Below are 57,616 nucleotides of genomic sequence, written 5' to 3'. Positions count from 1 at the left end.
TCACTATGAGGGTGGGCTCTGAGGTTGCATGTGCTCAAGCTACGCCCATTGTGGCACACAGCCTCCATCTGCTGCCTGCTGATCCAGATGTAGTTCCTTCTCCAGCATTGTGTCTGTCCACACATTGTCATGCCCTGTGGAGGATGTGGAAGTCAACCTTGTAAAGGGAAAAGCGGGATGGAGATGGAGGTGTCAAAGGCTCCTGCAGCAACTAGAAGGGTCTTGATGTGCTGTACATGGCATTAGATCTAAGATGGCTCCCAGAACACCTGTGAGGCTGCAAGAGGAACCAAGGCAAGAGTGGCGACTGCTTTGCTTCCCGGAAGTCCTCACAAGTGAGGATGCTTCCCCCAGTCCTTCTGAGTTACCCCATCAGACAGGGCATGAAGGCACTGAAACACGGTGATGGAATACCAATCAAGTTAGGGGCTTCAGACAGGCTCCAACACTGTACACAAGCTCACATGCTGCACAATAAACTCAGATCTGCACCCTGATGCTGGTCTCTGGAGTCTGATTTCCCAGGATTCATCAGGTGACTGTCACCTCTCACTCTCATCTTTGGTCCTGTTCCCACAACGTCCTGCCATGATGATTATGGATTAAACTCCTGAGACTGTAAGCCAGCCCCAATGAAATGTTGTCTTTATAAGAGTCACCTTGGTCATGGTGTCTCTTCATAGCAATGGAAACCCTAACTAAGACACATGGTGATAAATGCTTTAAAATCTCTGGTATACATATACATCTATAGATCCGCTCGAAAAAATGTTCACCTAGGCAACTATAAGAAAATGCAGTTGGAATCTTGTTTCCTAATGGAAATGTTTATGAAGAACAAAGAATTTATAGGTTTTAATGATCCTCATTCAGCTGGTATGCAAGTTCTGCTTGCCTTCTCATAGCAAAATACTGACATGACCTGAGTTGGGAGGAATTGCTCATCACTGGACTCTGGTTCCTGACCCAGGTGCTTGAACAGAATACAAAACATGAGGCTGGAGGGGGCTGGCCATGTCCCTTTGCACAGGAAGCAGCACAGCCCAGTTTACATCAAGCTGGACAAGAAGCACAACAGTGGGTAACTCATACAGGTTTGAGCAACATACAGCTAAGGCAACACCTGTCCCGTGACCAAGCAGGCCTACTGAAATTCTGCACCTGTGAATGGATCAAATCATTGATGAGGTGAGATCCCTCACAATCACAGTGTATCTTTGTATGTCCTTGCACACTCACCCAGAGGTGAGCCTTACTAATCCCCTAGTTTCTTCTCTGTCCTATCAAGCTGATGATTGAAATTGTCCTTCACAGTCAGTATAGGAAGTTTTTTACATCCTTCATGTTACAAATAAAATTAGGCACACGAGGCCATTTGGGAGCAAGAGCTCCAATGGCTTGCTTCTCCAGCAAGATCTATGCATTGCTGTTGGGACACATTCAATAATAAATTCCTTTACAAATATTAAGTAAGGTAGGAACAGGAGAAGAACAGTGAGTCCTATGAAAGTCAAGAGTCTTAAAATTCCATCAACTCCCACTGTCTTATGCCTAGTAGACAGGGCAGGACCTGGATTAGCCCCAGCAGGTCTTCAGCCTGAGTTCTAGGGGTGTCTCAGTTCTGTCTTGGAAGTACCATCAGATGTTGTTAAATAAATGACCTTGAGGATCCATCGCCCTCCTATATAACAAAGAGATACAGGCCTGGGGTTTCTTTTGTTTCTCTAGTTTTGAGGAGGAGTGATACACTGGTTCAGATAGGTTTGGCCCCCATATAGACTCATGTTTGAATGCTTGGCCACAAAAAGTGACACTGTTAGGAGGTGTGTCTGTGTTAGAATAGATGTGGCCTTGGAGGAGGAAATATGTCACTGTAGGGTGGGCCTTGAGGTCCTATGCTCAAGTTCTACCCAGTATAGAAAAGAGCCAGTCTTGACTGCCTTCAGATCAAGATGTAGAATTCTCTGCTCTTGAGTACTAAGTCTGCCTGTGCGCTGCCTTGCTTCCCATCATAATGAAAATGGACTGAACCTATGAAATGGTAAGCCAGGTCCAACCAAATGTTGTCCTTTATGAAAAGTTGCCTTGGTCGTGGTGTCTGTTCACAGGAATGGAAACCCTTACTTAGACATTCAATAAGAGTTTATTTGGCTCACAACTCCAGGTTATGGTCCATCATTGTGGGGACATCAATGCAATCAGCCACACCCAAGAATCAAAACCTGGAAAGGATACACATACACGTTTGTCCTCTGCTCACTTTCTTACTTAAAAAATATTTTTATTATCCATAATGTTGGTTACCTGCCCATCCCAGCACATCTCTGCATGATCCTCCCGACCCTTTCCTCACTGAAGCCTTTTTCCCATGATTCCCTCTTTATCTTTCTGCCTGTCCCCACCAAAGGCACCTTCATGGTTTCCTGTCTACTACAGGTCCTCTGAGTTAAGCACAGACCTGAAGATGGGATGGGAGGTGGTGTACAAGGGAGAACTCAGACGTTTGTCCTTCTGGGTCAGACTTACCTCACTTGGTTAATGGCTTCCGGTTCTACTCAGTTACCTCCAAATTTCATTGTTCTTTACAGCTAATAATATTTCATTGCTGAGAGGTACCACACTTTTGTTGTCCATTCCTCAGCCGGTGGGCATCTAAGCTGTTTCTATGTCCTGCCTAGTGTGAATAGAGCCACGATGAACGGGGGTTGGGGATTTAGCTCAGTGGTAGAGCGCTTGCCTAGCAAGCGCAAGGCCCTGGGTTCGGTCCTCAGCTCTGGAAGAAAAAAAAAAAAAAAAGAGCCACGATGAACACGGATAAGTGTGTGTTGCTGTAGTAAGAAACAGAGTCCTTTGGGTCGATGGCCTACTCGTGGGTTTTCAAAAACACAAAATAATTGAGTAACTCCTGTTTTCTAACTTGGTTTGTTTTTGTTTTATGCGCGCTGATGTTTTGCCTGTATGTATGTCCTGGGGGAGGGGAGGGGAGGACCTCCTGGAACTGGAGTTACACACAGTTGTTAGCTGCCTTGTGGTTGCTGGGAATGGAACCTGGGTCCTCTGGAAAACCAACCAGTGTTCTTGCTGAGCCATCTCTCCAGCCCCAATTTTTTTTGGGGGGGGGCAGGATCTTATTGGATAGCTCTCAGTACTCTCTCATTGGAGCTGCACAGAGGGAGAAGGAGGCAGTTTTACAGGGAGAGGTATACAGAGACAGATTGAAGAGAGAACAAGCTGGACAAAGGTGAAGACAGAACAAGCTAGAGAATGAGAAGGAGCCGGGTTAGAAAAAGATTGCTAGAGCTAGTTTGAGGCCAAGCAGAGCAATTTAGAGGCTGAGAGAGAAAAACCAGATTGAATATGTCAGCTGGGAGAGGTGTTTGAGCCAGAAGAGCTGAGTTGAACCAGCCAGCCAGGGTTCAGAAAGAACTAGGAAAGGGAGTGCATATTCAGCAGTCAGTCTCAGAGGCTGAAAACACCCTAGGCCTAGATAAGATTGGACGGAGGCTGGAAGCTTCCAGGACTAGGCCTAGGATACCAGATGGAGACAGTAAGCCTCGGAGACGACAATTACAACAGGGGAATAAAAGTTAATTTTACAGATGTGCACCAACTCTGCCTTCCAACTTGAAACAGGATGAAGGTCTGTCTATGACGTATATCACAGTCCACGGATTTGATGGAAAAGACAAAATTAGTGGCCGTTTAGAGTTCTGTAAAAAACATGATGACCCAGCAAAGAACAGATGTGTGCCAGGCAGACCGGTTTTCTCCTGACAGAAGGAGGTGACTCAATTTCTGAAGAAGAAACCCTAGCCCTAATTTGTTAGAGAAGCTGAGATAGCATCTAACCAGAGTTCAAAGGCGCTGTCATAGAGTTTGCCCTGGAAGGAAACTCTCGGGGTTTTGCACACAAGTCCCAAACTTCTTCATAAATAGTGATGTGACCATGATGGTCCATGGCACATCGATTTGCATTTGCTGTGTGTGGTACCAGCTTAGGATTTTTTTCTTCTGACACTTTACATTAAAAAAAACAAAAAACAAAAAAACCTCACCAAAAAACAAAAAGCCACGCCCCCCAAAAGCCCCTAAAAACCAAAACCAAAAATACCAGGCTATTTGTGAGTTCTCACATGCATCATGATTGCTGAGTTCTTTTTGCTTTGCAAATACTGTGTGAAGGGGCTGGAGAGATGGCTCGGTTGTTAAAAGTGCTTTTCCAGAGGGCCCAGGTTCAATTCCCAGTACCTACATGAGAGTCACAACAATCTGTAACTTCAGTTTCAGGGTATCACACACACACACACACACACACACACACACACACACACACACACACACACATACACACCTGAAGGCAAAACAGCAATGTGCTAAAAAAAAAAAATGTGGAATTCCCTGCCCAGCTTGAATGGTTTGCAAACTCCCAGCTCTTTCAAGCGCAGGCTGAAACACAAATGCTTCTACAATCATTTTTCTTATCTAATCAAAGGCAAGAGCTCCCTCCTGCCTGGTCCACTTGTGTCACACAGCAGCTGTGTCTCCCTAGAATCTTGTTTCTCCATTTGTAAAAAATTTCGGGTCAAAATATGCAAATTGATTTGTCTTCTGATCTCCTTTGAGTACCTAGAGCAGTTGACTTTGTTTGAGTGATAAGAAGTGATCAGTGAAAGTGTGGCAGACCTGTAGAAACTAGTCAGCGATAGCAGGAAATCCTAAGATTAACCCAAGCCTCTTGTGAGATCTCCATTTAGAAAACAAAACAAAACAAAACAAAACCACAAAGGCAGCTGGGCAGCAGTGGCGTAATCTTCTGATTCCAGCACTCTGGAGGCAGAGGCAGGTGGATCTCTGTGTTCCAGGCCAGCCTGGTCTACAGAATGAATTCCAGTATATCCAGGACTACACAGAGAAACCCTGCTGGGAAAAAAAACAAAACAAAACAAACCAAAAAAAACCACCAAAACTAAAACAAAACAAAAAGCACAAAATCGACTTCTAAAATCATATAAAACCACTTTGTAGATAGTGTCTCCTTACAGAGCTGAAAACAAAAGGAGAGAATGAAAGTACAGCTTTAAGTAGTTAGTTCTCTAACTGCAGATTTCTTCTAAAGTCCCTGATGTCTTTGTGGGCCCTACTCCCTATGTCTCAAACCCAACTAGAAAGTGGTTAGTTAGTCCCATTAACAGTTACTCAGCAAACAACTCCAGGCTGGCATTGGAGACTGCAGGGGTCAGTGCTGGAGGAGAAAACACATGGATGTCTTTTCTCCTCCAGCAGGCAGGGGGCAGCACCTTTCTGCACCTGAAAGCCAGGAGCAGGGAGGACTTTCCTAATCAGTTTGATATTTTCTTTGTGTTCTGAAAAGCCGAAGCATGCAATGTCTTCATCGATAGGGTCCTTGTGACAGCAATTTAAGTGTAATTTAGAACTGAATGAACAACCTATACATTTCTAGAAAATGTTGGAAGTTACTAACGCTTGTCAGGGCAGCGATGAGGAGCAGTGAATTGAGAAGCTGATTCATTGCTGGGTAAAGGCACTGTGACCACAAAGCAAATTGGGGAGGAAAGGGTTTATCTGGCTTACACTTTCAGATCTAGCCCATCACTGGAGGAAGTCAGGACAGGAACTCAAGCAGGACTGGAACCTGGAGGGAGGTGCTGCGTTCTTGTTCCCCATACAGTGCTCAGTAGGCTTTCTTATAGGACGCAGGACCACCAACACAGAGATGGCGACACCCACCATGGACTGGGCCCTACCCCATTGATCACTAATAGAGAAAATGTCTTACAGTGGGTTCTCATGGAGGCATTTCCTCAACTGAGACCTTCCTCTCTGATGATTAACTTGTATCAAGTTGCCACAAAAAAACAGCCAGTATACAGGAGAAAAATAAAGAATTCTCTTTAAGCCATTCTCTTAGGTATGGTGATCACAGAAAGGCCAACTCTTTAGGCACGAAATTCCTTCTCAGGATGACTAGAGAGGAGTTGCATCCTCAGACATTTACAGATCCGAGTAGCTTTTCTTTAGCTGGGCGGGAAGGCCCCAGAGACTGAGAGCATCCATGGGGAGTTTCATCTGCTGCTTTTGATTTTTGTCCTCTGCCACTAACTGGTGAGAGGAGGAAGAGAAAGATGAACTCTGTAACACGCTGGGAGTGTAGCTGAGGGGACAGAGTTTAGCATAGCATTAGGTACGGGAGCCAGTCCCTGGTACCATCAAATAAAATTGTTAATACGACATAGAACTAAGGGGTGTGGTAGGGGAGTTAGTGGTGGAGTTACTGAGCCTTAGAGGTGGTGGCTCTCATAGATATTAAATTTTTATTTCATTTCTGACAATTGGTTGAATCATATGAAAATTTTATGTCATCGTTTAAGGAATAACTTCTTGCTTACCTCATTTACAGACAACTGATTTACTTCCTGCTCCCACAAGAAAACCTGGGTGTTTTGGTGCATCCCTGTGACCCCAGAGTTCGAGAGGCAGAGATAGTGTTAATCCCAAAAAGCACGGGAGAAAGACCAATTTCACAATTTTGAGCCAAACTTGAAGCAAGCTTCAATTTAATATTGGCCACCGTGACGTACTCTGGCCAGGCCCACTATTGGTTTCCCAGAAAATAGCCATGAGTCATGATTTGCAGACGCTTTAGAAATGCAAAATTTTATGGCCACCATATTGTCCATCAGGACCAATCAGGAGCAAGAATGTATCCTGACGTATTTCCTGCCTGCACAATTCCCGCCCACATCCAATCAAGCATATGTGGCGCAAACAAACTTGTTTAAGGGATCGAAGATATGTAACTCGTTATTCCCCAAGAACCACAGCGCCCAACATTCCAGGATGTTATCTGTCCTCCGGCAAGTGGGGCTTACAGGTTAACTTTGTCTTGTCCAATAGGATGGTTCCTGGATTTCGTGGGCCAGCCCCCACACTTGAGCTGATTGGTGGTATCCAGGCCAATGAGGCCCTATCTCAAAAATCAAAGTGGACCGCTCCTAAGGAGTGACGGCTGAAGTTTGTCCCCGGGCTCCATACACTCACACATGTACACACTCACACACATGTACGTAGTTCACCCACAACGCACACAAATACAGGTAGGTGTTGTTTTTGTTTGTTTTGCTCTTTCGAGACAAGGTTTTTCTGTGTAGCCCTGGCTGTCGAAGAACTTTCTCTGTAGACTGGGCTGGCCTTGAACTTAGAGATCTGACTGTCTCTGCATCCCAAGGGTTGGGATTCATCCGGATACCTGACTACTGACCTGTCCGCAGTACACGTCACTTCTCCACAGTCCTTACAAACAACACTGATGTGACCAGGCTGGTTTCACATGAGGTAGGTAGGTTAGTCTTCCTAAGTCTTGACTATGCTAGCAGCACTCACAATAGCAAGATTCTAACCTTGGTGAGTGGGATTTGGCTCCTGGAGAGTCGCAGAATTAAATGATCAGCGAGCAGAGTCATGATGAGCATCTAGCTCTGGAATTATGAGACCTTAGCGCATGCCTCCTGTAGGTCGCAGCGCCATGTGGATGAGTCAAGTGAAGGTCCTAAGACAAGAAGTCCATTGGGCTGCTGCAGGCCTCCGGTACACAGGGGTGAGGTAAGCAGCTGGAACCTCAGGAATCGCTGTTAGGCCGCAGTCCCGTAGGATGAATGCTTGTCCGGAGGGAGAGCCTCCTAGAGCTCACATGATATAGAAAGCCACGAACATTCTGTAGGTCCCCTTGACACCCAGCTCACCACTGAACTGAGAGGAGAGAAACAAGTCAGTTTCCCAGAGAGGAAACAGCTAGAACCTTATGGACTCGTCAGTTTCCTGACCTCAGGTGTGTCTTTGAGTTTTGGTTAATGTCATGCAGGAAGGAAGGAAGGTGAAAACTCAGTCTGAACTGTCATTCTAGCCAGCTAGGTCTCTTTCACGTCCTCTTTAGCTTGCTATTTCAAGCAACCTATCTTGTTTTTGTTCGTTTGTTTTCAGAAGACAAGTGATGTGTGTACGTGCGATATTTACATAGACTCTATTGGCAACTAAATAACGCCCTATTTAGACATTCATTAAAATAATGCACTTAGCACAGTCTGCCCTTTGGGATGAACACTATTGTTAAAGAACTGTCTGCTACGGCAGTAACCTCTGGATCTTTGGCGTTCTGGTGCCATCTGCTGGTCACATTGATGACTGCTGCTGAGACCTGGCCAACTTCGCTGTCTTCAAAGAGAAACAGAAGGTAACCAGCCAGGGGCCCGCCATTAGGAAGGCAACCTCTAGTGCACAGACCTTGACATTTTCCCTTTTAATGGAATCTAACAGAAGTTCAAGAAGCCATTTGGAAAGATCAAAAGTATTTCAATCGCATCAGAACTGTTAACCATGACCCAGGCGTGGTCCTCCCAGCATTCGGGAGGCAGAGGCAGGTGGATCTGTGAGTTTGAGGCCAGCATGGTCTACAGAGGGAGTTCTAGGGAGCTACACAGAGATACTCTGTCTGGAAAAACAAAACAACAACAACAACAAAACCAAACCAAAACACCAAAAACAAAACAAAAACAAAACCAACCCAAAACAAACAACAAAACACACCCAAAATCCGACTCCTTTCACGTTAAGAAAATGTCCTAATCGTATAAGAGAACTAGACTGATGGTGCCAGCCTATTTTATAGCTGTATCATTTTCCATCCATGTGTTGTTTTACAACTTATTAAGAACACTAGACTCAGGACTGGAGAGATTGCTCAGCAGTTAAGAATGTGTACTGTTAAGAATGGGAGCCAAGTTTGGTTCCCAGCTCTGGCATTGGTCAGCTCACAAACTCCTGTAACTCTAGTTATAGGGTTCTGGCACCCTCTTCTGGCCTCCAAGAGCATTGCACTTCTCATGATGCTCACAAACATATAGTTAAAAATAAAATAAATCTTGAGAAAAGAAAGAGCTCTAGAGTCATAGACAGGTCAAAACACAGACTTCGCTCCTACTAATGTTTTGTGTGGAGCAGGTTACTTGACTACTGTGTGTCTCAGTTTACTTAAAAAAAGGGGGCAGTTGAGGGAACATGCAGCACTTGGTCACTATTAACTATTTTTGTTAACTGAATACTAAAGTAAACAAAATGCTTATGTGGTACTGAGATGACATTGGTCTCTGGACCACCTCTTTTGTTGTTATTGTGAGAAAACCTATGAAGGATGACTTGTTCAGATTCAGAAGGATTCAGAGAAAAGAGAATTCAGGGAAGTAAGCCCAATGCTATACACCAGGTTTCTTCTCAAGGCATTTGATATTATTTGTTTGTTGTTTGACAGGGTCTCACTAAGACCTGGAATTTCCTATGTAGACCAGGCTAGCCTCCATTTCATAGAGATCTGCCTGTCTCTGCTTCCAGAGTGCTGTGATTAAAAGTGCAACATTGTGCTCAGCCATCTGGAGTTTCTTAAGCAGAACAGAGTTAGAGAGGTGGAGAAATTGAACAAGAAAAGGAAGATATCTATCTGTGTCTGACTATGAACTTTATGCATAATGGAAATTTCTGGCTGCACCTTCCTAAACTACATGAAGGTTAAACCACAGAAGGAATCCAGGACCTCAGCAGGCTCTGCCACAGCCCCAGCTTGTCAGCTACTTCATGGATAATTGTTAATCTCATGTTTGTTACCTTGAGTTCCTTTACTAAGTTTTAAATATAACAGATTCTCCCAGCATCCCCCCAGCTCTGAATTTTCCAGCCCAGCGTCCGGGCTGCCCTTACCCCAGAGACTCTTCCTTATATAACTGAGACATTTTAGTCTCCTCATCTTTCTCCTCTCCTCCTCCTCCTCTTTTTCCTTGCCCTCATTTTTCTCCTCCTTCTCTTTGTGCATTGCTGCTTTCTCTCTTTCTTTCTCCTCTCCCCTCTCTCCCTCCCCATGGTGACTTTTCTGGTCATTTTCTTTCCTTGGGTTCAGTAAACTCACCTAAGAGCAGTTTCCCAATAAACCTGCATTTTTATATACCTGACTCTGGCTTGAATTGGCACCTTTTACTGGTGGAGAAATAACTTATCACTGGGGAGGCAGAGGCAGGCAGATTTCTGTAAAGGAATTTTAATCCAGCCACATGGCTGCTCTGGCAATGGATCACATCCAAAGTTCTAGGTCTGTGTGATCCAGGTGGAATGGCACACATCTGGATGGAACAGACACACCCTTCGTCCACATCTTTAATCTCAATGTGGGTAAAGTTAGTTTGTAGAAGAAAGCAGCCATGTTTGAAAGTGACATCTAATTGAGGGGCAGACAAAGTGATTAATCAGAGAAAGACTTGACAGAATGAGTCAGAATTAGGAAAAGCCCAACTCTCATGAGAACAGACAGGAAAGAGAGGCTCCTTAAGGGAGCACACAGAGAGATGGAAGTCAGGGGCGGGGAGTTTTACCAGGGCAGTTTTATAGAGACAGGTTGAAGAGAGAACACGCTAGACACAGGTGATGACAGAAGGTGCCAGAAGACCAGAACATATTGCCACAGTTAGCATGAAGCCAAGCAGAGAAATTCAGTCAGAGAGAAGCCAGTTTGAATCAGTTAGCTTGGAGAGGAGTTTAAGCCAGAACAGCTGAGTTGAACCAGTCAGCCAGAGATCAGAGAGATCTAGAAAGGGTGAGTTTATTCAGTAATAAGCCTCCAAGATAAAAATTACATCTGGAGAAAAAAAGTTACATTTATAGATCTCTGAGAGTTTGTGGCCAGCCTGGCCTACAGAGCAAGTTCCAGAACAGTCAGAGCTACACAAAGAAACTCTGCCCAGAAAAGACTATATCTGCTAAATATATGGAATATATATGTGTGTATCACTATAGAGGAAGAAACCCGACAGTGATTTCTGACCCCTGCACATGAGACCAGTGCACATATGTGCATACATGTGGATATACCACACACACAAAATTAAGGAAGTAAATTGTCTTAGTTAGGGTTTTACTGCTGTGAACACCATGACCAAGGCAGGTCTTATGGAGACAGAGGTTCAGTCCATTATCATCTAGGCAGGAGCATGGCAGCATCCAGGCAGGCATGGTGCAGCGGGAGAAGATGAGAGCTCTACACCTTCCTCTGAAGGCTGTTGGAAGACTGACTTGCAGGCAGCCAGGATGAGGGTCTTAAAACTCACACCCACAGTGACACACCTACTCCAACAAGGCCACACCTCCTAACTGCGCCACTCCCCGAGTCAAGCATATTCAGACCACCACAGACTACATATCAATTTGAAGATTTTTGGATGGGGTTGTATTGAATGTATTGACAATTTTGAGAAAACTGGTATCTTATTGTCTGATCCATGAACAACAGTCTTACCTCTGTATTTAAATAATCTCAATTTCCTTTATCATATTTGCAACTTTCATCATAAGGTACGCACATTCCAAGACACCTAAGTGTTTGATGCTGTTGTAAATTGCCTTGAAAAAAATGTTATTTTCATTTCTCTGGAACCTACTACTTCAGGACTCCAGCTTACTCGGAGGCCCAGCTGAAACAACTAGTTTCACGGGACTGAGCAACTACTAGATTCTTGGACTTCTCGTCCACATCTGTCCCTTGTTGGGTTAGGTGGGCCGCAGACTGAAAGTCATTTCAATAATTCCCCTTACTACATAGAGACATGCCATAAGTTCTGTGACTCTAGAGAACCCTGACTAATACACCGAGCTAATTAGAAAGCTCCAGTATCTACCTGTCTTTGCTTACTTGTTGAGGTTACAGGCATGGCCACTGGGTTCTGCTTTTCATGTGGATGCTGGGAATCCAAATTCAGGGCCTCCTGTGTACGCAGCCAACACTTCATTCACTGAGACATTTCCCTAACCCTATGCTTTTCTTCTTATTACTAACTTGTAAGGAAACTTCAAGTTTGTTTTCTGTTTTAAGCTACTTTCTTGAGATGTATGCTCAGCTTCTGGCTTTCAACTGGATCCCCCACCCCCCACCTCTCATAGTATGTAATGACTCTAAGTATTCCTTAAATTGGACACAATTTTGTTATACTTCTTGTTATCATCTAAAGTGTCTCCTTTTTTTTTTGGTATTTTTGTATTTTTTGTCTTTGAGCCATTGGTCATTTTGAAGTGTATCTCTTGATTTCTATAGATGGTATTGTTAGCCAGTCTGGTGATTTGTCTGTTTGTTTGTTTGTTTTAGTCAAGTAATGTAACTTGCACCCTTTGGTGAGGAGTTTTGTTTCAGTGTTAAAAGTTTGTAGAGGATAAACGTCTAAATCTGCAAAATGTCATATCCCTTGGGAAAGAGTTAGAATTCTCACCATAATTTCTCATTCCTCACCCCATACCCACCCTGAGTTTCAGGGGCAGCTCACTGTTAGCAGTTGAGAGGTGGTGTCTCTCGGTTGGGATGTTTTTTCTTTTTTCTTTTTCTTTTTTTTTTTTTTTCCGGAGCTGGGGACTGAACCCAGGGCCTTGCACTTGCTAAGCAAGCACTCTACCACTGAGCTAAATCCCCAACCCTGGGATGTTTTATAGTGGAAATGAAAGGCAGTTCCTTTAGATCTTAAATTCTTTTGAAGTTTAATAAAATGGTCATACTAATATTCATGTGAACGAAGCCTTCATTTTTTTTAAATACTGTGTTCTTTAATACACACAAATATGGTTCTCTTTTTTGCAGGTGTGTGAACAGTTCTCTTTCCTTCAACTCTTTCTCTTTTCTTCTATTGACCTTTATCAGGTTTCTGCCGTAACCGCCACAGACATTCTATTTAGTCCAAATGAACCAAATTATGCATCCACAAAAGAGACAAAGAAGAAAACCAAAAGAAAAGATTGTAGCTTTAAAAAATTTCCCTTTTATTGAAAAACAAAATGATATGGAATCTTGGTCCCTCACATGATAGGCAACCACTCTGTCATTGAGCTACATCCCCAGCCTATGTAGACTTAAACATGCATAAATGTATTCATGTTTCATAACTAAATAACATTTGTCTAGACCAGAGGCTTGACTGCCCCAAAGCAAAGCACTTACACTGTCCCTGTGAAAGGTCATTTCCTCCCCCTAATAATCCCCTTTCTCCTTCCTCTTTCTCCCCATCTCCTTTTCTCTTTCTTTTCTTCTTTTCCTTTACAGCAAGCAAGGTAGGAAGACAAGGTAGGAAGAAGGGGAGGGGGATGAGAGGAGAGGAGAGGAGGCATAGGGGGTAGGCCAAGTGTCTTGGGAAGTCATAGTTGGTAGATTGAAAGTGTGTTCCGCAGGGATGGACCTATGGCTTCAGCCGCGTGTATAGCAGAGGACAGCCTTGTCCGGCATCAGTGGGAGGAGAGGCCCTTGGTCCTGTCAAGGCTCAATGTCCCAGTGTTGGGGAATGCCAGGGCAGGGAAGTGGGAGGAGTAGGTGGCTGGGTGAGGGAGCACCCTCATAGAAACAGGGTGTGTGTGTGGGGTGGGAGGGGATTGTCGATGCCCACACCAACACGGCACCGAGAACAGGGTGGAAGCCTGCAGGATTAAAAAACACACACATGCACACACACGGGTAATTCGTGTTAAGAAAGAATGCCCCTTCTGTAGCTTTATTTTCCAAATATATACCCCAAGTTGACCAGGTGGAAAAATCTAGGAAGCACAGTGGGAAACCCCAACTCAAGACTTCGGTGACAAAAGACCGAATACGTGCTCCCAATTTACTGGGAAGAAATCCTGGAAGACCAGCCTAAATCTCAAAAACAAAAGACTGCTTGCCTAGCAAGCGCAAGGCCCTGGGTTCGGTCCCCCGCTCCGGAAAAAAAAAAGAATAAAAAAAAAAAAAAAAAAAAAAGACTGGGAAGACAAAAGGCAGGAACGAATTGGCCTTCGCCCAGGTGTGTCACTACCAGGCCAGACTGCTCCTCCGTTAGGAACAAAAGGCTTCCACATGCATCAGCAGGGCTCAGCAGGGGTCAAACCCTGCAAGGGACCCAGAAGGGTCTGACATGGGGGGTGAAACACTTCCGGGGACCCAGGAGGCTCTGACAGGGGATAGCGTGTTTCTGGAGGGGAAACTGGGAAATGGGATAACATTAAAAATGTTAATAGGAATGCAGTAAAAAAAGAGATAGATATGAGGCTGAGGGGAAAAAAAGAAAGGTGTGTTCTGATATTCACGAGTTTATCTCCAGCAAGGAGGGCTGCCGGAAACTGAAAGAGACATATCCCTAAATTCTGAAGGAGAGGGAAAAGTTACGGAAAGGATGTAATACTTCAGAATCTCTGCCTTCCATTCTGATTTACTGATCACCTACAATCCTCCCACAGAAGAGAACCCAAGCCTGCTTAGGAACATATGGTTAATCAAGACAAAAATAAGACCCCAGATGGAGACCAAGTGTGGAGCTCAGGTGAGGCCAGGAGTAGATTACACGCACAGCCCACGCTTTTACCATCTGCTAGGGGGCTCCGGAGCAGGGCGGGCTTCTAACCTCGCCCCAGCATTCTGGCAGACACAGTGAAAAGAGACAGATGGCCACTAATAAAATTTGTATGAATTAGATCTCAGGGGATGGCCCACAGATAGATATTTAGAAATATTTTTTATGATTTTCTGATGTGTGTGTGTCACTTAGGCTAGTGTTCCGTTCTGTCTTTGCTCTCTTGGCGGGGTCAAACTCGGCAGTCATTCTTTGACTGCTCTTAAGGCAATGTCATGCTACACATTCTAGACAGGGTCTAGGAAAAGCTTTTAGCAGGATAAACTTTTAAAGGAAATTGCTTTCCTTGATAGCAACCAGATGACCCAAGCAAAGCAGAGGGAAAGAAGCCTCTGAGAATGCAGGGAAGAATAATGTTTCCTGTAAGAGTCGAACGATTTAGAATTTAACACCAGGGATGGGAGAGACTGCCAGGACCCAGTGGGGATGACATTGAGACACACTCAACAGTGCGGAGACAGAACCTGAGGATACCACCTCCGGTAGACAGACATGGCTCCAGGTGAGGGATCTCAAAATTTTAGACCCAGATTTGTCCCTGTCTAAAGGAAACACAGGGACAAAAATGGAGCTCATACTGAAGGAAAGGCCATCTAGTGACTGACCCAACTTGGGATCCATCCCATGTACAGGCACCAAACCCTGACACTATTACTGATGGATGCTATCTTGTGCTTGCAGACAGGAGCCTGACATGACTGTCCTCTGAGAGGTTCTGTCAGCACCTGACTCAGACAGATGCAGATACTCACAGCCAACCACTGGGACCGAACCTGGGGACCCCTGTGGAAGAGTCAGGGGAAGGATTGAAGGAGCCGAAGGGGATGACAACCCCATAGGAAGATCAACACTATCAACTAACCAGATCCCTCAGAGCTCCCAGGGACTAAGCCATCAGTCAAAGAGCATACATGGGCTGGACCGTGGCACCAGCTACACTTGTAATAGAGGACTGACTGCCTTGTCTGGCCTCAGTGGAAGAGGATGTGCTTGGTCTTGTGGAGGCTTGATGCCCCAGAGAAGGGGGTTGCTGGAGAGGTGAGGTGAAAGTGGGTGGGTGGGTGGGGGAGAACTCTCTTAGAGGAGAAGGGAGGATGGGTTGGGGGAGCTTGCAGAGTGGGGACCGGGAAGGAAGAACAACATTTGAAATGTAAATAAATAAAATAATAAAAAATTTCAAACATACATAAAGATATACTGAGGAGCTCATAGGTGACTTCAAACTCATGATCCTCCTGCCTCAGCCTCCTGAGTGCTGACATCACACCTCTATGCCTCTGTGTTTACCTGAGGTCCATGACTTTTAATAATTATGATTATCTAACATCACAGAATTCTCAGTTCTTAAGGAAAAGTGGTTCGGTGTGTTAATTGACTGGGACAGACCTTGGTGAAGCCACTGGATGTTGTATGACTGAGTACTGCTCATTTGGGAGCGTACAGGTTAGCAAGGGCTTCCAGGGCCTAGATGCAGTCGTTAGTGCTGTTTTAACCTCTCAGGAAAGCAAACGAGGTGAGGAGGTTGTGTTTACTCCTGCTGTGCTTGTCCCAGACAGTCTGAACAGGAGGTGCGCACTGAATTTCCTGCAGTGGTCCACAGTAATAGGAAGAACACAATTTATAGTACCCAGCTTTGGCCACCTTCTCTGACATTACTGTAATTGAAGTAGCTCAGAGGCACAAAAGGTCACATCGGGCATTTATGCAGAGTCCACTGAAGCTGTTTGTGAAGGCGCCTGGTGACTTTGTCCACGTGTCTTCTCAGAAACCTAGTTACGACGTCATTTTCCTTCCATGTTTCAGATTTCATTGTAAACAAAGCATTTTTTTTTTTTTAACTGATCAATGCCTTCCCTACCTACCCTGTTAAGCAGGAGGAGACAGTTGTTTAGTATCATGGTTAGGACTGATAAACTCACTCAGTCTTAAAAAAATGTTTATTTTCCCATGCATATACGTCTGTATATCTGTGTGTGTGTGTGTGTGTGTGTGTGTGTGTGTGTGTGTCTGTCTGTCTGTCTGTCTGTCTGTGTGCATGTCTTCCTCTGTTGCCCTTCCCTTTGTTTTTTGAGACAGTCTTTCATGGAGCATGATCTTGTCATTTTTCTGCTTGTCTGCTTGCCCAGTAGTCCCAGGATCCTCTGGTCCCTGGCCCTCCCTCCAGTGCAGGGATTGTAGGCATATATGAACTTGCCTGGGTTTTGTGCGTCTGCCAAGAATCCAGACCCAGATCCTCATGACTTTATGGTCTTATCTCTTTTGTTGTATGCTTTATTGGTCTCACCGTGTATCTCTGGCTATTCTGGAACTTGTATATAGAGCCAAGTTGGTCTTAAGCTTATAAGTATTTGTTTCCTGAGCACTGAGATCAAAAGTGTGCCTCCACAATGACACTCTCTACCACTCACTTGTGGGGTATTTTTAATGATTTATGTATATAACTTTATGTGCATTGGTGGTTTTCTTGCCTGTATGTCTATGCGAGGGTGTCATTTGGTCTAGAACTGCAGTTACAGACAGATGTGAGCTGATATGTGGGGGCTGGGAATTGAACCCCAGTCTGTTGGAAGAACTGCAGGTGCTCCTAACCACAGAGCCATCTCTCCAGTCCTTTTGTTAGGATCTGATCGTCACGCCACCTTCTACACCAGGTGGTAGGAGGCGGGAGTTCACAGAAGATGTGGAGTGGAGCCCATTCTGCAATCCGGTCCCTTCACACAGCATATGTTTCCCTCTCATTCGTAACTTCTGCGGCTCATCACTGGCTCTCCTACAAGTCAAGGTCCAAGAACTCTAATCCTGCCCCAGCCGGATGGTCCCCCCCGCCCCCACAGCCTTCCACAAATGAACTATCCTTCTCTAGAGAAGGTAGAAGATGGAAAGCGATGCTTCTGGTGAGGACCGGAGCCACGTCTGAGTCCTTACTAAGTCAGGGAACGCTAGCCCTGCAGCAGGCCTAGTCCCGAAGGCTCCTACGAAACTGGCCGAGCTGTGGATAAGCTTGCCTTCCTTGTCTCGGGCTTCGTTAGGGCCGCCTGAGTAATGATGTTGGCTTAAACAGGAGGTGAACGCAGATTGTGTCCTGCTGGAGGATAAGAAGGAACAAGCAGTCTGAAGTCACAAAGCACAGTTCCATTCTGGGTTACAGACTTGGAGATAGACATCTCATGACTAAGTTCTGGTTCCTGATGGGTGGGATACAGCCCTTTGGCTCTGCCTGGCCTGGTCTGTTGACACTGAGGAAAAGGGCTGCTGTGACAACAGAGAAGCACAGGCTGCACAGGAAGGCCTCCCTCGGTGCCCCAGCCACTCCCCTGCCCAGCCAGGACATGAGCAGCCAGAACACTGGGGAGTTTCCAGCTCTGCTTTGATGGTTCTTCCCTGGACGTCCCTCCTCCCAGAACAAAGTCTTCTTTTCCCGCACGATTACAAACAAGGTAAAGATTACACAGTACACCCCAAACGAGAAATGCCTAGCTGACCCACGAGTTCCCCCAACTCACAGAGTACCCTCTTTATTTCTGGTGAGTAAGAAACTCAGGCTACCATCATCCCTCGCTCTCCCACCATATACACCAAAGCTGCTTTGGGTGACAGACATCAGAGACGTTCTTCAACTGGGAGACAACAGAAGGACGAAACCCGGCTGAGTCCCGAGCGACTGCTTCTGTTCCAGGTGGAGTTGCCAGGACTGTGTGAGCTTTGCTTCTGCCAAGAGCTGATATGGAGGAACCTCACCCCTTCTCTTCTCCAGATCTGGGCTAGCTTTTCACCACCACCACCACCACCACCACCACCACCACCACCACCATCACCACCACCACCACCATCACCACCACCACCACCATCACCACCACCACCATCACCACCACCACCACCACCATCACCACCACCATCACCACCACCACCACCACCATCACCACCACCACCACCACCACCATCACCACCATCACCACCACCACCACCATCACCACCACCACCACCATCACCACCACCACCATCACCACCACCATCACCACCACCACCACCACCATCACCACCACCATCACCACCACCACCACCACCATCACCACCACCACCACCACCATCACCACCACCACCACCACCACCACCATCACCACCACCATCACCACCACCATCACCACCACCACCACCACCACCACCACCACCACCACCACCACCACCACTACCCCACATTGGCCGGTCACTCCCCTCTCCAGCTGGTAGGCTGTGATGAATTCACTTTTCGCCAAGTATGAATCTTGTCCAAAGCCTCCCCCATCTCTTCAGTGACTGTGTAAGGGACAGAAGTCCACTGTAGAAGACAGACCATACCTTTGTCATATTCTTTTTCTGTTTAGTTGACTGGCCAGCTGCCAGACACAGAAAGCCATGTCCTCAGCCCAGTATCATCAAGGTGGGAGCCTAACAGCATCTAGGCAGGCAGGTACAGGAGGAGCTGAGAGTTCTACATCTTCACCTGAAGGCTGCTATGAGAAGACTGACTTCCAGGCAGCTAGGATGAGGGTCTTAATGCCCACACCCACAGTGACACACCTACTCCGACCCACACGTATTCCAACAATGCTACATCTCCTAATAGTGCCACTCCCTGGACCAAGCATATACCAACCATCACATAAGGCCATCCTCTGCTACATATGTAGCTGGAGTCATGGGTCCTTCCACGTGTACTGTTTGGTTGGTGGTTTAGTCCTTGGAAGCTCTTGGTAGTCTGGTTAGTTGATATTGTTGTTTTCCCTGTGGGGTTGCAATTCCCTTCAGCCAACTCTTTCATTGGGGTCCCCTGCTCAGTCCGATAGTTGGTTGTGAGCATCTGCATCTGTATTGGTCAGGCTCTGGCAAAGCCTCTCAGGAGACAGCTATATCAGGCTCCTATCAGCAAGCGCTGCTTGGCATCAGCAATAGTGTCTGGGTTTGGTGTCTGCACATGGGCTAGACCCCAAGTTGGGGCAGTCTCTGGATGGCCTATCCTTCAATCTCTGCTCCAGTTTTTTGTCTCTGCATTTCCTTCAGATAGGAATAATTCTGGGTTAAAATTTTTGAGATGAGTGGGTAGCCCTACCCCTCAACTGGGGGCCATGCCTATCACTGGAGATTTTCTCTACAGGTTCTATCTCCCCTTTTCTTTCTTTCTTTTTTCTCTCTATCTTTATTAAATTGGGTATTTCTTATTTACATTTCAACTGTTATTCCCTTTCCCCGTTTCCAGGCCAACATCCCCCTAATCCCTCCCCCTCCCCTTCTCCATGGGCGTTCCCCTCCCTACCCTCCCCCCATTACTGCCCTCCCCCCAACAATCCCGTCCACTGGTATCTCCCCCTTTCTATCTCATTTCAGCTAATGTCTTCTCTGTTGGGTCTTGGGAACCTCTTGCTTCCCTGGCATCTGGGATGTTCCAGTGTCTACCCCTCTACCCCTAGCTCTCCATCCCCCACGGCTACATATTTCTGTTAAATTTCCTGACTCTCTGTACTTCTCTCCTGTTCCATACCTGAACCTGCCCCCCTCCCCTCCTCCTCTCTCCCTCCCAGGTCCCAACCTCCCTCTGCCGCTCATGGTTATTTTGTTCCTTCTTCTAAGTAGGACTGAAGCATCTGCACTTTGGTCTTCCTTCTTAAGCTTCATATGGTCTGTAAGTTGTATCATGGGTATTCTGAGCTTTGAGGCTAATATCCACTTATCAGTGAGTGCATACCGTGTGTGTTCTTTTGTGTCTGGGTTAACTCACTCAGGATGATATTTTCTAGTTCCATCCATTTGCCTATGAATTTCATGAAGTCATTGTTTTTAATTGCTAAATAGTACTCCATTGTGTAAATGTACCACATTTTCTGTATCCATTCCTCTGTTGAAGGGCATCTGGGTTATTTCTAGCTTCTGTCTATTATAAATAAGGCTGCTATCAACATAGCGGAGCATGTGTCCTTGTTATACATTGGAGCGTCTTTTCGGTATATGCCCAGGAGTAGCATAACTGGGTCTGAGAAACCAACATTGATTTCCAGAGTGGATGTACCAGCTTACAATCCCACCAACAATGGAGGAGTGTTCCTCTTTCTCCACATCCTCACCAGCATCTGCTGTCACCTGAGTTTTTGATCTTAGCCATTCTGACTGGTGTGAGTTGACTCTCAGGGTCCTTTTGATTTGCATTTCTCTGATGACTAAGGATGTTAAACATTTCTTTAGGTACTTCTCAGCTATTCGATATTCCTCAGTTCAGAATTCTTTTTTTAGCTCTGTACCCCGTTTTTAATAGGGTTATTTGATTCTCTGAAGTCTACTTTCTTGAATTCTTTGTATATATTGGATATTAACCGCTATTGGATGTAGGGTTCTTTGATAAAGATCTTTTCCCAATCTGTAGGTTGCCATTTTGTCCTAATGACAGTGTCCTTTGACTTACAGAAGCTTTTCAATTTTATGAAATCCCATTTTTCTATAGTTGATCTTAGAGCCTCAGCCATATGTCTTTGAGGCTCTTTCTCACTTTCTCTTTTATTAGGTTCAGTGAATCTGGTTTTGTGTGGAGGTCCTTGATCCACATGGACTTAAGCTTTGTACAAGGAGATAAGAATGGATCAATTTGTATTCTTCTACATGCTGACCTCCACTTAAACTAGTACCATTTGTTGAATATGCTTTTTCCCACTGGATGGTTTTGGCTTCTTTATCAAAGGTGACCATAGTTGTGGGTTTATTTCTGGGTCTTTAATTCTATTCCATTGATCTACCTTCCTGTCTCTGTACCAATACCAGGCAGGTTTTGTTTTGTTTTTAATTACTAATCAAGCTGTAATACAGCTTGAGGTCAGGGATGGTGATTCCCCCAGAAGTTTTCTTATTGTTGAGAATAGTTTTCCCTACCCTTGGTTTTTTTGTTATTCTAGATGAATTTGAGAATTGCTTTTTCTATCTCCGTGAAGAACTGAGTTGGAATTTTGATGGGGATTGCATTGAATCTGTAGATCGCTTTTGGCAAGACAGCCAATTTTACTATATTAATCCTGACAATCCTTGAGCATGGCAGATCTTTCCATCTCTTTTTTTTTTTTTTTTTTCCGGAGCTGAGGACCGAACCCAGGGCCTTGAGCTTGCTAGGCAAGCGCTCTACCACTGAGCTAAATCCCCAACCCCGAGAGATCTTTCCATCTTTTGAGGTCTTCATCAGTTTCTTTCTTCAGAGACTTAAAGTTCTTGACATACAGATCTTTCACTTGCTTGGTTAAAGTCACACCAGGGTATTTTATATTATTTGTGACTATTGTGAAGGGTGTTGTTTCCCTAATTTCTTTCTCAGCCTTTTTGAGTAGAGGAAGGCTACTGATTTGTTGAGTAAATTTTTTATCCAGCCACGTGCTGAAGTTATTCATCAGCTGTAGGAGTTCTCCAGTGGAATTTTTGGGGTCGCTTATGTATACTAGTATATCACCCGCAAATAGTGATATCTTAACTTCTTCTTAACAATTTGTATCTGTTTGACCTCCTTTTGTTGTCTGATTGCTCTGACTAGAACTTCAAGAACTATATTGAATAAGTAGGGAGAGAGTGGGCAGCCTTGTCTAGCCCCTGATTTTAGAGGGATTGCTTCAAGTTTCTCTCCATTTAGTTTGATGTTGGCTATTGGTTTGCTGTATATTGCTTTTTATTATGTTTAGGTGTAGGCCTTGATCTTCCAAGACTTTTAACATGAGGGGGTGTTGTATTTTGTCAAAGGCTTTTTAAGCACCTAATGAGATGAACATGTGTTCTTTTCCTTTGAGTTTGTTTATATAGCAGATTATGTTGATGGATTTTTGTATATTGAACCATTCTCTGGGATGAAGCCTACTAGATCATGGTGAATGATCATTTTGATGTGTTCTTGGATTTGGTTTGCTTGTATTTTATTATTTTTGCATAGATTATAAGGGATATTGGTCTGAAGCTCTCTTTCTTTGATGGATCTCTTTGTGGTTTAGGTATCAATGTAACTGTGGCTTCATAGAACAAATTAGGTAATGGCCTTTTGTTTCTAAAAACATGGAACGCTTCACAAATTTGGGTGTCATCCTTGTGCAGGGGCCATGCTAATCTTCTCTGTGCCATGTAGTAGATGGGCTGCTAAAGCAAGCATGCAGTCAGTGATAACTGTCGAGCCATCTTTCCAGCCCCCCTTTTTTAAAATGTGAAATGTGGATCTAAAACCTAGGCCCTCATATTTGTAAGGCAAACAGTTTGCCAGGTAAGCTATCTATCTCCTCTTCTCCGTAGTACTTAGCACAACATTTTTTTTTTCTTTTTTTCAGAGCTGGGGACCGAACCCAGGGCCTTGCGCTTGGTAGGCAAGCGCTCTACCACTGAGCTAAATCCCCAACCCCTTAGCACAACATTTTTGAAATGCCATTTATTCATGTAACAATTCATCCCACGTAATAATTCAGACCTTAATGCTGAATTCTACTTAATTACCTGGATGCCTTGAGTTCTCACTAGGGCTGACACCAGGGTTGTTTCTAGTTTTGGGGCAATGAACTCTGTAGCATGCGACTGTGGCAAGGTAGTCATACATAAGTTGGTGTGAACACGGTTTTCTTCCTGTCTTGGGTGGGTCCCACTTGCTGCAATTGTTAGATTGTCTATAAAAGTACATTCTTCTTTCTAAGAAACTGTCTACTTGCATTCTGATGGTTATTCCGTTTTATAGTCCACCCTCGAGGCACGGACATCTTTTTTCTCCACATCAGCTTAGTCATTTGGTATTAGCTGTCCTTTTAGGCAATTGCCATTGTAATGGATGCACAATATCTTCCTTTTTCTCCTTACTGAGAAGTAGATACAGAGACACTTTTCTTATTTTTTGAGACAGGGTTTCTTTATGTAGCCCTGGCTGTCCTAGAACTCCCTCTATGTAGACCAGGCTGGCCTGCTTCTGCCTTCCTAGTGAATGTTAGGGTTAAAGGCATGTAGCACCATTGCCCTGCCACCGTTAGTTAAAGAGAATGTGCTCCTGGGAATGAGACCATAAGTCAATGAGTCACTTGTGGATTCTCACCTGGAACTGAGCCCAGACCTTGGAATTGTCTCCAGAGAGGGTTTTTCTTGTAGTGAGACTCAGTGTCTTAGGCATGTACACTGGTCCTTTCCCTTTTGAATTCTTTTCCTTTGTGCCTCTGATCAAGTTGGCAGGCACCTTTTCCAATGACTTTATTGTGGCTAGTGAACGTGATTCGGATTTGGGTTCCACGGACGTCTTTCTGGTGTCATCAAAAGCCATAGTTGTGGCGTGGCTTTCTGGATGACTTGTACCTTGGCAGGAGCGAACTGCAGTTAAGTCTGGACAGGAGCAGATGGAACAGGGCCCAACGGCAGCCACCACTGCATCCCAGAAAGCTCCAGAAGAATTTCTGATCACAAAGGCTCTTGATTTGGGAATCCACGCGTTTATTCCTACTCGTCAGTTAAAACTTTCAAACTGATTTAGCACTGACTCACTTTCTCTTCCTTTTCCTGCACTGGCACATGCAGCTAAGGTCTGAAGCCGGGGCCATCCTGTGCTTGGTTAAATGGCCCAGATGGCTTTCTTCCTGTTCCTGTTCTCCCCCTTTTCCTCACTGAGGTAGGAATGAGGCAGGAGAACAGGAAAGCACTTTCTTATCTGGCCCATCCTAAAGTGGTCTAGAATTTTCATGACCTGGAAGGTGTTATCAGATGGATTACTCTACCTCAGAGTCAATCTTACCTCTTTGTCAATGCATTCTCAGCCTAGTTGGCTCCCATGGCATTTAGATGACCTCTGATGACTGTTTCTGCTTTTCTTTGCTGGGGTGCTAGAGTGTGTGTCCCTGGAGTTTGTCCTTATAAATAGAACCTGAAGTAAGCCCTTCGTATGAGGGCACACACAGGCCTGGTCCTCAGGAAGAGCTCAGTTACCTTTCCCATATTCTACAGCTACTAGTGATGCAGGACAATGGCCGACCACTCCTTAGCCCAGTCATTGATTACTGATTATCAAATGTCTTGTTATAGATTTCTCAACTGAGAATTTGACAAAAAGTTCACTGTCACACCAAGTCCACAGACCCAACTAGGGCAGTTCTTACTTGGCATCATGGAAGGGATAAAGCTCTTTAATGGCAGGGGAGGAGTGGGGGTATAAATGGAATCCCCCCATCTAAAATATCTGTATCTGCTCTTCCCACATAAAAACCTCAGTGAGGGGAGACACTTGAGAGCTTTAAGCTTATTGTCTGGGGAATCCTAAGAAATTTACAGTGTTAGAAACGTCACTCTGGCGTATCTACTCTATCTTGAGATAGGTCTGGGTAATAAGTCTGAGCCAGGGAGATTTTCAGCATGTACTGCTGCCCCTTGACTGTCTTGGGCAATGGGTTTCAGGTACCCTTCTATTCTAGAATACCCCAAATCTACAGATTCTGAATTCCTTACATGAACTGATATAGTATTTGCACGTGGTCTGTGTACATACAACATAGCCCAGTATAATATTAGCACTCATCAGCTCCTGTGACTTCAGAAATGCCTGAGACAAACAGCTTACAAAGAGAAGGTTTTTTTTTTTTTTTTTTTTTTTTTTTTTTCCCGGAGCTGAAGACCGAACCCAGGGCCTTGTGCTTTCTAGGCAAGCGCTCTACCACTGAGCTAAATCCCCACCCCCGAGAAGTGGTTTTTATCTGGTTCACAGTCATAAGCGATTTTCATTCTATGGTTGGTGAGCTCCATTGATTTGGGTCATGGCAGAGAGATATAGTAGAGTGAAAGCATGGGGGTGGGGATGGAGGAGGCTTAAGATTCTATCCCACAACATTCTTCATCTCCTTCGAGATGGTGCCTTGAAGCCTTCGTGTTAAAATCCACCTCCTAAAGGCTTCACCACTTCCCAAAAGCACCAAGGTGAGGACCAATTGACAATTCAATCTCAGATGTGGAGTCCATGGATATACAGGTTGGTAGACAGATGTATGGATAAACAGACTCACACACACACACACACACATACATACATGTGGGCACACGTGCACATAATATGTACACACACACCTGTACACATGCAACCATGATTCACTGGCTAGCAGGGATTCTGGCAAATGTATCATTAAATGATTTCAGCCCTCAAACACCACAGACTGTACTTATATAAACTGAAGTGACTGTGATGTCACAGGGTGGCATAGACTCATGGGACCGTTATCATGTTCATCACTGATCAAACATCGTTACATAGTGCGTGACTCTGTGTGTATTTTCCTCAACACAGAAAAAAATTATTTTTCAACTAATGCTCAAGTGACAGAAGTCAGATAATTGTGTCTTAACCATTCTAAGAAGATGGAATAGGTAAGCAGTCGAGACTGGTTCACTCTGAGTCTCAAGATCACCAGTTTGGCTAGATTAACTTGCAGGAGGCTCCAGGGAGCATCTCCCCAGTGCTGGGATTACTGGCTCAGGCCACAGTGCCCAGGTTTTACGAGGATTCTGGGGATCTGAATTCAGGTTCTAATGCTTGGGCAGTGGACACAGAACTGACTGAGCCACTTCCTAGTCCTGATACATAATATATAACTCCAGCACATTAAAAAGAAACTTTATTAAGACCTTGTTTACTGTTAAGACAATAACAATTCTTTTTGGATATTGGGAAGCATTAAACTAGGTTTGAAAGCTAGTTAGCCCCATGCTTGGCCTGGCAAACTTCCACTGCTCTGTGTGTGTGTGTGTGTGTGTGTGTGTGTGTGTGTGTGTGTGTCTGGTGTGTCTGGTGTGTCTGTCTGTCTGTCTGTCGATTGTCATTAAGACAGCATGGTACTGTGCTAATATTCCCTAAGAGCACAGCCAGGGATGGCTCAGACCAGACAGATAATTGAGTAGCAGGCCCCAGGGTGTTTGTGCTTATGGCTTTGTTGTATTACAAGAGGATACAAGTTTTATGTTGTGGTGAAAGGGGACAGAACACAATATATGAAGTGAGATCAGAAAGAGAATTGTGTGCAGGGTGAAACCAAACAAAGTCAGGTGAGGCTCCAGGAGTTCTTGTCCACAGGCTCTCTGCGGAGCCACTCGGGGTGTGTTTAATCCTCTCAGTGGATTTCAGCAGTCATGCAAACCGTCCCTTAGAGATGCTCACCAGAGACTGAGCATCTGGGGAAGGCTTCTCACGGAGGCCCTCTGCAGGCATGAGCCCACACCACAATCCAGGCTCCTCGAAGGAAGGCAAATCTTCAGAGAAATTATACATTTATATGAGCATTTTAGGCACAATGAGCCACTCTCATCCGTTTAAAAAAACGGTGGGAGCTCTTCCCCAATCCAATTTCCCAGATGTCAGCCAAGGGTTAATCTCATATGCAGGCCCATTAAAGGGTAGCATAGGCGAGCCTCCTTTGTTAACGGCATTACAAACAGGTGCACAGAGGGGAAATACAATAGAATGGGTACTAGTGCAGAAACAGCCCTGTATCCATGTGGCCACCCAAGGAATGACAAAGCTGCCATTGTGATGGAGCGGGGGGGGGGGGGGAAGATGATATCTTTAATGATTTTAAATCAGTGGTGCTGATTACTGCTTTATCCATATGGGAAAATAATTCTGGCACTTACTTTAATAGATTCCCAAATATCAGTTCTAAATAGGTCAAGATAATTAAGCCTGTAGCAAGTAACCAGCTACTTCCTTCAGTGGGACAGCTGCTGGTATCGTGATCCAGAGAAGAACTTCCCACCCTTGCTCATGCGAGCATTCCTATTTAAACCGGGGGCTCACGAAAAGACTAAACCAAATCAAAAACAAGGAAACAGCAGGCTGAGTTATTGAGAAGAGGAGGAAGAGGAGGAGGAGGTGGAGGAGGAGGAGGTGGAGGAGGAGGAGGTGGAGGAGGAGAAAGAGGAAGTGGAGGAGGAGGAGGAGGAGGAGGAGGAGGAGGAGGTGGAGGAGGAGAAAGAGGAAGTGGAGGAGGAGGAGGAGGAGGAGGAGGAGGAGTGGTTCAGTGGGGAGATGGAGAGTGGAGACAAACCAAACACATTATAAACATTTGTGAAATTGTCAAAGAACGAAAACCAAAGTAGCAAATCAAAACATAATCACAGTCAACAGCAAATAAATGAGAACAATGTGGAATGTCTGAAAAACAGGCAATTGAACAGTGTGGCTACAGTTGTCATGTGACTTCAGTCCTGGCTGGTACATGGAACCGACCAGGAGGAAGGAATGGAGGTTTTGGCAGTGCAGGAAATGTTGCACACCTTCATTTAGGGCTGGTCACACTGATACGGACATTCTACAACCATCTGTCAAGGGCCGGGGATGCGGCTCCGTGGGTGGAGTGCCTGGCTAACAGGCACCCGCTGCTGGGTTCTGTCCTCAGTACCACGTAAGCCAGGCCCAGTGGCTCCTGCTTTGAACCCCAGCACTCGGGAGGTGGCAGGAAGGCAGCAGGGTAAGTTTATGATCATCTTCAGCTGCACAGTGAGTTTGAGGCCAGCCTGGGATACATGAGACTCTGTCTCAAGAAAAAGTCCATCCTGCCGTTCTCTCACGGTCTTCACCCTTGCCTAACACACGGAAGCATGTTATACTTCCGTAAATAGTGGCTTACTTACAAACTGCAGCATATACTAAGAATTCTATGTAGGACCCTTTGGTGTCTGTCTGAAGGAGAAACGGGGTATTATCAAATACACGTTCCCCCTTCCCGCAAACCCTAACTTATTTTTTTTTTCCACCGGAAGAGCAGTTTTCTTCACACTCTCCAATTGAGGGCTGAGTCCAATTTGAAGTCTGTGGAAAGTCGAGAGCATCTTCTCAGGAACCGTGTCCTGCACTGTCCGAGCGTGCTTCACAGATTGCAGAGACTGGCTCTCTGGGGATTTCAGCTTCAGCGTTTAATCGCCCGCTGGCCTCAGAAGTTCCAGCGACTCCTGCGCACATGTAGCAGGTATGCAGCTTGGTTTTCCTGTGGGTCCCCAACAACTGGAGCAGGGGCTGTCCCTGTCTCTGTTGCCTGCTGTGGATCCCATCCCCCTACTTGGCCCTCCTTGTCCGGCCTCAGTGGGAGAGGATGTGCCTAGTCTTGCAGTGACTTGATGTGCCATGGTAGGTTGGTACCCAGGGTGGAGACTTTCCCCTTCTCAGAGGTGAAGGGGAGGGGTGGGAAGAGGGGCCCTGTGAGGGGGCGCTGGGGGTAGAGGGGGGTTGCGATTGGGATGTAAAGTGAATAATTTAATAGAAAAGGAAATTCCAGTGACTTACTTGGTTGTGAGACTGAGAGGAGTTTGGAAGCTCAGGCACAAGCAGGAGCGGTTGCTAGTTAAGCCAGCTTCTCTCCACTGTGTCCTTACAGAAAGTTCTAGCTGATTTTCACCCTGTGTTTGATCAAAACTGTTCTTTAATGACAAGAGTTCATATAATACTTTGAATAAAAACTTACCATACTCACTTGCTGGCTTGCTTATTGTTTGTTTGTTTGTTTGTTTATTATAAATTTGCTTTGAGAAATCCTTCAGTGGGAGAACAAAAAAAGGGGTGGGGTGAGGAGGTTAATTCATTCTATCAAGAATCATTTTTTTTAAAAGATGTATTTATTTACTATCTTCAGACACACCAGAAGAGGGCATCAGATCCCATTACAGATGGTTGTGAGCCACCATGTGGTTGCTGGGATTTGAACTCAGGACCTCTGGAAGAGCAGTCAGTGCTCTTAACCACTGAGCCATCTCTCCAACCTCAAGAATCATTTTGATGTCACACAGCTACACACAGTCAGCCCCGAGAATATTTTTCCTTTGGGGATCAGGAGGTATAGGAATTTTCCGCTGCCAATTTGAACAGATTTCGCTGTTAGAAAGAAAATGGGATTCTGCTGGGTGTGAAGAAGGAAAAGAAAGAGGAAGAGGAGAAGAAGAAGTAGGAGGAGGAGGAGCAGGATGGGGAGGAGGAGGAGCAGGATGGGGAGGAGGAGGAGCAGGATGGAGAGGAGGGAGGGGAGGAGGGGAGGAGGCAGGCAAGTAAAATGATGAATAAAGCAGTTTGTCTTAGTTCTGTCAGCTGTGGCAAAGGACAGTCTGGGTGCTTTACATACACCGTAGAGATTGATTTCCCCCACAGTGTCAGAGGCTGGGGAATCTGAGATCAGGGTGTCAGCATAGTTGGGACTGGGGAACACCCATCTTCTTAGTCAGAGATTACAGTTTGTTACTCATTTTCTGGGGTGCTGTTTTTAATTTAAAAGTGAGAGTATACTAATTATAGACGATGAAGGGCTTCATTGACGATATATACATTATGACACATATAAAATGGATTTGGGGCATTTCCACCCCCATCATGCTCCCTTGTGTCCTTCCCACTCCTGGGAACTCCTTTCCCACTTCTGATTAGTCCTGCCTTACCTTTGTGTATTTGTTGCTGTCATGGAGACAGTGAGTTTAATTAGGATCACCTAGAGCAGCAACAGATGCTGTCGATGATGCCTTACCTGCTGCTGAAGTACATTATATGCACGTATATACCACATAGCGAAAACCATTGTTGTATACAACAATCGTCTAATAATAAAGAGGAAAAGCCATGGAAAGTTTCTCCTCAGTACAAGCTCTTAACTGCTGGGCAGTCTTCCTAGCCCCTAGGGTTTATTACTTTGAAGAATTTAGGATTAGAGCAGTGGTTCTCAAACTTTCTAATGTTATGACCCTTTAATACAGTTCCTCGTGTTATGGTGACCTCCAACCATAAAGTTATTGTTGTTGCTACTTTATAACTGTAATGTTGTCACCACTATGAATTGTAATGTAAATATCTGATATGCAGCCCCTGCAGAAGAGTCATTTGACCCCAAAAAGGTCATGAACCACAGGTTGAGAACCACTGGATCAAAGGGTAGTTTCATGGTCTCCGTCAGACTCCTTTCTCCCTGAAGATGCTGCTCACTGAGATGCAATAAATCTGCAGAGTTCGCTGGCCTTATGCTGTGTTGCCTAATGTGTCCATGTCTGCAAAATTCAAAGCTGGAGTATAAATATCACAGAAGGCATCATATCCACAAATCACAGTTGTTGATTTGATTAAGTGGGCAAATGACAGAAATAACCTGAAGTGGAGACTTCTGCTTTCTTTGGAAAGTCAGTTATGTCAAAGAACGTTGCTGAAGCAGACACAGGTGAAAGGATCTTTTGATAAAGCACGCACATGAAAGGACACGTAGAGGACTCTTAGCTAATGACACACATGCATTGGTTTGCCTTACATTGCATTGCTGAGCTCTGTTTGTCATGACTTCACAGAGAGAAATACAGCAAAAAACTTCTGGTGGTGTCCTGGGGACTTCTTGCTGCTTCATGGACTTGGCCAATTGGCAGAGTGATGCCAGCTGATACAGACTCACGTGGAGTTTTGCTAAGGCACAGTCCTCATATGTGCACTCTCACACATGGGAATAGGTATAGAAACATGCATATTGTGTACATGTATGCCAGAGAGAGAGAGGGAGAGGGAGAGAGAGAGAGAGAGGAGAGAGAGAGAGAGAGAGAGAGAGAGAGAGAGAGAGAGAGAATATATGAATATGAGCATGTTAGCCAGAGAGAGAAAAGAGACACCCAAGATAGAGCAAGCCAGATGGTGGTTTAATTCTTTAATCCCAACACTTTAGAGGCAGAAGCAAGAGTTTGAGGCCAGCCTAATCCATAGTTCTAGAATGGCTGGGCTACACAGAGACATCCTGGAGAGAGAGAGAGAGAGAGAGAGAGAGAGAGAGAGAGAGAGAGAGAGAGAGAGAGAGAGGACTGGACCAAGTATGTTCACAAGCAGTGTCACTGTGTGCTTGCCATCAGCAAGAGTCTCCTTAGAATAAATTTGAGAACAGACTGTGATAATTGCACTTGAACCTGTTTTGAACTCTGGACCTATGGAAAAGGAGATAGAGACGTTAATTGTTGAGTGCTGGATGTGTGAGCGAGGTTAGCTATCCCTTCCAAAGGAAGTACTTCTAAGCTGCCCTGTCCTGTCCATGTAGGGTGCATATTCAAAGCATGATTCTTTCCAGACAAGGATAGAGTTGCTTCTGAATATGGATTGAAAACAACATAGAGTATACCAAAAATCACCCAAAGATTTACAGCAGTTGTGGGTGGTCCAGCTTGTTAATTGCAAAAATGGAGCCCTTTACTGTTAACGTCGGAAAAAATGTGAAAACCAAACAAAGATGTGGTCCAAGAGAGGAGGCTTAACACTGATCATTCCGCAGGAGAAAGGGCATGGAAGTGGAAGCATAAGCTGCTGGCTCTGGTGAATGTTCATGGCAATTAAGACGGCAAATAGACCCTCATCATCTCCCCACCCCTAACCCCACATCCAGGCCAGCACTCAGCCTGGAAGACATTCTAATCAGCTGTGGTGAGTTTGGTCCCAGCAGACCTTTAGTTCCTATTGTTTCTCAGGAAAAGTGGGTTTATCTTGGCTCCTATTATTTTAAACAGCCACTTTGGTTCCTGTGTTCTTTCCTGCCAAAGGCATGGGGGCAACAGAGAGAAAGAGAGAGAGAGAGAGAGAGAGAGAGAGAGAGAGAGAGAGAGAGAGAGAGAGAGAGAGAGCGCTTTGGATACACCTGGAAGGCTGCTGAGCCGGGGCCAGAGGCCCTAACTAAAGCTTCGATTCAGTTGCTCTCAGGGCTCTGTATGTGAAATGTGCATTCTGGTTTACATACGTTCCGATTAAGTCTCTCATTTACAATAGCTGTTGTGGTTTGGGTGTGAAATGCCCCGCCATCAGCTCGTGGGTTTGAATATGTGGTCCCCAGTTGGGAGTGACCCTTGAGGTATGTGGCCTAGCTGGAGATGGTGAGTGAGTCACTGTGGGGTCAGACCTCCCTTAAGCTGCATCTTGGCAGGGATTCAATCACAGCCGTGAGGAAAACAACTCAATAGCTTTTGGCTTATAACATTGTGATTACACTTGTCGACAGTAGCTTAGGAGAGATGGAGAGGCCTACTGTATGTCCATGATCATATAGAGGCTTGGTGATATGGATACATACTACTTAAAACTTGCTTGGTGATCAGTTTGTTGTCACTGTTCGTGTCGAACAGTCCACACCCTCTGCGGCAGGCTTCTCCGTGTGATATCAGGCCTAGCTCAGTGGGGAAGTTGTTCACTGCCAAGCCTGGTGATCTGAGTTTGGTCCCCAGAACCCACGGCTGAAAGTCTGCACCAGGTCCTCTGTGTACATATGATGGCTTCCAGTTTAGTCTTTTTGTGGGATTCCTGACCGCTCGAAGGAGTGGCTCTCTGGTTCTCCTGCCTCTCCTTGGGCTCTTTTCCTTTCGTTGGTTTGTCTTGTCCAACTTCATTGTGATAGTTTTTCTTTTATCTTACGCTTTATTTTGTTATGTCAAAAAGTGAATGAATGTAAAACCATTAGGACAAAGGCGAATAGCTGAACCGTTATTTATACTTTCTGGATGAGGGGAGATCAGTTTTCTTCAGTGGAGTAAAACAGGGTATACCAACCTCTCAGGCCTCATGTTCAGGAATAGTCCACCAACATACCATGAACTCTACAGGTTTTTGTTTGTTTGTTTTGTGTGCGTGTGTGTGTGTGTGTGTGTGTGTGTGTGTGTGTGTGTATGCTTTTATTTGGTTATTGGTGTGGGGGTGGTTTTGTTTTGTTTTGGGGGTGTTGTTTTATTTCATTCTGTTGGTTTATTGTATTTTTTTTCCTGAAAACAAACTTAAAGTTGGGTTGGGTAGGGAGGGGTAGAGAAGATCTGAAAGGACTTGGGTGAGTGGCAGAATACTATTAAAATATATTTAAAATCGGTTGGGGATTTAGCTCAGTGGTAGAGCGCTTGCCTAGGAAGCACAAGGCCCTGGGTTCGGTCCCCAGCTCCGAAAAAAAGAACCAAAAAAATATATATTTAAAGTAAAAAATTGTTGTAAATAATTAAAAATATAAGCAAGGCAGTGGCATATGCCTTTAGTCCCAGCACTCAGGAGGCAGAGACAGGTGGATCTCTGTGAGTTTGAGGCCAACCTGGTCTATAGAGAGAGTGCCAGGACAGCTAGAGTTACACAAAGAAACTCTTTCTTGAAAAACAAAACAAAACTAATAAGAAATATAATTAAAAAAAGAAAAAGAAAGTTAGACTTGGCTCCTGCAATCTGTCCTCTGGCCTGATTTAGCCTAAGGTAAATGGGACAGCTACTCCAGCCTGACACTTAGCCTCACTTGGCCATCCTCATCCCCGGGCATACCTACCAATTTTGAGATTACACATCAGGACCACCCACCATGCTTACTACCTAAGGTGTACAGCATGCTGCTTTGATGTATGCATAGCTATTTAATGATCCTCTATGATAAGGGTGCCATAGCGCTCCCTTCACACAGACACCCATGAGGAGGACATAGGTCTAGAGAGCTTCAAGTACGCAACACACTATTATCAATTAGAATCATCAAGCCAGGCAGAAGAGCTCCTGAACTAAACATCTTGCAACTAAAACTTGGTGTCTTCTTAGCAACATCTCCCCACTTCTTGTTAAGTTTAAGTTTAACAATTTGGGTGTTTTGTCATTGTTTATTTTGGGAAAATAGATCTCATATAGCCCAGGCTAGCCCCAACCTCTCTACTTAGTTATAAATGACTTTGAACTTCTTATCTTCCTGCCTCTGTCTCCCAAGTGCTGGGATTATAACTGGGCTACCACGCCCACCAAGTTTAGCAACTGTTGTGTGGATTTTAGATTTATAATCTAAGGACCTCTATGGTGGTACACACTGGAAATCTGCCAAGAGACTCGATTGTTTTAGTAATGGCATGGAAATTTATCCATATTCAAAACAATAGGTTACATTTAGAATGATAATCATGTAAAGTCAATATCATCATGGATTGTCTGAAGAAGTCAGTTTTCTTAAAAAGTATTAGCATATATCAACTGTACAAAATAGTATGTTTCATTAAAATGTCATTCTTTTGATGTAGAAGAGTACACAGTAAGAATGGACAAGGAGGAAGTCACTTGAGGCCTGGAGGCTGTAACTGTCGTATCTCTGAGCGGCAACTTCTAGTTGTTTTGCTTCATCCTCTGGGGAAAGCCAGGGACCCTGAGAGCATGTCCAGAGCGCCAGTCACACGGCCGATGGGGACAGCCCTTGACTGGTGCAGTGGGACTTGGGTTTATTTTCTTTTTCTAGTGTCTCATACCAATTTCTTTTCTTTCCTTCGGGTGCATTTTAACCAGGTGGCAAGAGTTCATCTTATTTTTAAAGTAAATCTCATGATCAAAGTATTGAAATGGAGATGCTTGGGCATTAAAAAAAAACGTATTTTTTTCTTCTTCAGGTGATTGAACCCCAGTCCTTGTGTGCTAGGCAAGCATTCTGCCACTGCGCTCCACCCTCAATCGGGTCTTGTTATGAATCTCAGTAGTCTAAGCCTTACACTTGCCACATAGCCCTGAGTCATGGTTTGTATATACTTGGTCCAGAGAGTGGTACTATTAGGAGGTGTGGCCTTGTTGGAGTGGGTGTGGCCTTGTTGGAATGGGTGTAGCCTTGTTGGAATGGGTGTGGCCTTGTTGGAGTGGGTGTGGCCTTTTGGAGTGGGTGTGGCCTTGTTGGGGTGGGTGTGGCCTTGTTGGAGTGGGTGTGGCCTTGTTGCAGAAGGTGTGTCACTGTGGGCTTGGGCTTCAAGACCCTTATTTAGCTGCCTGGAAGTGAGTCTTAAACTAGCAGCCTTCAGATGAAGATGTAGAACTCTCAGCTCCTCCAGCTCCATGCATGCCAGAATGCTGCCATGCTCCCACCTTGATGATAATGGACTGAACCTCTGAAGCTGTAAGCCAGCCCCAATCAAATGTTGACCAAGAGTTGCCTTGTCATGGTGTCTGTTCTCAGAAGTAAAATCCTAACTGAGACACGCTGTCTGGTTCTGAACTCAAGATCCTCCTGTTTCTACCTCCTGAGTGCTATACCACTATTCATCTCAGAAATTTAAAACAGGTCTGCTCAGCCAGTTAGCTGCATTTTTTTTTAAAGATAACATGCTTGTAAAACATATGAAAGAACAAGCATTTCAAATTCTGTGGGGAAATTGTGTATGATCAGGTGACCAGAGCTCAGCAGAAGACTCCATTAAACCCATTAGCACTTGCAGAATGACCTAAGGGACTTTAAGAGTTTGTTCTCAACAGTCTGTCAAAGGACACCCTCTGAGGGCAGCTCTTACAGAAACAAGAGCATGGCCAGGAGTCCTTATCCACAGCATTCTGCAGATCAGATGGGCCAGCCTTTCCAGATGAACCAGGCTTCCTGTGCTGGCTGGCGGCAGTCCCCTGGCAACCTTAGGTTCTTAGCTTTGAGTCCCAAGGATGGCTATTAGCTAGAAAGCTGCTCCATCTGACATCTCAGAGCCTAAGAACCCTCGAGCCATACCATCCTGGGGCACACAGGGCATCAGAGACAATAGTTTTGGGTTTGGCAGTAACCTGACTCCATATTCATTACCCCAGTAGTTCTGATCATATTTAGAACTAATAGCAAGTTGTTGCAGGCCTTGGAAGCCTCCCCAGTCCCCAGACATCCTCACTTTGCCTCAGTGGACCCGAACTTCAGAGTCTTGAAGTGACAACGGCCAACTCTGACACAGTCAGGGACATGGGCTCCCATGAAACCCCTTCCCATTTTCTCAGTTTGGCAAATTCCTTTGAAACTGCAGAGTCAATAATACCTCTTTTCACTCTGTTTCAGGACTGCATTTGGCCCAGGTACTCGTCAATCTTAGTTAGGGTTTTACTGCTGTGAACAGACACCATGACCAAGGCAACTCTTATAAAGGACAACATTTAATTGGGGCTGGCTTATAGGTTCAGAGGTTCAGTCCATTATCATCAAGGTGGGAGCATGGCAGTGTCCAAGCAGGCATGGTGCAGGGAGAGCTGAGAGTTCTACATCTTCATCTGGAGGCTGCTAGCAAAATACTGACTTCCAGGCAGCTAAGACTAGAACATTAAAGCCATGCACACTGACACAAGTACTCCAACAAGGCCACACCTCCTAATAATGCTGTGGCCCAAGCATATACAAACCATCACATTGTCTATTGCCTTGACACTGGTGGGCAGCATCATAGACAGTTTGCAAACGCACTTTAAGCTGCATCTACCATGCGAACACTACCAATTTATCAGCATTAAAAAAAACTCTTTGCAGATCTCAATGAGTAGAAGTTATGTTTTATAAACTCTTTTGCCATTTGACTGTCCATGGGTGCTCATTCCAATGAATTTAACTGGACTCTTCAGAGCCATGAACCAAGCACTCACTTCTTTAAAGCTGTTGGGTCCAGCAGAGTTGTAGTAGGCTTGTAGCTACAAGGAAGTTGCTATGCTGCCATTGCTCTACCATGGCCTCTACCATCTTCTAACCAGCACACTGTCTTAAAAGCAGACTTTAGATGCTCCTTCCAAATAAACAAACCACTGCGTGAGATGGCAGACATGTCCACGGCCCACTCTGAGCGATCATTTCATTGTGTGTCCCAAAGCAGCTGTGAGGGATGGGGGGGTAGAGAGATGATACAGCGGTTAAGGGCACGTATTGCTCTTCCAGAGGACCAGAGGCTCACTATTATCTGCAACTTCAGCTCCAAGGGATCAGATACCCCCTTCTGACCTCCAAGGGCACATGCATATATATGGCATATACACAGATGCAGATACATGTGCATAAATAAAAATTTAAAATACTTTAAAAACCACAAGTAACACTTTAAATATATATGGAATAAAAAATAAAAAAAAAATCCTTCTCCACCGTGGTTTCAAAATGGCCTTTCTCAATCAGCTCTCTGCTTTACTGTTATGTGATTGTCTTGTCTGTTGCCCATGTCTGTGCCCATCTGATCTGGTGTTTCCTCCCTACCATGGGGCAGGTACATCCACTACGTGTTTGACCTGGGAAATGGTCTGTCCTTGATGAAGGGAAACTCAGACAAACCAGTTAATGACAACCAGTGGCACAACGTGGTGGTGTCCAGGGACCCAGGCAACGTGCACACGCTGAAGATTGACTCCCGCACGGTCACGCAGCATTCCAACGGTGCCCGAAATCTGGATCTCAAAGGTGGGGCTGGAACCTCTGAAGGCCAGCCTTACCCCAGCCCCCCTGCTCCATCGAGATAAATCCCCATCAGGGGGTCAAGGCTTCTCTCCCCCACCCCTTTCCTGTTCTCCATGGTGTCTGGCTGATGTCCCCCACTGTGGCTGTGTTTTACTCGGCTCTCCTGTGAGGCCACCTTGGATGGAGTACTGGTCAAGCTATTTCCCATTGGGGTCCCACCTTCTCCAATGTCTCTACAGAAGTCACTGAGATTGTCATTGCCAGTCCCCAGAGTAGGTGACTGAGAGGAAGAGGAAGAAAAAGAATAACAGGAATGGGGAGGGGGAGGAGATAGTGGACTGAAACAGGAGATGTCGGTTTGCAGCTGTTCGTGACATGGGCAACAGACGAATCAGTGGCCACATATCTAAGTGGGGTGGATAGAATTATCAATGATCCCTGAAGGGAAAGAGATGGGATCTAAACAGAAACAAACCAGTCCAGAAAGGTCACAAAAACAAAACAGCAACAAAAAAAAACGCCGAAAATACAACTGCAGATTGTTAACTGTAAATAGTTTACGGAACACAAGGTCTCCGCTGTCTCATTAAAAGAAATCTTTGTATTGCCTTTTGAAAATTTTGTTTTACATAATTTGAAGCTGAACTTGATTGTACCTCTCCAAAGTAAATAGTTTTTGCAAAACACTCAGTGTCTAAAATATCAGATAAAGAGAGGCTTATTAGCGTACTTCAGGAGGGCTTTCCATGTGACAGAAGTTGTTTTCCTGAGTTCAGGCTACAAAGAAGCTTTTTGTATCATTGAGTTTCACCAATATGGGAACATTGGAAAGATTTCACAGAGGGAGCTAGAAAAACTCAACACACAAACTGCAGGGCCAAACACAGAAGAAAGAAAATAGCAATTTTCTCTGGTATTTTGATAACTTTTACCAAGTTAAAGAAAAATTTAAGGAAACCCAGATTCACTTGATGAAATGAATATTTTTGAGTTCATGACCCTGTGGAATGATCATGGCATTACTGTGTTCTTCTATGTATGTGTGTTGGGAGCACATGGGCAGAACCAGGTGACGATTTATGAAAGAGACTTCTATTGAGAGTTCAGGTTAACTGTAGGAAGTTAACTTAGGACATATTTGAAATCTTTTCATTTTGTGGATTAAGAGGATCACGGGGCACCACTGAGCGTGTGGTGCCCACCTGTATTCTCAGTGCTGGGCAAGCTGAGTCAGAATTATGATTTCCAGGATAGTCTGTACAGTGAGACCTTGTCTCAAAATCAAACAAACAAATGAAGGAGCTAATTATGCCTATAATCTCAGTATTTGGGGCAAGAGGCAGGAAGGTCAGACATCCAAGGTCATCCTTGTCTGTCTGATACCAGCCTGAGCTACATGAGACCCCGTTGATATAAATAAATAGAGATGGGGTGGGGAGTGAGAGGAGGCAATTGAATAAGTGAGGCAGAACAGAGGATCAGATAGCATGTCCATAGACTTAATTAACAAGTTTATGGATTTATTAAAGCATATAAAAATACAGAGAGCAGAGAAGGCAAGGTGTGTTATCTTATTAAAGGGAGCACTTGACAATGTCAGGAGTCATGTGGATCCGTAAAGCTGATTGACTAGCAGCCTGGCTAAATCCATGAGCTCCAGGTTCAATGGAAGACTCTCTCTATATGTATATGTATATGTATATGTATATGTATATGTATATGTATATGTATATGTATATGTATATGTATATGTATATGTATATGTATATGTATATGTATATGTATGTGTGTATATAATCTCTATCTCTATATATGTATATATAATCTCTCTCTCTCTATATATATATACATATATATATATACATATATATATATATGATGGCTATTCCTAGTTGTCAACTTGACTACCTCTGGAATGAATTACAATCCAGAAATTACAATGCAGAAATGGAGGGCACACCTGTGATCCAGATCTTGAGGCTGGAAGACACAGGTTTCTGACCCAGATTTTGATGTGAAATGATACACACTTTTGATCCAGATCTTGAGGCATAGTGGCCATGAAAAGCTTAGGCCTAGGCAAGGTAGTACACACCTTTAGTTCCAGGATTAAAGGCTGTCGAGGCCAGCCTGGGACAGAGCAAGTTCCAAGTCCAGGCGTGGTGAAACACACCTTTATTCTGAGCCATACCTTCTGGAGGCATAGGTAAGGACATTGGGAAAAGGAAGATTCACTCTTCTTCACCTGCTTACACTTCCTTGCCAGCTCCTCTGTTGGAACTTCTTCAGGATTCCAATTTACTCAGAAGGCCAAGACACCTAGCCTCATGGGACTGAACAACTACTAGATTCTTAGACTTCCCACTCACAGCTGCCCATTGTTGACTGCCTACAGTTGGACTGTAGACTGTAAGTTATTACAACAAATTCCCTCAATATATACAGACATTCCATAAGTTCTGTGACTCTAGAGAACCCTGACTAATACACTCGCCATCCATCCATCCATCTGCCAAGGAAGATAACAAGATTGACCTCTGGCCTTCATACTATGTGCATACACCTTCAGGTGAAGGCAACTATAGGAGCATGTACATATAGCACATATATGCACACTCACAAAAACATCTGAGATAAAGTCTCAAAATAAAAATGAAATAAAATGAAGTCAGCTTTAAAACCCTAACAGTTATTTTAAGATGTAGGAGAATGAGCTTACGGGTAAAGTGAGGTTTTCCTAACCAGAAGAGTCATTTGAAATTGAAATGACATCACGTCCCATAAACTTACCTTCAGAAAACTTAATCTTTAGAGATAAAAGCACATAATGGGCCAGAGATGAGGGAGATTCTTTCCCTAAACTTCTGGTGGGATTAGAATCCCAAATATCATTTGCCTGTTTAGACTACTGTTAAGTTGTCTTCAGGCAGAACCAGGATAATTCAGTTACAAAGGAAGTCATGTTTTGAGAGTCCGGGTCCCATGGTGAGGACCAGAATGGGGGAAAAGATTAAATGCAAAATGACTTCATGTTCATAACTTATTGCCATCTTGCCACTTGGACAGACCATTGTTTTTCTTTAAAACAAAACAAAACAGAGGGCTGAGGACGGACTCAGTCGCTAGGGTGCTTGCCTCCTATGCGCAATGCCCAGCCCCTCATAAACTGGGTGTGGAGGCACACACTTGTAACCTCTGTGTTTGGGAGATTGAGATAGAGGATCAGAAGTTCAAGGCCAGCCATGGGTACATTGTTCTAGAAAACCAACAAACCACACCACCACCACCACCACCAACAACAACAATAGCCAAAACCACCATCACCAGTCACAGCAGCAGCAACAACAAAGCAAGAAGTCCCTTCAAAATCATTGACTCCATGGGCCTAAAGAACCAACAAGGTCCTCAGAGCTAATTGACAGATTAAATGTGGCCCACAAACCCCAACACTGAATTCATAACTTGGGCTTTCTTATTATGTGCGGTGGTTTGAATATCCTTGGCTCATGGGACTATGAGGAGATGTGGCCTTGATAGATGAAATATGTCACTGTGGAGGTTGGGCTTTGCGGTCTCACATATATGCCCAAGTCAGCCCAGTGTGAAACAGTCTCTTCTGGCTGCCTGCAGGAAGTCAGTCTCCTCCTGGTTGTGCCATGTCTGGTAGCCTCAGTATTCTAACTTGTAAGGAGGAACCGTTTCTTCAGGGGGTTTGCTTGACAAAGTGAGGTCAATATGTCTGGCTTAGAACATGGTTTGGCAGGCGTTCATCCCATAGCATACATAAGCTCTTCTAGATCCAGTCTACAGCATAACAAAGGCAGCTGAGCACACACATGGTGTCAGGTGTGGCTCCTACCCACGTTTCCTGGGCTTTGTAACCTAGGAAACCAGGACCAGTTTTCTCCTTCTATCATGAGGGTCCCAGGTATCAAACTTAGCTCCTCTTTCAAGCTTCTCAACAAGACCCCCTGAGCCATCTTGATAGCCTAAAGCAGCCTTTTAGATGTTTTATCATTTATTAATGTGGTGGTTTGAATATGCTGGGCCCAGGGAGTGGCACTTACTTGTAGGTGTGGCCTTGTTGGAATTGGTGTGGCCTTGTTGGAGGAAGTATGTCACTCTGAACATGGGCTTAGAGCCTCATCCTAGCTGCCTGCAAGCCAGTCTTCTGGTAGCTGCCTTTGGAACAAGAAGTGAAACTCCAAGCACCACCAGTCCCATGACGCTGCCATGCTCCCACCTTGATGATAATGGACTGAACCTCTGAACCTGTAAGCCAGCCCTAATTAAATGTTGTTCTTTATAGGAGTTGCCTTGGTCATGGTGTGTCTTCACAGCAGTAAAACCCTAACTGAGACAATTTACTTTCTTATTTTGGTTTATGTGGTGTGTGCACATGTGTATACTGGTGTTCACATGTGCAGAGGTCAGAAATCACTGTCGGGTTTCTTCCTTTATTGATCTATGATGTATTTATTTATTTTTGGAGGAGATGGGCTTTCTCACCATTTTGGGCTAGACTGACTGGTGAGCAAGGCCCCGAGATCTGCCTCTCTATGGCACTGGGACTGTATAGGCATACACCGACACACCTAGCTTTTATGTGGGTGCTAGGGATCCACCTCAGGTTTTTGAGCTTGTACTGCAGACACTTTACCAGTTAAATGTTGTAAATTGGTTTTTATTTTATGTGTATGGGTAGTTTGCTTGCATTTATGTCTGATCACCACTTGTTTGCTTAGTTCCTCCAAAGGCCAGAAGACGGCATCAGATCCCCTGGGACTATAGTTACAGATGGTTGTAAACTGCAACGTGGGTGCTGAGAACCAGACCTGGGAAGAGCAGCCAGTGATCTGAACCATTGAGGTATCTTTCCAGCCTCTTTACCCACTTTTTAACCTGCTTCCAATTAAGGGAAGTAGAATCTTCACATTGTCAGTTTTGATAGGGTATTATTCTTCAATTACAGCAAATGTATTTACATTAAGGTTATAGATTTGCCCTCTGGATTCTCTTTGTAGGTTTTCTTTTATTCACTTATTACCTCCAAAAAGTATTTCTTGCCATTTTTTTTTTATTCTTTCATTTTACATGTATGGGTGTTTTGCCTGCATGGGCGGCTGTGTACCACATGCATGCAGTGCCCACTGAGGTCAGAAGAGGGCGTTATATCCCCTGGAACCAGAGTTAAAAAATGGCTGTGATCCACCACGCGGATGCTGGGAACCGAGTCAGTATCTGCTGGAAGAGCAAGAAATGCCCTTAGTCACTGAGCCATCTCTCCAATCTCCTTTTTGCCATGTGTTTTGAGAAGTATTTGTTGTGTGCTCTACGAAGTTTCCTTGGGAACCAACAGGAATCTACAAAAACTCGTGTGGCTCATTCAAATCAGTACCATTTCCTTAAATATTTCAGGTGAATCTTCCTGTGCCTAACAATAAATATAAGATGCAGGCACTTAGTTTGGGATGGAGATCCTTTTTTAAGTTTTAGATCAAAATTTGAGGTGGGAGGGCATTGCTAGGTTGGTACAGTGCTTCATGTAAAAGTATGAGGAGCTAAGATCAGTCTTTTTTATTTTATTTTATTTTATTTAAGATTTATTTATTATGTATAATGTTCTGCCTACATGTATGCCTGAAGGCCAGAAGAGGGCATCAGATCTCATTACAGATGGTTGTGAGCCACCATGTGGTTGCTGGGAATTAAACTCAGGACCCCTTGAATAGCAGCCAGTACTCTTAACCTCTAAATCATCTCTCCAGCCCCTAAGGTCAGTCTTAATCACACCCATAAAAATTGGGTATTGGGATGTGTGCCTATAACACATGTGGAGGTGGAGGTAGGAGGATCTCTGGGGCTTGCTAGCTAGCCAGTTTAGTCAACCAGAAAGTTCCAGATCCTATAAGAGACTGTTTCAAACAACAAGGTAGAAAATGATTGAAGGAGGCACCAAGTGTCAACTCCAGCCTCCTGTGTATATGCACATATGAAAACACATGAACATGCATACACACATGTGCACATAAGAGCATGCATACATACACACGAACATACATATACATGTGAACATGCATACACACATGATTAGAACACATGAACGAGTATATACACATGAACATGCACATACATGCACACACATGAGCATGTATACATACACACATGCATGAACATGCATATACATGTGAACATGCATACACACATAATATGAACACATGAACAGGCATATGCACAGGACCATGCATACACATGAGCATGTATACATGCATACACACATGATATACACACACATGAACATGTATAAACACACAGACATGCATATCCACATATACACATGAACATGCATATCCACATATACACATAAACATGTATGCACAAGTGAACATGCATATACACATGAATATGCATATCCACATATACACATAAACATATATGCACAAGTGAACATGCATATATACATGAATATGCATTAACATATGCATATACACATGAACATGTATATACATATGCTCACAAATTATATTAGTCAATTGTCTTACTACTTGAGGGATAATAAGAGGTTTATATATTCAGGAAGTGAAAAACAAATGGAAACTTTTTTCCACTTGATCCGAGTGCCTTGATAGTCTGCTGTTTTGTTTGGTTTGGTTTCTGTTTTGGTTTGGTTTTATAGAGGTATTTCACAAAACAGATTGAGTCAACACAGAACAAGAAATTTGAGAACACCCAGCAAACCCTTGGAAATATTTCCAAGGGGAACCTTTATCTGACCGCCAACCTGAAATGCAGCTCACAAGCCAGGACATCTCTCCCTGTTGTCGCTCTTCAAGGGGTGTTAAGTTGCAGTGCAGACTGGGGGTGTGGATGGGGGAGCCAGATTTTAATAATATCCAGACTCAGATGCCATCAGCAAGATGACTTTTCCTGGAAAGAACTCTGTTATTACAGGATTATTATTTGTAATGATTTGCTCAATCTGACTGACAAAGAAAAAGTAAATTATCCAAATGGGACTTCTGGCAGGGATCGGCATCCTCATTAAGGGAGGCAGCAGTGAATCCCACACATTGAGTAATCGTGGAGATGGGCTTGATCTTAGGAGGAAGGGGCTGCTGCTAGAGACCATGGGAATCTGCACTCTGGGTTCACTCACTTCCAGGGAAACCTTTGCCAGGCTTTCTGGCAGCCTGAGTCAGGATATATATTTAAGGAAAATTTAGAAGTCAAAACATAGCTGAGATGTCACGACATGCCTTATCATTACTGGGGTTTTGTTTGTTTGTTTGTTTTGGTTTTGTTTGTTTTTGTACACAGATGTAATGTCATAGACACTGGAACTCCAGGAAAGCGGGCAGAGGGGTTGGAGGGGAAGAAGATTCCAGATTCGTTGTCAAAAGGTTACAAGGATTCAAGATGCTAAACATGGGCAACAGCTTTGACAGTGTAACTGATGTGTACTTTGCAACAAGCAAACTCTGACACAAAAGTTTTAGCGCTCTCATCCTCTCATCCATGAATTTGTTATGAGAGAGGCCATAGAAAATTCAGTAAACCACAGTCAGGGGCTAGTGAGATGGCCCCTCAATTAAAGATGCTCACTGCCTGAGGACCAGAGTTCCATCCCGGGAACCCACATAAAGGTGGAAGGAGAGAATGGACTCTCTAGAGCTGCTCTCTGAGCTTCACACACATGCTGTGGTGCATACATTCATGCACACGCACACACGCACACACATACACACACACTCCAGCACGCACCTATGTGTGGAGGCTAGAGGTCATGTCAGGCATCTTCACCAATTGCCCTCCTTCCTCCCTTCCTCCCTTCCTCCCTTCCTCCCTCCCTCCCTTCCTTCCTCCCTCCCTCCCTCCCTCCCTGTCTGTCTGTCTGTCTTTCTTTCTTTCTTTCTTTCTTTCTTTCTTTCTTTCTTTCTTTCTTTCTTTCTTTCTTCCTTTCTTTCTTTCTTGGCAATGTCTCTGATTGAACCCAGGCATCAAGGATATGGTAAGATTAGCTGGGTAGCAAGCTTCAGGGACTCTTCCCCTCTGCATCCCAGGGCTAGGACCACAAGCTCATTGTGAACCACAGTTTACTTGTGCTATGTACGATTCAGGATTCAGGTCCTCATGCTTAAACAGCAAGCAGTTTATTGACTGAGCATCTCCCCAGATCCTAGAGAAACCAGGATGCATGTTCTGCCTTTTTGTTTGTTTGCTCATTTGTTTATTGAGACAGGGTCTCTCTGTGTAGCCTTAGCTCTCCTGGCACTCACCCTGTAGACCAGGCTCCTCGAACTCACGGAGATCCACCCCTCTGCCTCCTGAGTGCTGGGATTAAAGGAGTGAGCCACCACCACCCAACCTGTTCTGTCTTAATTAAAAAGCAATCATATATTATATTTTCTGTTTTGTAGTTTATGCTGAAAAATGATATCTGTATTCAAATTTAAACAGTCGATTCACTTAGGAGTTCAAAAAAATTAAAACTTTATATAAAAATGTCTTCAGTTCTCCCTGAAGATTTGGACCCAATGTTTAAATCAGGAATGTGTCATGAATTCGCTCATAGGCTGGTCATGGCGAAGCACATGAGAAAGGCAGTGAGTCTTGGGTCTAATTTTTCACAGTTCTTTTCAAGTTTATATTTGATGGGCCATAACAGCTTATTAAAGGCAGGCTGGATACTGTTGTTTAAAGAACAGTCTAAGACACTGAGCAAATTCAATCGTATTTACAAATGTAAGCCAGGTGTGGCAGCCTATGCCTGCAACTTGGGAAGCAGAGACAGCAGGGAAGGCTAGCCAGGATCACACAGTGAATTCCTCGAAAGCCTGGGCTACGGAATGAGACCCTGTCTCAAATAAAACAGAAGCAAACAGAAGAAAGCCTTCCTCATCCTCTTTTTTTGTGTCTCCATACGCTCTTCCTCTTTGACCTCTGGTTCCTGTATCCTTATGCATAGGATGGAACTCTGGGAGGAAGGGAAATTTGAGGCTCTTTCTCAGCTCTTGGGTCAAAACACCCAGCAGCTGGTCACGGATGCATAGGTAGTAGTCTAGATTCTTTACTGATAGTTACTAAGTTGGAACAAGTGGTTACAAATGGATGTTGAGCCTTTGGAACCAGCATTTGCAGATGCGTTGGCTCTGATATGATTGGATGAAGGTTAACCAGCTCAGGTGATGGTAACCATGGCTGGGGTCCAAGCCTGGAGCTCCCAGAAGCCCAAAGGGAGCATGGGAAGAGAGGCCTGGGGGTTCTCTAGATGAAGCAGTGTACTCTTTCCGCAAAAAGATAGTTCTGGATTTCCAAATTAAAAAGGACCTGCTCATCTGTGCTCGCTCAAGTGTTCCGATCCCACTGCTCCATCCCATCACCACTTCCCACACAAAACGTGGCTTCCCTCGGGGCTCTTCTCACTGAGCTACACTCAGAGCTCAGTTTCTGAACCTTGGGAAAGGTTCCTCTTTCATGGCCCAGCCTGCTCGCAGATGCAGAAGAATCGAAGAATCCACATACAAGGTCATGCAGGTGTCTCCTGTCATCACTGGGGAGCATTCAATGTCTTCCCTCCAGCATCCTGAGTAAGTGTGCAGACCTGATATCACAGGTCACTGACGCTTAGGCCCACTTTTTCTTTCCAAAGAAGACTTTTCTTCCAATGTGTAATGTCTTAGTAAAACACGATGTTGCCGCAGCTAACAAGAATTCTATTTTCTCCCAGGACCCCATGGTTTACTGGGATCTGTGACTGCAGTGTTTAAAAGTGTCTTAAAGAGACTGGCTCTGTCCTCCATATTTAGAGTCCTGTGACACATCACATGACATCCAGTCTCTCTACAGACTGGGATTAAAGCATTCCACTGTTCTAATGGACACAGGCTACTATTATTTTTGTTTTGTTTTGTTTGAAGGCTGGCCTCTCGTCCTCTGTCAGTTTTTGAAGAGCTGTACCTCATACTTATCTGTCTGTCTGTCTATCTATTTGTCATCTATCATCCATTTATCTATCATCTATTATCTAATCTATCTCTCTATTGTCTATCACCTTTTTGTTTTGTTTTTTTGTTTGTTTGTTCGTTTGTTTGTTTTTGAGACAGCGTTTCTCTGTGTATCCCTGACTGTTCCAGAACTCACTCTGTAGACCAGTTTGGCCTCAAAGTCACAGAGATCCACCTGCTTCTGTCTCCTAAATGCTGGGACTCAAGGTGTTCACTACAATCACCCGGCTACCTCATAGTTAGTTTTGACTGTGGCAGGTGAAGCATCTGGAGTACACAGATGTTCAATCCACACAAGAAAAGACAAGCACGGTTATTATCAGCATTTCAGAGATGGTCAGATGAGTTCCAGAGAGGTTAAGAGTCAGCCTCCAGACCCACGCTCTTGATTTGCTTCACCACCAACACTACTGGTGAGAAGGTGAGAGCCACACGGGCTGCTGAACGTCAAACCCTGAGCACGAGCAAACACTGCGTACCACTTCACCAAAGTGACACAGTTCGGCTAATGTTCTGAGAGCTGTAGTTGGGCCACGAGACAAACCCAACAGACTTTACTGCCCAGTTAAAAACCTCCACAAAGACAACAGGTAGTGACTACTAGGTTTGGGCATGATGGTCAGGTCCAGTGGCCACTGTCATCTTAATGTACCTTGTGCCTGAATATTTTTGTAAACTTCTATACCTGTGTAACTGCCTTACCTATCCAACTCTGGCATTCAGTGTCCCTTAGTCCCTTCTGAAAAGACATGTTGGCTGTTTTTGCAAGTCAATCCAACCCTAAAATGGCAGAGTTTTCTCCTCTGAAATATTTCCAAAGAGCATGCGGCAATCTGTGCAAGAGGTGCCAAAGAAAGTGTGCCTCATTGCTTAAACAATGCCTCACTTGTTGAAAAATATGTTCCCTCGGAGCGACTCTTTTAAAAGCACAGATGCTCCTCAGATGTTTGTGTCATGGATATTTATTTTTAAATATGGTTTGTTTTACGGTTAGAATGCACTGATTACTTAAAGTAGGATTAGCCCCCATACACTTTAGGAATGATTAAACAACATTCCTGCCGCTCGCTCACACTCTTCACAGAAGACGACACAGTGCAGTCTCCTTTTGGTTTTAATGGGAGGGATCTTAACCCACAGTGGGAAAGGATATCATTTGGTTTGGGACCTAAAGTTCTGTTTACATACAATTATTCCAGATTAAGATCATGCTGTGGAATAGAGCCTCCTGCAAGCAAAGGAAGTTATAGCTTATCCCATGAATTAAACCAGAGGGGAGAACAATGAGTGCACCATTATTTTCCTCATGCCATTTTGCTAATCTGTTAATTGATCAAACAGATTACAGAAAGCTCAATGAAAATGATCCTGAATTTGTGTGTGTGTGTGTGTGTGTGTGTGTGCATGTGTGTGTATTGTTGCTGTTACTATTTCATACAGCTCATATTGACTCATTTGGAGAGACAATATTCTTTTGGTAGCCAGTATAGGCCCAGTGCACCGGCTAGGCTCCAGGGCAGGAAGAAGAAGCAAGAGCTGGTGTCATATCTACAGAGTCATGCAGCCATCACAGCTCTTCTCCCTAAAACCAAAGTCAACCCTGCACACCTCAGTGGCATTCCAGGACCCGAACGGTTACACAAAGTTTCAAGAATGTTAAAACATCCCATTCTTAGGTTCTTTCCGTCTTAAATTGAGCATTGGCGCCAAGCAGGTAAACCTTGGCACAGACCCTTTTAGCTGTAAGATGTTTGCCGAGCAATTTCCATGTGTCCAGGCACCGTCAGCACACTTGATCCTAGTTTCTCTGCCCTGGAACATTCATCCGTCTGTTGTTTTTTATGCTTATGTTGCTTGTGCGTGTGTGTGTGTGTGTGTGTGTGTGTGTGTGTACGTGTGCCCACCTATGTACAAACGCATATGTGCATGCGTGTCCACCTGTGTACAGATGTATGTGTGTATGCATGTCCACCTGTGTGTAGATGCATGTGTGCATGCATGTCCACATGTGTGCAGATGCATGTGTGCATGCATGTCCACATGTGTACAGATGCATGTGTGCATGCATGTCCACATGTGTGCAGACACAGTGTGATAAGGCCTGAAGTTGATGGTGGGTGTCTTCCTTGATCACACCCCACTTTATTCACAGAGGCAGGGTCTCCTGCTGAGCCTGGAGCATTCAACTCTACCTAGTTCAGCCAGCTTGCTCCACCGGTCGAGCTCTGCCTTCTGAGTGCCCAGGATTTAGGTGGCTGCCACACCTGAGTGGCTTTTACCTGGGCTGGGGATCTTAACTCTGAGCCTCATGCTTGCAAATGCTTTATCCACTGAGCCATCTCCTCAGCCCCGCCATCAGTTATTGCTGGTAATGGGACAACATGAATTTCTTCAGATCTGCGTTGCATGTGGTAGATGGTAGACGGGGGTTTTGGCATTCATTCACATTTTAAAGTATAGTTGAGCTCTAATTTATGAATGTAATCTTAGACCTTTATTGAGGGAATTAAAGTCACTATCCTACCTCCACAAATGTGAGTGACTTATGTGTTTGACTGACAAAGTGGGGAAGTACATGGAAGAGGCAAAGCTGGGATTTTGATGTAGCTCAAGGACCTCTCTGGTGAGTGGCGCCTGCAATTGTCTAGAATTTAACAAAGGGATTATGCCACTGCTGCTGCCACTGCTACTGCCGCTGCTGCCGCTGACCGCCGCTGCCGCTGCTGCTGCTGCTGCTGCTGCTGCTGCTCCTCCTCTTCCCCCTTCTCCTCCTCCTCCTCCCCCTCCTCCCCCTTCTCCTCTTCTTCCTCCTCTTTTTCTTCCTCTTCCCCCTTCTCCTCCTCCTCCTCCTCCTCCTCCTCCTTCTTCAAAATAGGATTTCTCTATATAGTCTTGCCAGGCTTGGAACTCACTATGTAGACCAAACTATATGTGTGTGTGAGTATGTGTATGTTTGTGTGTAAATGGGTGTGTATATGTGATATGTGTGTGCATATTTGTGTGTGAGTGTATGAGCATGTGTGTGAGTGTGTGTATTGCATACACATAACTGTATGGGTGCATGAGGCGAGGGCGGGGTTCAGATGTCTTCTTCTACTTCTGTCTCTAACCGATCTGAGACCTGCTGTTTGTTCTGGCTGGCCAGTGGGCCTGGGGGACCAACCTGCTCCAGGCTCCAGTGCTGCAGATGTGGCATAGGAACTCACTATGTAGACCAAACTGTATGTGTGTGTGTGAGTGTGTATATGTGAATGTGTGTATATATGTACATGTATATATGTATGTGTGCGTGAGTGTTTATGTGTTTGTGTATGTGTATATATGAGTATTTGTCTGTGTGTGCATATTTGTACGTTTGAGTGTATGAGCATGTGTGTGAAAGTGTGAGGTGTGTGTGTGTGTGTGTGTGTGTGTTGCATGCACATAACTGTGTGATACATGACGTGAGAGCAGGATGTCAGACGTCTTCCAGGCTGCAGTGCTGCAGCTGTGGCATGCATAGCCACAGTCAGCTTTTTACTCAGATGCTGGATTCAAACTTTGTTCTCCCTCTCAAAGACCTGGTGCTCCTGCCCACTGGCCCAACTCCCCAACCTTTTGTTTAGTGTTTTTTTTTTTTTAAATAAAAGAGAATGCTGGGTTTTCTTAAATTTGTTTGAGACAAGATCTCACTCTATACACACCCTGGCTAGCCTTGGTCTTGGACAATCTTCACCTCAAGGGCTGGGATTATAGGTGGGAGCACCATGCCTGATATAGTAGACCATGCTCAATACACTGGGGCCCAGTGCAGTGTCCTGTGGGTTGACTCTGTGTTTAGTCTGGATGAGGACACAGAGCTAAGGGACACAGAGTATCAAATCTGGTCCAGAAGGAGGCATGGCTTCAGTCGGGTTGAGAAGCACTGCAGTTACACTGTGGTGTTGATGTCCCTGACCACTGGGTCGGAGTTCGCTAGGGTTTGAATGACTGCAGATCCTGAGTATCTTGAAGTCGGTTTAGCAGAGCTGAGTTTTTAATTTTTGCTTTGAGCTCTGTCTGTGGAAGCTACTTGTCATTTTCCTCTACGCGTCTTTACAGAGGAAGTGTAAATTTCTCCCTTCCTGAAAGCAAGCTGGTGTGTTCCTTTAGTGGAGCTTTATCCTCAATCCAAGAGTCAGGAGACTGCTTGGAATAAAAGGGGCCAGTACAGAGAGCTCATTCCCCTAAGCCAGGGAGTCCAAGGCAATTCCACTCGTTTACACGGCAGTTTGTGGCAAACGTCAGACTTCTGATGACTCATCCAGCCCCCTGGTACTCTGCTGGACCCACTAATGTCGAGGCCTGCTATACGGATGCATAGAGTGAGGCTCAGAAGTTTATGTGACCTGCTGGAAACTGGGAGAACACAGTCTTGAACCTAGGTTTAACTCCAAAAACCATGTAGCTTCCTTTGCTTTTGAAGACTCCCACAATCCCTTGCCCGGGCTTTGCTAATCGTTGAAGACTCTCAGAATCCCCTACCGGGGCTTTGCGGGTTAGTGGGAGTGACGGTTTATTCTACAGGAAACAGCTGTGACTAGAGAGTGGTACAGAAGAGCTTGGTGATCAAGGATGGAAACAGTGAGACGGAGCAGGCTGGAGATCACAGGTCCTAGGGACGTTATGCGGTCTTAGATTAGTCTTGCAGCCTGACTGGCCTTAGCCCTCGTTTGTTGCACAAGAGTGTCAGGAACTGAAATAGAAGTTCCACAGTAACTCTTCTGACAGTAGTCAAGGAAGGTGCAAAGGAATTGTCACGAGGATGTGATCTGGGGAGAAGTGAAGGGATGGAGGAAGGACTGTCTAGGTTGGAGGATACTTTAAGTCAGCGGTTCTCAACCTCTGTAATGCCGTGACCCCCAACCATAGCATTATTTTTGCTGCTACTTCATAACAGTAATTTTGCTGTTGTTATGAATAAAGTAAATATCTGATATGATATGCAGGATGTCTGATAGATGACCCCTGTTAAAGGGTCGTTCAACCCTCACCTCAAAGGGGTTGTGATCTACAGCTTGAGAACCGCAACTCGAAGCAGGTTCAGCTGTAAGTTCAGACAGGCTGTGCGATGGAGCTCACTATATCATCTTGAAATAAGCTGCAGGGATGGAGGTGTGCCTATGCAGGAAGGATTTGGGATACACGCTTAATATTTGGGGGTCTCGATCTCATCTATTCTCCTTGCTGACCTCCCGGTCAAAGGCTTCCTTAGCATTCACTCCAAGAGGATGCACTGGATTTAATGGTTCTTAAGTTGTGATTCCATGTTTGGTAATACACTCAGGGCTACAGAGAGGTGTTTTCTTATTGATAAGATCAAAGGCAGGACTAGGGATGGGGAAAAGTTCTGCACAGGTGGGAGTTGGGATGTTAGAACTTGCCTCTCCTACCCTCCCCATTGAGTGGCAATTCCACTCAAGTATCAATTATGAATGGCTGATTATAAACAGGAAACCAGAGCTAGAAGCAGCCCACGGTCCAGTGAGTCACAGGGAATGGATCATGGAGATTCTAGAGAAGAGAGATGGGAATAAACCAGGCCTGAGGGATTGCAGAAGCTGCATATAAAAGGGTCATGTGAACTAGATTCTGAAAGTAGGGGAGGGGCAAGATCCAGCAGTGGATGAATGGGTGGCAGAAGGCATGGGACTGTAACGGTGTTCAGAAGCCAGTCGGGGGGACAGGACCCTACGGAAAGGGAGCCAAGGGGAGGACATAGCTGCACGTGAACTAAGACCCCATCAGGGTTCTTCACGGCTGGAGTCTATTATTTCTGATTAAAAAAATATGCAAGCTACTACAGCTCATTATGAGACACAGTTTGGGATTCTGGGAGTGTATCTGGGTTTGTTGGAACATTAGAGTTACAGGAGAGAAAAGATGGGACATCGAGGCAGATTGTAAGCTACTTGGGCTGAAAACCAGAGGGTGCAGAATAGTCTAGCGTGGGTTTCATACAGACTTTGGGATAACATTGTATTCTAAAAATCAGGTTCTGTCAGAGTCACCAGAGATGATTCAGTAGCTCAGGAAGTAAAAAGTCAACTTTTATCATGTTGTTCTATGTTGAAACACTGTTAATTGGTCTTTCAATTAAAACTAATTAAATGAACACACCCTGCTTTAAGAAAGCCACAGTTAAGTGATGGGCGTTCCTTAAAGCGGGGTCAGTACTACTATGCTTGGACTGGTAGTGGGGGTGAGAGGTGCACTCTTAGGAAAATAATCTTAATGCATATTTAAAGCATGATTCATTGCTCAAGAGAAGTTTGCAGTTTTATGCCTTTCATCTGAGGGCTCACAGGGTTATTTGTAGACTCTGCCGGATTAGTCAACACCCATGCGCTCATCAAGCTGAGAGCCAAGTCCTTACTAGTCTGTGTGTTTTGCCAGCAGGAGGACACACATCGCCATGGGCAGGATGGAGAGTCTAGAAAGACGATGAACCGTCTGAACACTGGTTTTGAAATATTATCTGAGAATCTACAAGTTTAATCCGTATCAATGGGGAGGGGTTTGAAAAAAGTGTATTTTCTCAATATGAAATACTTTCTTTCTCTTCTTCTCAGGTGTCTGGTCCTCTCTACTCAACTCCATCGTAACTTAGTCTTTTGCCAGATCTTCCCAACCAACTCGAGCCTCACCTAGATCTGCAGTTCTCAAAGAGCATTCAAGACCTCTGAGCTCACAACCTGCCTTCAGGGTACCTGCTAAGTAGAGGTTTTCTCTTTCCTTTTTTTAAAAAATGGTGTACACATTCATGAATGTGTGTGTGTGTGTGTGTGTGTGTGTGTGTGTGTGTTTAGTGTGTGTATAGAGAATAGACAATAACTTTCAGCAACTGAATTCCTTCTTCAACTATGGGTTTCAGAAATTGAACTCAGATTGTCAGGTTTTCATAATAATCGATTTTATCCATTGAACCATCTCCACCTCCCCCCCCTGTGAGGACTAGAAAGTAGTTTTTTCATAAGCTTTATGTTGTGTGATGCCATCTGGTTTGGGGCAGATGTAATGTGTGCCCAGTTTCTCCATTTTTACTCCTATAGTATCAATAGGAACAGTTAGGTATAAGCCACAGGATCAAAACTCTCCACGAACGCCCATAGTTTTTAAGAGTAGGAAGGGGCCCTGAGAGCAGAGGTGTGAGAACCCCTAGCCCAGGGAATGGCCTTGCCTTGCGGTGCACCTCTTCTCTTCCTTCTTGAGTCTCATCATCCCTTACCCAGATCCTCCTCTTCTCTTCCAGATGAGCCAGACAGTCACCTTTCTGAAAAGGAAGCCTATTGGCTGCCGTGAGTCCAGAAACTCTCAAAGTCTTCATGGCTGCGGTTTTCTTTCTCTCTTCTTTTTTAAATTACAGAAGGACACATCAGAGCAGCATTCAAAGGCTGTTACCGTCTGCCCTAAATCCACTACTCACTACACGTGCCCAGTCTAGGGCAGCAACTCAGAGCAACAGGCTTTTGTGTCACCTCTAACACCATCCAAAGGAAGGGGACAGCTCCTGAATCTGTGCCCTAAGTCGAGTGCTTTGTCCTTTGCTACTAATTGCAGTCTGACCCGGGTGATAAGAATTCTGGTTGGGGGCTGGGGATTTAGCTCAGTGGTAGAGCGCTTACCTAGGAAGCGCAAGGCCCTGGGTTCGGTCCCCAGCTCCGAAAAAAAAAAGAACCAAAAAAAAAAAAAAAAAAAAAAGAATTCTGGTTGGTCCTTATGCCTGTTAGGGCTGTAGACTTTGTCTTGTTCAAATCTAGACAGGTTTATTACAAAATATTTTGTTGAATGAATGAATGAATGAATGAATGAATCCTTGCAGTGGCTGGATGGGTTCTCTGTAAGCATTTTGAGGAGGGATGATTTACTTATGAGGTGCTATGATTGCTGTTTGAATCTGTTTACCTTAACAAAACATATGAAGACACAGTTTGGTGCCATTTCTATCTATAAAATCATATTATTGCCCACACCAGCTACCCACTTTACTCATCCTAGTAGGCAGGAAGTTGCTCTGATTTTCTCCATCCCACATTCATACTAAAGCACTGAAATCCACTGCCACGGAGGTTAGTAAGAGGAACATGCCCTACGCCACTGGACTCAAACACAATACCAGCGCGTTCCACTCGGGGCGACCGAGACTCACTGAGCCGGCAGTGTTGGCAGCTCTGGGTGTGGCTTTGGATACAGAGAGGAGTAGCTGAGGCTCCTTCTTGCCTCTGAGACCTTGTGGGCTAACATGGAGAATGGAGAGACAGGGCACGCAAACCTAGCTCCTCACGGTAACAGTGAGGTCAGGGAGCGCCCATCCTCACTTGCCCATGGGGTCATTTTTCAGACATTTTAGTTTCCTGAAGTCAATTGTGGGCTGAAATTATTATAGAAGTGTTGAGAAGACAGTTTAGTGCATTCCCTTATACCCTAAGTCACACCTTCCTATAATTAATGTTATTCTGGTGCATTTGTCAAAATCATTTAAACGGTATCTAGATATTAATTAAACTCCACACTGTTTCAATTTCATGAAGTTTTTTTTTTCTTCAAAAGAAAAGCACTGTTTAATTTGAAATCTTGAATGACATGGAAACAGTTAAGTAGCATTAAAAAAAAAAAAAGCACCTGTAGTCTTGGGCCCAAATGATTTGGCTAATTGGGGGGGTGAGTTTATTCCTATTATTTATTTATTCATTTATTTATAAACTTTTCATTGATCCTTTGTGAATCTCACATCTTACACCCCAATCTCACTCATGTACCTGACTCTTTGTATCTGCCCGCCACCCTTGCAACCATCCAACAAGATAAAATTAACAACAAAACCCATCTTGTGGAAGTGGTAGTGTGTCACAGTATGTCACACAGTGTACCCTTCCGTCCACACGGCATTACTTGCAAAGGTTCATTGCAATGGGTCCCTGGTCTGTTTCGAGGCCTCTGGCTTCTGTTACACTATCAACGCTGGATCCTCACCAGGGCTCTTCTCGGATATCCTGTTGTTGCCCCGTGTCATGGAGATCTGCAGTGTTGGATCTGCAGGACGGGCCCTTTCACACGCTCCAGCAGTTCATAAATGGGACAAATGTCAGGGTGGGACAAACCAAAGCCCTGGATCTGGGCCTGGCTGGTAGCTGAGATTGTCAGCCAGTCATTTCTTCCTCACTCCCTCTCTCCAGCACTGCCCTGGCTAGCTCACCAGTCTCTATGCCACCAGGGCCAGCTCTGTTGTGCTGCCCAGGTGAGATGCAAGGACAGCCTGCCACTGGTGGCTGGGAGGGGGATCTTTTCTCCCTTGCCTACACCACCCCCATGGCAGACCAGGGGCATGGCCTTCTCTAATGTGCTCAAGGCTGGATCCCCTGCTCTCCTGAACCAGAGCCAACCCTACTGTGCTGTTGAGAAGAGGTGCAGAACTGCTCCCCACAGGCGAGGGGCAGGGTCTGCTCTGCACAGTGCCTGAAAATCAACATGGCCTTTGCTGGTATCCCAGACCAGGGACATCTGTATGGTCTTTGCTGGTAACACGGGTCCTGGACATCAACACAGACCCTGGCTTGATACAACCACAAACCCAGACATGGCCTCTGGCAGAAGCACGGGTTCTGATGTTACTACAGCCCCAGGTGGGGTACAGGCCACTCAGACCAATATGTCCCCCAACAGTCACTTGGCCCTCAGATATTCACATGGTTTCTGGTGGCAGCCCAAATCACAGACATCTGCACGGTCTTTGGTGGTATCTCGGGCCACCGGTGCTGATTCAGACTACAGCTGCAACAGGACCACGGGCTAGATCCAGACATGGCTCTTGGTGGCAGCCCAGGCCTGGACACTTCCATGGCCTTGGGTGGTTTGTACAAGCTCCTCATCTCCTGTTCCTCACCATTGAGTCTTAGGGCCACCTTTCTCCATAGTGTATGAACCACTCCGCTTTGCTTTTTCTCCCATCTCTCTACCACATACTCAATTTTCCCCATCTCGTCATCAC

General features: G+C 44.8%; 1 long non-coding RNA gene and 1 pseudogene across 1 annotated transcript; both read right to left on the bottom strand.

The window, feature by feature from the left end:
* Nucleotides 1–2,124: 2,124 nt before the first annotated feature.
* LOC120097709 (uncharacterized) lies at nt 2,125–6,629 on the bottom strand. The gene is made up of 3 exons (XR_005495279.2): nt 6,408–6,629; nt 2,527–2,773; nt 2,125–2,222 (listed from the first exon to the last, which is right to left on the bottom strand). It is a non-coding gene; the product is annotated as an uncharacterized LOC120097709 (long non-coding RNA).
* A 15,882-nt stretch (nt 6,630–22,511) lies between these two features.
* Rnu6-859 (RNA, U6 small nuclear 859) lies at nt 22,512–22,609 on the bottom strand (annotated as a pseudogene).
* Between the last annotated feature and the right edge of the window lie 35,007 nt (nt 22,610–57,616).

Source organism: Rattus norvegicus, chromosome 1, assembly GCF_036323735.1.
Source record: "Rattus norvegicus strain BN/NHsdMcwi chromosome 1, GRCr8, whole genome shotgun sequence".
Classification (NCBI taxonomy): Eukaryota; Metazoa; Chordata; class Mammalia; order Rodentia; family Muridae; genus Rattus; species Rattus norvegicus.
Note: the sequence above shows the minus strand (reverse complement) of the source record. Positions and strands in the feature narration are given on the sequence as shown.